This window comes from Tiliqua scincoides, chromosome 1 (assembly GCF_035046505.1).
Source record: "Tiliqua scincoides isolate rTilSci1 chromosome 1, rTilSci1.hap2, whole genome shotgun sequence".
NCBI classification, from domain to species: Eukaryota; Metazoa; Chordata; class Lepidosauria; order Squamata; family Scincidae; genus Tiliqua; species Tiliqua scincoides.
Window position 1 is genome coordinate 227,227,330 of NC_089821.1, and position 72,089 is coordinate 227,299,418.

Sequence of the window (72,089 nt, forward strand, 5' to 3'; positions counted from 1 at the left end):
CTCCCCCTTGCTATTTACTGAAATGCTACCATGGAGGGGCTGACTGCCTACCCACTTCTGTAAAAACCTACACAGGTGATGAACCCACACAAGTGCTCAACCCTTGGAGAACTTTTCCAGGTGCCAAAACCATGATAAGTGGTAGTTAAATGGGTAGCTACAGGAGTGAGATCCTTACCTATGATTGTACCTCATGGAAAACTTTCCCAACTAAAATCTGCCTGGCTCTTCCTCTATTTTCTTTTATGCATCAGTGGAAATCTGTCCTGTTTTATCCAGGCTTTTGATGTTTAGTATTGTATTATTTGATCTGAGTGAAAGGTCTGTTTTAACTCTTTCCATGGTCACTTTTATTCTTGTCAAATGATCCTCTTGCTCCTTTCTCTGCAGAAGATACAGGAGTCCATATTTTTCTGCCCAACTGTAGGAAAGCAGGGAAAGAGGATGAAATGAAGGCAATATTTTGATCTAATGGATCACACTGGAAAGGGTTAAGCATCTCCTTCCTCTTTTCTGAAGACAGTTGTGTGCACATACATCCTGTGGTTGCATTTCACATAAACATTCAGACTCATGCACCCTGTCTAGACTGACTCCAATGGAATTTGTTTATAATAAAGTCAGACATTACACTCCTTCATGCATGACCCCAAAAGCTTCTACAATGTAGATATCAGCCAGAAATAAAAACCTACAATTTTCCTTTCCTAACTCAAAAAGTCATGTCACCACCTCAGAACTCTCATAAATATCCTATGCAGCTTCAGTGTTTTCATGTTTCAGAATTATCTGCAGATCAACAAATGCTCTTCTTCCAGTATTTTTAAAAGGTGCCAGAAAAGTCTGAAATAGGCCAAGACATTCTACACACACTGTCACCTCAGATATCAATGCTTCATGTGATTTCAAGGTGACTCTGTAAATCTCCATTAGATACTATGAAAGTAGAGAGTTATTTTCTTTTTAAAGGAAAGATCTGCAATAAAAATGGGATTTTTGTGCAAGTTTGCAAAATCCACTCAAAAAAATTTAAGTTTAACTAATCTCATTTACTGTATTGTACTTCTAGATTACAGAGTTGGGGGAGATTATTGTATTTTGCAACACTAAGTTTTTCTGAAGAAGCTTACTTCTAGTTATGATGTATGCTACTTTTCATAAGAGACTGCTTCTTTTTATAGAGGTGTATAACTTGGATGGAGTTGTACTTACAGAAATTGCTTTAATTTTTCTTTTTAATCAGACAACGGTGATTCACAACTTCAAACACTGCACTAGAATGACAAAACAAGTAGGCATTCCCTTTTATCCCAAACATACAATCTCCATTACAAGCCAGAATGTAGAAAATAACACAAATAAGAACTTTTTGGGACAAGATCAGACAGCAGCAAGCTCTCAGAGTTTGCAATTGTGTTTTATAGCCTATGTTGGACAAAGATTGAAATACATTTAAGAATTGTCAAATAGGACAGCTATGTTTCAATAAAAAAGTCATCTTAATATGGCAGATTATTACATTTACGACCTAACAATTATTTAAAAATCATGTAAAGGCCTTGTAGAATGTGGCAAATAAAACACTGACAGTCAATGCCAGTAGCTTTCAATGTCAACTCATAAATAGAAGCTATTGTACAAAAAACCAAAAACATGATAAATCCTACCACACTGTTAAATTTTAGTTATTAAAAAAACAGAAATGTTAGTGCAATATTATGTCAGTATATCATGCTTTGGAAGTTTAATGGTGACTTTGTATAGACACAGAAAACAGCAATGTTTTAAAGTAGAGGTAATGAACAAAAGGATGTAACAGTAAACATTTACATACAGGTTTCTTAGTATTGTCCATTGAATGTTCAGATTCTCTTTTTTGCAATACTGCTGTCCCTGCAATCTTGCTGTCCAAAGGGCACGTTTATGGAGGTCACTCCATACTATATATATTTTTAATACCACATGGTCCTGCTTTATTGAATCAAAAATGAGTTCTAAAGTTGCAGAGCCTTGAAGTCATTGCAGTTGTTTCATTAAACTTCATTTGGGAGGACAGCTGAAAAAAATAAGTAAAATTCAGTGCTAAGAAATTTATAAGGCAATCCTAAGTACACTTACTTTGAATCAAGTCCCTCTAATTTTGGGACTAACTTCTGACTAAACATCCCTAGCAGTGAGCTGTTTAGTCATTTGAAGTAATAGATCAACTAAGCAAATATTCATGATTTCATACCACACACACACACACACACACACACTCTATACTATTTTCCTTTTGCAAACAATGCAGGTCAAAAACCATAATTCAGCATACAAGTTTGATAAAGGAATTATTGCTTCCCGTTTTTATACCCATAATGATTGGGTACAAAAAATAAAGACACTTAGAATGTATTTAGAAATAGCTACAAATGTAGCAATTTTTTAAAAAAGCAGCAAGGCAGGCAATTGTAACTTCGGTTAGGATGGTTAATATATGCCCGTGCAGATAAATGCAATGAGGGATGCATGATCTAGAGTAGGAATGGCCAAACCGCACCCTGGGAGCCATTTGAGGTCGTTGGGGACCCCCAAACCAGCCATAGGGAGCCCCCAGTCTTCAATGAGCCTTTGACCCACCAGAAACTGTTGGAGCCCACGCTGGCCTGCTACTGCCAGTCATGACCAGTGGATGTAAGCTGCAGGCCAAGTTAGAGCAAGGCATTTTATAGTCTCCATGTATTTTCTGCATTTCCGTGGGCATTATTTTAACCTTCCCATTGCCTCTGAACAACTTATGTCTCCATGTGTTTCTGGTTTGGTCTGTATGTTTTCATACAGAGGTACAGGAGGTGTGCAGTGAACAATTCATAGTTCTCATGTGGTCTACATGCCCTTCTTATAGTTCTGTGTATTATAAATAAGCTCAGTAAAATTCATTCCGTTATACAAGTTTCCTTTCTAATATATTCATTTATGTAAATGTATTCAAATTTGAAATGTAAACTTTTCTCCTGGCCCGTGCAGAGTGTGGCCCTCCTGCCAAAATGTTTGCCCACCCCTGGTCTAGAGGTTAGAAAGTTACTAGAATAATTCAAGGCATGCATAAGCTTCCTCCATCAGTGACAACACAATGCCAATTGTGTACAACACTATGAAGAAAGACCTTTTTCCTTGTCTTGTCTCAATTTCCCATTTCTAGTCCAATTTTAACTATCCAACACAACTAACATTAATCAAAATTATTCAGCTACAAAGCAGGGAGATAGCTCTCAACAATACAAGTGAGTAAATAGCCACTTGCAATCACTGTAGAAAAACCACTATCTTGAAGGAACACTTTAAATCTAAACACACATTTCCTTCATCCCAAATCCTGAATACACTTATTTGGAGTAAAGGAATTTATAATGGAATAAATGTGCTCAGGACTGAGTACTCAACTCGCAAAAAACAAACACATCAATTTCAAATGTTCACTTCTAATGAGTACCAGGATATTTCCCTTAGAAGATGCAAGATCAGCTTGCTTAATTCTTTCATACTGCTTTTTTGAAAACCAGTTCCATTTTAGATTGCTATGCTAATACAGTATATTATTTAGATACCAGAATAAAATACTGTTTCACAATGTCCTAAATGCTCGCACACTAGCATAACAAGCAATCTTACCCAGTTCTGAGAAAGCAAGAGAGAGAAGCAACTTTTCCTTAATTAATAAATATATGAACTCTGTTGGACAGAATGTTAACCTGTGGTGTGGAAGCATACCGCGTATGTTGCAGCTGGCCTCAATATACTTCTAGTGGAACAACAGCACACTTGATCAAATTGTGGACACTGGCACTGAACAAAGCCCACATGGTTTAGGTCTAGAAAGTGATGCTACGTACAAGAGCAAAGAGTGAATGTGGCATAAATAGCCCTTATGCACTATTTCTGCATCAATGTATTCTAATAGCCCAGTCCTATGCTTCCCAAAGCCTGGAGGAACAGTGGCACCAAAACAGTTACTGCTATATCCCATGGGAAGTGACTTTTTATGCTTTTAAAAGGCATTAGGAGGGCTGGGGAAGCCCCAGGCTTCCAATGCCTTTTAAAGACATAAAAAGTCACTTCTGGTGTTCAGTGATTAACCAGAAGTTGCATTCCCCCCCCCCCCCCGCCTGTAATTGTCATTCTGCATGCAGCCTCTGCTGGGCTCTGAATACCTTCTGGAGCCAAGGGGAGCACAGTTCCCCTCACCTTCAGAGAGCGCATGCGGGGATACAGTGTATATGCCTGTATACAGGTGCCACTCCAAGAACAGCAAGTTTGAGATTACAAATTAATCCCTCACTCAGCATCTCAGTATGGTAGATTATACCAACTGTACTGCAGAATGGAGTAGCAGCAAGTTTGTATTTTAAGAATAAAAATTCAAGGTGATTCAGATATTGCTTTGGCATCCTGCATTGTGGGAAGAAATCAATGAATATACAATCCTGTTCAAGTAAGATGTTTTCAAGTGTCTCAGTCAAGAGGTTCCTGTAGACTTGCATTTCTTTTCATATAATGGCACTGCTGTTTTTGTAACACAGGAAAATAAGGTACTATTAACAGACTACTGATTAGTTTTCAAGCCATGCAGAGGGCAGTTTTGCTTATTCAACCCACCCAAAGGTGTGTGTGCAAGCAAGACTTCTACAAAGATGATTTAATGAACATAGTTCTGTTTCATGGGTAGTAATCTTGGGTATCTTAGTTTAATAAGCTGTTTACCAGTGTTATCAGGAAAAAGGACCTGGGAAAAGGCAAGCTGACAGAGGGGCATAGTAGTTAATGTGTGCACACCCTATTCCTACTTTCCTTTTACAGTTTAAGCAGTTGAACAGGGAGAACCTTGGTAATTTTTATCTGCTGCCACCATCCCAGGCTAGAGACCAGGTGAAGGGGGACATCTGGGGAAAATCCCCCTGCCAGCACTGAGGGGGTCCCAGCACTTATTAACTACTAAATCCATAGTGGTACTTGCAGGGTAAGGAGACATTACAACCCACTTAATTACCCGTTGGCAAGTAGGCAAAGAGTCAAAATGTAATTAGTTGTGCAAAGAAACAGAATTAAACAAAATGGGGGGGGGGAAGAGTATGGAAATGTAGAAAAAGTAAAGCAGGTTGATGGAAAATGTCTGGGTTGGCTAGATTGAGACAGAACAGGCCAAATGGAAACTTGCATCCAGTAACACCTAGCAGATGAAACTAGGATGCCACTCAAAAGCACACAAATGAACATTCCCAGATAGGAACTATTTCTAAGCTGGAGGCTAACATTGGAAATTTACATTTGTCCTAGAAACCCTTAGTCCCTGCACTTGCTGGAGAGCAAGTGGGTGTTTTTTGGGTCCCAGCTTCAAGATGTGCACAGAAGATGGCAGAAAAAACAAACAAACACAAAGCTTCCTAATGTTAGGCCCTAAATATCCTATAAAAGCCCAATCCTATCCATATCTACTCAGAAATAAGCCCCATTGCAGTAAATAACATTTACTTCCAGATAAGTGCAGATAGGAATGATGCCTGAGTTGATATCATCAAGTTACCTGATCGGAGGAGTGGAACCTATCTGGCCTAGCCATCCCACCCCTTTTGCCTAGATAGAGAGATCAGACTGCCCTATGACAAGGCAGCCCTTGTTGCTAGGCTCAGCAACTATTCTAAACAATCAATAATTTTTCTGAATCCACAAAGCCATTGGCTTGATAGTAATGGAATTTCAAATAAAGGACAAAAGATTCTTGTAGAAGGATGCCCAGCAGGTTTTTATGCTGCTGAAGTTGCACAGGACCTTCTGGGTGGTTAGAAGTGTCCAAAAATAAAGAAAAGTAAGGGAAGTATAGGGCATTCATCACAATAGGATACAACATATCCAAGGCTGCATGAAACTACTGGCTTGATATCAATGGAGGAGGATGGACAGGCTTAAGAACTAAGTTTTTTCATTTAGGCAACAGACTAAGACACACAGTGGTAAGTAGCAAGACAGAACAGTTTTGCTTACTTCAATAATGTAGTTGTGCCCTTTAAAATAGACTTGTCAAGCTGGCCATACTTTAGCAATCATGACTAAGGCAGGCCAGGTCCATCAGATACAGCTCCTGTAATACAACTAACAGATATCATGAACTTAAAAGAAAGATTTACTGTGTTCACTGTTTAGAATTTGCTGAGAGTCACTGGCAGTTAAGAAATCTACTGATAGGTTCCGAGAATGTATTTACTAAACCATCTTCAGAAGCAATGGGGTTTTGTGCATTTTTCTGCAGGGATAAGTCTATTTGTTTTTCTAATTTCAGAAACATTTTATGGGTCAGTCTCACTTGAAAAAAGTACATGCTCACTGAAGTTAACATTTCTGCATGACTTGAAACTAGGAGTACTTGCACAGCAGTTAAATGCATTGCATACTAGTGCCACAAACCTTTGAATAAATGAATACTTCAACATAATTCAGATATCAAGTGTAAAAAACTACTAACACTTACCTTTTCTTTTTTCTAAAATTAGTGTTGTAATTTGCCATTTGTTTTAACAGCCACATTCTTGAACACTTTGAGCTTGTGCTCTTCGTGGAGATCTCAGTTGCCTCAAAGCAGCATCTCCATACTGAATACCTGAACCCATCCTTTCTGGATCCAGTTCACCTAATTAAACAAAACACCCCAATTCAAACAAAGTTGTAACATTATGTAACACAAACATCATTTGTTAAATTTTTAATGTTTCTTATACAACTCATAGGTGCTGAATTCAATGGTAATCTTAGTTTTTTTTGTATCAAAATTTTTAGTTGTCTTAAATTTTCTGTTTGTATCTATCCTAGGGTCTAATATACATGTCATATTAGACAATTGCATAGTGTAAGTTGTGGCTAACCTATTGATGCTTTTTTGCACAGCAACATTTTTATCTTCAGATCCATTATAAGAAGCAACAAATGCAGACACTTGTACTTTATTACTTTTTAATACAAAGAAAACATTTTCTTTATGGTTCTAGTTAATAATCAGTGTTTTTTTCAAGCTGACAATGTGCTAGGTTCTAGCAAATGAGACCAAGAAAATATAAAAGTCATGTAATAGACTTTTTTTAATTAAGGCGTAGAAGCAAAAATAATTTATATTAATAAATGTATTTATAATAAATTATATAAACATATGTATAAATATTAAGGACATATTTAGAGAAGTAGGTGTACTGCTTTTCTAAATTAAATGTATATTAAAAGTTTGAAAAAACAAACAAAACATCCACAGCTAAATAAAGTATCCTTTAAGGCACTGGTCCTAAACCTGTGGTCTGGGGACCAAAGGTGGTCTGCGAGACCCTGTGAGAACCTCAGGAAAAAAATTGCCTTTTATCACTTCCAGCTTGCTCCTCCTTGGACCACCAGAGAGGAGAATGAACTGCCTGCAGTTAGTAACAAAAGCAGCAACCCACAAGTCTTCACTATAAATAATACATCTAGTAAATCTCTAGTTATTACAAATGTAATTTTATTTTTTGTGTGAAGGGGTGGGGGTTGCATTCAGGACCTATGAGAGGGGGCACAGGGGGTAATTTGTATCTGGGTCCAGGGTCAAAAAGGGGGCCCAGGAGTCAAAGGAGGGCCCCCAGAAATTTCCTGGGATCTTATATTTTCCAATCTCATCCAGACTTGCTGCCCACATGGGATGCTGGGTGACAGTGGCTGTGGCTGCCACAAGTCATACGTGCTGGGCCAGGGAATGCATACATGTCACTCCTGAACAGTGTCAAATATGGGAAGAAATTGGCCTGTTACAGTAGCTCTTTGGCTTGTGGATCTGCTTTCCATGGAATGTATCAAGGACACAGCTGTGGAACTACAGCCTCTGTAGAAGTACGTTTTGATACACATAGGACACTTTCCATTCTAACGTGAGCCTAAATATGATGATGCTAGTTTTCTGCAATGATTTTCTATATTTAAAATTTTTTAGAGACTATGAGTGTGTCTGGTTTTCTGTATTATTGTATCTAGCTGCTGACAGTGTGGGCAGGTAAACCTGGGCTCCACATTGGGAAGCACAGTAGATCAGGACTCCAAATACTCTTCCTTCTGTTGCAATTCTTCCCCTGCAGCCACCCCTTTCAACTCTGTTTCACCCCTCTCCTCCGGGGGGGGGTGTCCCAAAAGAGATACTGTACCCCCTGATAAAATTCCGCTTGGAGGCCCTGGTTGCAATGTGGTCCATGCCAGTTCCAATTTTTGTCTCAGAGGTTCATGGGCTCCTAAAAGTTGGGAACCACTGCTTTAAGGACACTTTTTAATGTACCTCTTTTCTATTCAGTTACTTGTATTCAGAGTAATCCCACCAGAGTAATTCCATCTAATCTTCTTGCTATGACTATTTTATGCAAGTAAACTGATCAGACACATTTTTTAAAAAAGTATTTTCCCTGCCTTTTAACAGTGATTCGAGGGCACATTTTCTGATTGCTAAATCTCTTTGATGCAAGAAGAGGCCTTGAGTCATTGGAAAATAAATGAAACTGAGAAAACATGCAGAGAACAACCAAGTACATGTTAAGTATTTCAGTGGGTTCATTTCTATTTGCATAAACTTATTTCTACTAATGCATTTGACAAGTTAAGGCACAATTAAGTGATAACTAAGTGCTATTTTATTACAATGGAAAAGTAAACCTAGCATAAGAATGTTGTTACTACACAAACTATATGGTTTCTAATATTATACCCTTGAAAATATGAAACTGCTGGATTGTGATTAGTTACCTGACTCAATTTTATTAAGTATTTTTCTTGCACACTGTACAAAGGCCTCTTCAACATTCTCTCCTGTCAACGCACTCGTTTCCAAGAACATCAGCTCTGCAACAGTCATAAAAAAGTCAATCCCACCATTATTGTTTGCCATTTTGGTTCAGAGAATGGTCAGGAAGCATCTGGTACAGTTCAACTTCTTAAGCCAAGCAGGACTGGCCCTATAATCTCACATGATAGCAGACCATCTCACAAGCATCTCTCTTGAACTGTGTACAGTAACTGAACAAGATGTATTGCCACACCAGATAAATATAGATTATTTCACTAACACAGGATGTCATTCATTGTGTAAAGTGCTGTATAGGGAGAAACGTGCTGAACATCCTGCATCAAAATGTATGTTCACTATTATTACATTTATAACACAGCTCTCTTCCATGGAACTGAAAGTGACATACAAGGGTTTGCAACAGTCTCCTATCCAGAGACTAACCAGACATCTTATATAAAAAGATAATGTCTTGTTTCTATACTCATTTAAAAGAGGATTCCAAGTCCCTGCCAATGTATTCCTTGAAAGCCATGCATATAAGTACATACCCATTTGATTAGAACTAAACCAAAATGAGAGGGGTGTGTTTCTCTCTCTCTCTCAAATACACACACCCCTTTAAAAAAAAAAAAACCCTTTGCTTTCTACAACCCTGACCTTTTGGCAATTGTTTGAGGAGAACTATAAAATGGGATGAAACCATTTCTCTACTTAAGAGTGAGAGCAGAATGCATTGTCCTCACTCCAATTTGAAGTTGTAGTGATGTTGTCACATAGCTGCATGACCACATCACTCTTCAATCAGGAACAAACCTCTATTAAAAATGGTACTGACAGATTGGGAAAAGCAACGGCTATGAACAGGAAGCACACAGCATGCAGACTAAACAAATGATGGGTGGGGGAATGAAACATCTTCTCGTCCTCCTTTTACTCTGAAAATTGTAAAAGGAAGTTCAGCACAGTCCAATATTTACCACATTAAAAAACCATTTCACAAGCATCCTCCTGAACAAACATTGGCAACATAGCCTATGAACTGCATCTAATCCACATACACTCCCCTCCTGGTCAAGGCAACACTGTATTTGCTACATTTATTTAAGAATATTTCTAGCCCTAAAGAGAATTTTTATAAAATGATGTATAGATGGTATTTGACTCCAGGTAGATTGGCAAAAATGTATGAAAATATACCAAACAGATGTTGCAAGTGTAAAGAACAAGAAGGAATGTTCTATCACATGTGGTGGACCTGTAACAAAAGCGAAAAAATACTGGACTTTGATACACCAGCAAATGCAGTTGATATTGAAAGTAAATTTACAAATGAAACCAGAAGCTTTTTTGTTGAGAATACTGGAAGATTTGATTCAGAAAGACTATGAAACTATGTTTTTATACATGACAACTGCTGCAAGAATATTGTATGTCAAATACTGGAAAGTTCCAGAGATACCTGTATTGGAAGAGTGGTAGTTAAAGGTACTGCATTTGGTAGAAATGGACAAACTTACAATTCTTCTTAAAGACAAGTCAGTAAAATGTTTTATGGACAATTGGAAACCATTCATGGACTTCCTACATGTTGAGGGGAAAGTGGGCCAAGTGATCTATGGATTTGATCAGTAGATAGGAGTTAACTTTTATGTGTTTTTTATTTTTCTGTTTGTGTGGAAAATGTACTCTATAATAGGTAGAGACTGTTTAAGATTTGATAATTTTTTGTATGATTTTGTAGTAGAAGAAAGAAATGTAGTTCAAGATCTCCACACTTGCCACATAACTTGTAATTGTTTTTAATTTTTTTGTTTATGTGTATTTTTAATAAAACTAAAAAGTAAAAAAAAGAATATTTCTAGCCCACTTTCCCAATTTACGCAAAGTTTCCCATATTATTGTTTTATAGGGGTGGGAAAGAGAAAGCAATTATGAACAGCGCTTTAGTGACACCCAGGTTCACTACTGCTAAACCCAAAATTTAAGTCATGAAAACACTTACCATTCTCTTGGGCAAACCTGGATGCTTCTAGGAAGGTAACTTCCCGATCTCCATCAAGATCCTTTTTGTTCCCACACAGTATTATTACAATGTTTTGACTTGCTAACATTCTTGCATCTGTCAGCCAGTTAGTTAGTGCATTGTAGGTTTCTCGGCTGAATCACAAAATAAAAAATTATCAGAATGAATTGCATCTTTCCATCCAAAACTGCACTTTAGACTACACCAAATATAGCCACCTGCGTTGTACACAATAAGTTTGTACTTCTTTTGACGGTGGATTAACATTACTGCAGGAAATTTTCTTTCACCCAAAAGTATTTTCTCCTGGGTTGAAGCTGCAAACTAGTCATGGTTCAGTGATACAGGACAAGTTGTGGAGTACCTGAAGCCTCCTAAAGACTGGAATAGGTGCATTTGTTTTAGGCCCCACCTCACAGGAAGATATCAACTGCAACTTAAAAAGGACTAGCACTTTAACAAGGCCAATGAGTTTCCTGCTGCCTTAGGGATTCACAAGATGGCAAAAATGGAATTCCAAGAACATCTCTGAGAAGGAGACACAGGGATACAGAAAGGGCAAAGCAATATTTTCGACTATAGGGAAAATACAGCCCCTTGGATTCTTCCTCCTCTTCATCCATTGCTGTTTCAATTCCAGAACAGTGACATGAGAGAATCTCCTTGACGTCCCTGGACCCCGTGAATGTTCCAGAACAGCCAACTCCAGGACCACAATATACTTGTATCTATGGCAAACTACTACCACCAAAGTACAGTGAAACAGATTTAACAGATAAAAGGGTGCCTGTTGATACTGAAAGTCTGTTAAATCTGAATGCACTCAAGTTAAAAGACATGCATACACAAAAGATGTGATTAAATTTTCAGAAAATGTCAGTTCCTTCCAAACCCTGCTAAACTGAGGTCTGATAAAACAAGGGTTCTCTGAATAAAGAAGCCTGAACACAATTGTAATTTTTGAAGAAAACATGGCTTGCGAGGGGATATGGGCCATGGACTAGAACAGTGGTTCCGAACCTGGGCAGCATGACCCCCCAGGAAAACTGGATACACTGCATTCCCCCTTAAAGGAGAGTGGCTACAGCAGCAATAGCATCTCAGTAATTGTACACCGCTGCAAAAAAGTTATTTTTTGAAGTACCTGGGAGTAGCACCAGCCATCTGAAGGGTGTGGGGGCCACAGCCTCCACTGTGGGCCTCCCCACTGTTCAAAACGTCTTCCTGCTGCAGTCATGACCCATTTCTGGTCTGCACCATGAAACCGGAAGTGGGTTGTGATCAAAGCAGGGTGCCATTTTGAGCAGTGGGAATGCCTGAGGTAGCAGCCCCTGCACCCTCCAGTTCAGGGGTGCTCAACACGTCGATCACGATCTACCGGTCGATCGCGAGGCAAAATGAGTCGATTGTGGAGCCCTTAGTCTACTCTAGTCTATAGACTAAGGGCTCCACGATCGACTCATTTTGCCTTTAGCTGCTAAAGGGTTGGGCTTGACTTTGCAGGACAGCCCTCACTAATCGATTGCGGAGCTCTAGCTAGACCTCTCCCAACTGGGCCACGTGGGAGCGGCGAGGTTGCTTTGGGGGCAGCAGGCAGGCTGCAGATTTCTGCCCTTCGCATAACCAGCTCGGGCTCTTGTGATGGCTCAGCTTCAGGCGCGCTTCTTCACCAATGACATGAGGTACGTGTGGGAAGGAGCCTGGCTGGGGCTGCAGTGCTAGTTACTTACATGGGAGTAAGCCCTGTTGGATCTAATGGGGCTTTCTTCTGAGTAGACATGCCTAGGATGGGGCTCTGAGGCTGCAAGCTTGTCCACACTTTCCTGGGAGGAAGCTCCACTGGCTCTAACGGGGCTTACTTCTGAGTAGACATGCATAGGATACGGCTCTGGCTTCGTGGAACTAAAACTGAGCCACATATTCAATTCAGTCCCAATGGAACTGCGAGGTTGTTTTGTACCATCACTTCACACTTCCCTGGGGGTGAATCCTTTGAACACAGATTTACTTCTGAGTAAACATGCAGAAAACTGTACTGTTAATCGCCTTTTTCCCCCTATAACTTTTTTCTTTGTATCCCCCTGTGCATCTGTTTGCTAAATGCAGACACTTTATGCATCTGATAAAATGGGCTTTGGAGCCCAATCCCATGCATGTCTACTCAGAAGTATATCTCATTATAATCAATGGGACTTGCTCCCAGGAAAGTATGGATAGGATTGCAGTCCTACAACACAGTCCTATGCTTGTTCTACCCTGAATTAAATTCCATTATAGGCAATGGTGCTTACTCCCAGGTAAATGTGCATAGGATCAATCGTATGCCTGTCTACTCAGAAGTAAGTCCAATTATAGTCAATAGTTCTTACACCCAGGTAACTGTAGTGGAGCTAAACAAGGATTGGGCTTGACTTTGCAGGGAAGGCTCGGAGCAGAACTTCGGTTGTGCCTTGGAGAACCTGAGGAGCGTCTCCAGAAGGGCTCAGGAGCAGCCCGGGGGCTGTCTGGAGGAGTTGCTTGGGGCCACTCAGAAGTGCCGCTGATGCAGGGTGGTGGCAGCCTCCGGCTGGGGAAGTTCAGCAGCAACTGAGAGATGCAGGTGCCCAAGGCTGCGGTCCTCTCCTCACTTACCCGGGAGTAAACCCCATTGACTAGCATGGAGCTTGCTTCTGAGGGGACATGCAAAAGATTGGGCAAGTGTATAGAAGAGAGAATTTCAGCAGATGCAACTTATCATCCCACAGATGACAAGCTCACCTGCTGAAATTCTCTCCTACACAATTTTAAAGGTCCAGGATCCCTAAAGTTGAAAGTTTGAGCACCCCTGCTCTAAAGCTCCTATCCACACTTACCGGAGAGTAGTCCCCATTGACTAGCATGGGACTTACTTCTGAGTAGACACCATAGGGTTGGGCTCTGAGGTTGCAATTCTGTCCACATTTACACAGGAGTAAGCCCCACTGACTATAATGGGATTTTTAAAAAAACTCTGGTAGATCTCCGGGCCTTGCTGGGTTTCAAAGTAGCTCTCGAGCCAAAAAAGTGTAAGCACCCCTGCTCCAGTTGGTCAGCGCTAACCCCCAAGCACTTTAAAAAACCCTTTTTCTCAGCATCGACGTAATCACTGAGGTGTGGTCACTCGCCCCCTCCCACCCATACTTACAGAGTGTTCCCAACCTTTATGTAAAGGATGGAAACCACTGGACTAGAAGGCTAGGCTGGCTCCTCAGGAATTTGAAAGGGGGATCCCATGATGCCAATACCTAATCAGACAAAACTACATGAACTTACACTTTCACCTATACAGTGGGGAAATGCAAGCAAGAGTTCTTTTTCCTAACATCAGGAACTCCAGACTAGGATTGTTAATCTCCTACCTGATAGCCCCAGCAGTTCTCAATACATTGGTGACCCCAGCACCCCACTCTTCCACCCCTCTGTTAGCTGCCTCACTGGTGTCTCCAACACCGCACTTTAGGCCTCTTCCACTACTTCTGCCTCTCTTTTTCATCATTCACCCACCTTTCCTGCTGCCTTTCTCTGCCCTCTTGCTACTCTCCAGAGTCTCTTCTTCCTGTCCAATCTCCAACCTTTCCCTCCTCTGTCCTCCCCTGCCTCCCTCTGATGTCCTCAGTCTCAGTTCTCTTTACGAACTGGCACTGGCTGTCCACATTTCTTGCAGCAGACCAGTGACAGCTATGAGAAGTGGCTGCAGAACATGGGTAGCCCAGCAATGGCCAATGACACCATTGATGTCGATACCACAAGGCTTTGTCTCTGTATTGGAAATGTGGAAGATCTGGCAAGAAGGTAGATGTGGTATCAGCAGTGGCCCCTTTAAGAGTAAGGCTGGGCATCCCAGAGTGTGCTGCACAGCTGCAGCCACTTGAAGGCAATAGGGCCCTCGGGCATAAAAGCACCTGATGAAGGGAGAGTTTGGTGTGGGTAGCAGAAGGAGGAAAACTTGAGGAAAGACAGACTGGATTAATGGACTGAGGAATTGATGGCTAATGGACTGCTGATGGACTGATGTGTGAATGGACTTTGGAAGCTGCTGAAGCAGAAACTACTGGAGACACTAAGACTGGTGTTTGGCTGCTGTGCCCAAGACCTGCTGAGGACCAAGGGGCTGCTGTAGTGGCAGGAGGCTGCTGGCAGGAAGGCGGACCTCTGTAGGTTAAACTGGTGGTGGGGTCCAGCAGTACTGCAGGGCAGAACCAGGGTCATTTTTGAGGAAAGAAGGGGAGCTAATTAGCTAAAAGTGGGCATAATTCTCCAGGCAGAGCTTGGACTAGGAATCTGGCAGAACAGTCTCCTCTGCCACTTTGGCAGGATGGATAGATAGTAGTGTCTTCATTATAAATGAATACAATTATGTTTATCTAAGGATAAGTCGAAGGCATAGTAGAACATAGCATTACAATCTTATATAGATAAATTTTTTTACCTAGTGATGTCATAAACAAGTAAGGCACCTGCAGCACCTCTGTAATAGCTTCGTGTTACAGATCTGTAGAGGAAGTTTAAATCAGTAGGTTTTTGTCATTCTACAAAGAAGGCAGTAAGCTTTAGCCTACACAGGATTACCTACAAATAGTTAAGAATCTATTGAAAAAATGAATACTTATTCGCAGAAACTAACTAAAAGGAGATGTTTAAGTCTCATTGATTTTAATGGAATCATGTGCTTAACTCCCCAGATGAAACCAATATGACTTAAGTGCTTAAGCTTCTCTAGACTATGCCTGATATTTCTCTATAGTGACAACATAGCTAGTTCTATACATTCTAATAAAAACTGCTGTCATCAGAAACTTGTAATGTAAACATTAACCCTGTTCTTATTTCTCGCTAACATCTGACATGCCATCACATTTCTGTACTGAATTATATAAAAATATACCTGAATCGTTCTTGTCCAGCTGTATCCCATATCTGTAATTTTACGTATTTGCCACCTACATTTATTATCTTTGAACCAAACTCCACTCCTATAGTATGATTTGAATCATCTTTGACTAGAATAGAGAGAATCTCCATTAGTGTGCACAAAAACCAGTTAAATTAGTTATATATAAGAGAAAACAACTTTATGGTAAAGTCATTTAAATGTCACTTATTACCTAAAGAAACAAATTACACATAATTCAATATGTCTTCAGTGTCATCAAAATATTCTTCTGTGAATACTTGTTTGGGAATAAGCTGAAGTTAAAATACATAGCAAGATGAAATGCATTATTTATTAGATACACAATCCTATACACAACCATTCACATGTGTTTAACTTTGGGTTATATGCAAATACTATGGTGTGCAGTAGTGCTGCAAGTTCCAAAGTGTATCTCTAATGAAAGGAGATGGTTAGTTATCTCACTGAAGAACCATGTTTGAGTTTCACACTACAACAAAGATAACATTTCCCACTCTCCCCCAAGGGTTCCCAACATATCATACCCCTTGCCATCAGCAATCCATCAAGACAGATCCTAGTTCCACTGATCAGTCCACACACCTTATTTGAGTGTCACAGAGGTCAGGAACTTTGACACTTCTCACTATAGCAGGGGCAACCAAACTTGCTTAACATAAAAGCTGCATATGATAGACTTCAGATGTTTGAGAGCTACTATATTTAAGAAGCATCTAAATTCTTAATGCTATTTACTCACTATGAACATTAAAACTTGTGTTTTAATCCAGTAGACTCAATTTATACTCAAAAAATAATTAAAAAACTTACTTACCATATTCATTGTGATGCAAAAAGGAGCTTAGCCAATATATTTCCAAGAGCCACACTTTAAGGTCAAGAGCCTTATGTGACTCATAAGCCACAGTTTGGCCACCCCTGCACTACAGCAATAAAAACATGGAAGCCACAGATTTAAGAATGACTACTGATAGCATGTTCTCAGATGGCCTCTGAAGCCTAGCCAAAAAATGATTTGAAGTGTCCCCAATTATACCGCCCAACAATATTTGAACAATTCCATGTTTATCTGAATACAGTGTTTATTTATTCTGGTGTGAGGATTTCAAAAATCCTGCTATTTTTGACACAGCATCAATAGTTACACTAGTCCACAATCTATGTTGTTGCATTTTAAAGTATGCTGTAGTATACATTAGGCCAGTGTTTGGCAAACCATGGTCTGGATTTGGCATGATGCTGAATCCCTCCCCACGGTGAGCAGTGCTTACCATTCTGTTGCGCTGCTCAAAACAACCCCCTCCATCTTCATCACGCAACCATTTGGGCAGGAAATCTGGACATGAAGCCTGCTGTGACAGTGGGCTAGTGATGCGACTGCCCAGGGCACTGCACAACGAACATGGAGGGGCTTCTTCTGAGCCACGCAGTGGAATAGTAAATGCTGGTCTGAATGGGGACCGCTTTACTGCAACACAGCAGTAATGAGTTTGGCTAAAGAACAGATAAACAAAAATTTAAGGTAACTAAAAGTTTTAATGATACCAAAAAACCTAACATTATAGTTTAAATTAGTGCCTATGGATTGTATAAGAAACATCATAAATTCTGCAAACAATTTTTGTGTTACAGCAACAATTTTCAACCTATTTCATCTCATGGCACACTGACAAGGCACTAAAATTGTAAAGGCACACCATCAGGTTTTTGACAACTGACAAGGGACACCATGCCACCAGTGGGGGGGCTCACATCCCCCAATGGCCCTTGTAATAAGTGACCTTCCCCCCAATTCTTATGGCACACAGTGGACAACTCATGGCACACCAATGTACCACAGCACAGTGGTTGAAAAAGGCTGTGTTACAGTGTTACTAACACTACTTTTTTTGAAGAAATTATACCCACAGAGGTCAGAAAAATGCTGCTAGGCAACTGTTTTTGGTGAAAGCAAATGCATACCAAGATTTTAAAGATAAAATGGCAGTTCCCATTATATACTTACATTTCTTCTCAATAAATTGATGAAGCAAACAGGACTTGCCAGTTCCAGCATTTCCAATGACCAAAAATTTAAACAGGAAGTCTGAAAATGGTAAAAGAACACAAATTTACATGTTCAAATGTCAAAGAACTGTTATTACTGGTGTTTATCTTTTGTCACAAGAACACGGAGAACTGACAACTTGTCCAACTGCCATTCCTTGGCACACTAAGAAAGAGAATAAAATAGAACAAAGGAATATGTATGGCTATTTAAATCTCATGCATACCATAAGAATGCAACAGAAAATTCAGAATTCTGAAGAGCTTACATTTTTCAGTCAGTCCGTATGAGGCAGTATCTGGTATACCACAAGAGCCAAGTTCTTTTAACAGTTCAGATTATCTCTCCAGGAGGCTGCACAGTGCCTCCAGGTATGTCAAAATGTTCCTGGATGCCCATGGTGCCGCAATCGGTGCAGCGCCATCAAGGCAACCCCCATCCCAGTCCCCGCTCCATTAAAACTTAACCAGCAGTTCTCAGACTCCCAGAGAGTTTCAGAACTGATGGTATAGATAATGGCAAAACTAGGAAGTGTTTCCTAATGACTGCAGTGGCCTTGTATGCTTGCTTATCACAACACCCACTTTGCCAAGCAAGAAGTCAATACCAATCCATTCCAAACAAAGTACAATTCCTTGATTAGCCCACTGCAGTAACTTTCCTCTAATGCATCTGCAAACAGTTTAGAATACATAAGGGAAAGTACTACTTTATGAGCTGTTGGCATCCTTCAGTCTCTGAAGACTATGGTATCGCGCTCTGAATGGTGGTTCTGGAACAGAGTGTCCTCTCCAGTGCGCGAAACCTGGGTAAAGTAGATATGGAGGACAGACTGTTTCCCATGCAGCAAATCCCCCCTCTCCACGTTGCTGAAATGGTCCAATGGAAAGGCAGAGGTCAATACGGTTGGTTCCAGCGGCGTCGCAGGAGTTGCCAGAACGTGACTGTGTTCAGCCATGAACTGCCTCAGGGACTCCGGCTCCGGATTTTGCCTCGAGGTTGACTCCTGAAGCCTTTTCCTTAACTGGATGTAGCCACAAGGCAGTGGACGTTTGGGATCAGAGTTCTCCTTCTCTCACATGAGCTGCCTTCCCAGGCTGAACTGTTTAACTGAACTGTTCCCACCTGAACATCGCTAGGTGGCTGTTTAATCGCCTCTTAGGACAAGTACAGCCAAACTGAGGGCCTATTCTTATACCCAGCCCCCAGGGGATGTATATACAATACATATACATAATTTATACAATACATAATTTAGGCAATTCACTGCCATGGGATGTGGCAATGGCCACTAGCCACGATAGCCTTAAACAGGGATTAGTGGACTTATTCATGGGCAAATTTTATTACTGGCTATTACTTATGAAGGATGCATGAAACCTCTAAGATCAGAAGCATCATATATCTAAATAGGTTTCTGGGGAAGAAAAGGGGGCAACAATAAAGGACTAGTGTCTTTATGCTTTGCCTATGGACTTCCCAGATGTAAAGCATAAAGACGCTAGTCCTTTACTGTGGCCCTTTTTTCTTCCCCAGAAACTGATTTAGATACATGGTTGGCCACTGTGGGGAAAAATGCAGGACTACCTGAACTGGTTCTCTATTCAAAACATTCTGCTTCCTCTATTTTTCCTTAAAGCATATTATTCTTAAGATGCTATAACAGGGGTCTCCAAACTTTTACACAGGTCACATCATATTTTACACATTTTCATGGGCCAAAAAATAAATAAATCAGTTTTATACATGAATGAATGAAACTTGAATGAATGAATAAGTTTTAATCAGATCTCATAATTCAGAACAAAAAAGAAATGTGACAATTACAGAAAAACAGTGTCATGTTTAAACTGAGCAATGATATAAAATGAGTTAAACATTAGCAAATACTCTGACCCAAAAAAGAAGTTGCTGAAGGCCAGATATGGCCTCCGGGCCATAGTTTGGAGACCACTGTGCTATATTATAAGGAAACCCTTTAAGACAGTTGTTAGCATCTCTTGAAAGATACAAATTGGAAGCTTCCACACAAGAACCCCATTCAGTGTTGCTCACATAAAGCACCAATTACCTAGTGCGATGCAAACATTTTGATTGCCCCCCCCCCCATTCAGTAGGCCCCAAATGCTGCAATCAAGATAACTGAAAACAGGACAACTGTGCCGTAGAGTAAACATGAGAGCCAATGCAGTATAAGGTTTAGAACAGGGGTGTCAAACTCCTTTCATGAAGCAGGCTGAACAGCACTCATGGTGCCTGCTGAGGGCCGAAACTGATGTCATTAAGTTGGTCATGACCAGATGTATGCTCTTTTCTCTCACTTAGAAACTCCTTTGCTGCAAATGACAGAAGAGAAAATATGCAAATCTTGATCATATTTTCATGAGCATGCAGGCTGCATGCAGTATTGTTTCTGCTGCAGCATCACTTTACAGCTCAGCAGGAGTTAGGTGTTTTGCAAAGTGATGTCTTGGCAGAAGTGCCACTGTTAAAAGGGCAGCCTGTGTGATAACTGGGCTCTCCCAGCCTCCTGGCAGCTTTTCTCCATCTCACCCCTCTTGGTCTGCCTTTTTCCCTCTACCATTCCTCACCTTCTGAGGCCTCCTTCCCTCTCTCCCTCCCAATGCCTCAGCAGAAGTGGTTGCTGCTGAAAGGGTGGTGCTGGGAGAGCCCAATTACTGTGTGGGCTGCCCTTTCAGGAGTGACATCTCAGCAGAAGTGGCACTGCTGAAAGGGTGGCCTGTATGGTAATTGGGCTCTCTCAGCACCATCTTTACAGCAGTACTGCTTCTGCCGATGTGACACTTTGAAGTCAAGCAGCTGACAGTGCCGACAGTGATGCTAGGAGAGTCCAATTATCTTAGGGGCAGGTTAAAGAGCTCCCACAGGCTATACCTGGCCCTCGGGTCTTATGTTTGACAACCCTGATTTAGAATGCTGGACTAAAGCCAAGGAGGTCCAGGTTCAAATACCCACTCAGCCATGCACCTCAATGGGTAATCTTCGGGGCCAGGAACTTTCTTAGCTAAACCTACCTCACCAAGTTATTGCAAAGAGGAAAGGAAAAATTACATATGCTGCCCTGAGCTCCTTGGAGGAAGGACTAAAAATAAAGTTTTAGTTTGTGGCTTTTTATTTGCTCTTATTCCATTTTACTTCACTGTTTGCAATTATGCCACTTCAACCGATTCCAAACTGTTTCGAGTGTGTTAGCTTGACAAACTGCAAATGTCATCTTCCCTACACAATCAAAGAAAAATAATCAGTTAACAAAGCATCACACATTCACGTGAATCTTATGTTAGCCTAAAAGAAGCTCATTCAAAATTACTGTAGGAAATGCTGCTTGTGTGTTTTACTTCTTGAACAGTGAAGTTAAAGCAACTCATATCAGTTATTTATTCAGCTGTTTCAATGCCTGTTTACCGTTAACTGTTCTTCCCAGAAGGGGGAAAATGGAAAGGAAAAAAGTACAGCTTTGAAAGGCACTTTACTATAGGGCTTATTTTCTCTTTCTTTCTCACTGACAAAGCAGCATTGAGCACCAAAGATTCTTCTATTGAGCTGTTTGGCCCCTCACCCTAGAGAAGTTTGTTGTCACAAGGAATGGTTGAAGAGAAATGCAGCCAAGAGAAGAAATACAAAGAGTTATAACCAGTCTTGAAACATTAAGGGACTTCATCTGGAAACAAGATTCTTGCAACACTGATGGACAATACCATGAGACACAAGACAATGAAAGTACTAACATTACATGCATCCAAGACTGCAGTAACTGTGCACTGAAAGTTGTATAGGTTGCTTTTTAAAATATTCACTAGTTTTTATAGCATAGTTGCTTCAAAGAAATAAGAAAAAAAAGTCAACAGTAAAAAAATTCAAAGGGGTAAGATTCTATCACCTAGCAGTAATTCTAGTAATTCACAAAAATACTCCACTCCAACCAAAGGCAATCTAACAGCACTAATAATGTCAGAATTAAACCCAATTAAATATTAAAGTCATCCATCAGTTATGGAAATGCCAAAAACAAGAATGGCATTTGAAAACAGAATATCCCCTTCAGCATTTTCTAGTTTCTTAAATTAGTTTAAATGCTTCCTTTCTACACAACTACATATTTTCCATCCTATACTATGAAGAGGAAAACAATAAACACTATAAAGGGGAAAACAATAAACAGAAAAAAGGATTGAAAAAGGAAAACAGTTTAGGAGTCTCACAAAGGAAATAAGAGAAAAAAATTCTAATGACAGTTGGGGCAGGTGAAATTTGCAGGTTGCAAGATAACTTTCAAGAATATGAAACACAGAGAACAGGAGATGGATAGTGATAGATATATTCCACATCATGAAAGAATAAAATGGACTACTGTAATTCCCCTTTCACAATACTAAAACTAGGGGTCATTCAATGAAACTGACTAGCATAAGATTTACAATGGACAAAAGAAGTACTTTGCCACATTGCATAACTTATCTGTGGAATTCATTGCCAAACAATACGGTAATGGCCACTAGTTTGCATGGCTTTAAAAGGGGATTGAAAAAAATTCATGGAAGACAGGTCTAACAATGGCTATTAACCATGGCAACTATGTGCTACCTCCAGGTTCAGCTACTGCATGCCTCTGAATACAAGTTGCAGGAAAGCAATGATGGGAGAAAAGTACATGCCTTTTTCTCTTGCTTGTAAGCTTCCCAGAGGCAGCTGGTGGGCCACTGTGAAAAAGAAAATGCTGCACTGGTTGGGCCTTTGACCTGATTCAGCCAGGTTTTTCCTTATGATTAGACACCTTCAACTCCAACAGTCATCCTAAGAGATTTCCACGTTCTTTCAAGCTATCTAACTTTCCTCCTGAAAACTAGAACTTCAAATCACCATTCACACAATCACTGAAATGTTAGAATTGGAAAAGTACTTGGAGGTCATGTAGTTTAGCCCCCTGTTCAGTGATCACAAATGCAAAAGCATCCCTGACAAGTGATTGTTCAGTCTTTGTTTGAAAACTTTTAATGATAATGAGTTCGCAACTGCACAAGACAGCTGTTCCAGAGCCAAACCACTCTTACAGGTAGGAAATTCTTCCTCATGCCTAGCCTAGATCTCCTTTCTATAGTTTCAACCTAGCTGTACTAGGTCTGCCCTCAGGAACCACAGAAATTAGATACATCTTCTCCTTTTTCTGCATGATAGTCAACCTTTTTGGTCTCTTGTACCCTTTGCAGTCCTAAATATCATCTTGGGGAGCTCCAGAGCACCGGTAAATATGCAGAACTGCGTAACACCAAGCAAATGACAGCTACTTGTCCTGATGGAGCCCTGAAAGGGATCTCAGGGAGCCCTAGGGTTCCTAGGAGTACATTTTGAGAAACACTGCTCTAGCATGTTAGCTGTCCTCCTTGTTTCATGTCATCTTCACATTTGAAAAACAGTCTTCTAGCCCCTCATCCTGGTCATTTATAAAAAATGTTGCACAGCACAAAACCCAAGACAGAGCTGTATAATATCCTACTCAACACCTCCCTCCAGGATGATGTAGAGTCATTTAAAAACACTTGTTGGGAACAGTTATTCCACCAGCTCTGAACCAAGCTAACAATAGCACCAACTAGCCCACATTTTTCCATTTCATCCACAAGAATATTATGGGATATTTTGGCAAATGCTTTGGTGAGAGCTAGACTACAACCATGGTCACCAAGACTAACCACTTTACTAGAGGAAGAAATGAAATTAATCTGGTATGATTTGTTCTTGACAAATCCCTGCTAGCTCCTAGAAATTACTCCATTATTTTTAAGTGCTTGACATTCTACTTAATAATCTGTTGCTGGATCTTTCCAGGTATTGATGTCAAACAGTTCAGTTTGTGGTTTCTAGGATCCTCCTTTTTTTAAAGAGCACAACAACATTCTCTCATCTCCAGTCCTCCAACACCTTATCTGTTCTCAGTGTTCTAAGGATTAGTCAGAGGCTCACAGTTAACATCCACAAGCTCCTTCAGTACCTGAAGTGTAGACTGTCTGGTCTTGGGCACTAAAATTTAGAGTACCTCACCATTTTTTTAACCATCTTGAACCCAAGATTCCTCCTGTTCCTTGCTAGTGCAACACATTTGGTAACCTTCCTAAGAAGCCCCTTTTCCCAAAAAGGGAGAAGACTGATGCAAAATAAGAAATGAGTCGGTCTGCCTTTTCTCAAATGCAGGGTATCTCCAAAAAATGCACACACATTTTAATGAGCTCTAATTCATACTACTTTGTTGTAGAAGATCTGCAACACTTGAAGAACATCTAAGAAAAGCAACTGAAGAGATGTGTGGAACCACCCCAACACACATGTTGGTTGATGTCTGCAGGTCCCTTAGTTAATCCATTTTTGCCCAGCCTACAGGTGTACACATTTGGTCCTGGCTGTGTACATGCAACATTGGGCAGAGATTGCTTTAATAATGTCAGCTATGTACAGATACCAGTGGGGAACATTTTGGGCACTTGGTCTAATTAGTTAATGACTTGGGTCAAGTAACTGCTTCTGTGTACACCATTTCCAGCTTATGTGTGAGTTATAGCATAAAAAGTTTGACACTATAAGTGTGTATGCATATTTTCCTAAGATTTCTGATAAAAATGTTTATGGAAACCTGAAACAAATCATGACACTGTATACAATTAAGAGGACTGCTGATCTTTTTATTTGGAAAAACGTGGGTTTGATCCAAATATATTAAGCGAGACCAAATAAGAAATGAGCATAAGAACACACAAAGTCCTAGCAGCTACAAAGAAGCAACAAATCTCTAAATGAAGCTAACTATTCTTATTATGTTCAACAGTTCTTATTATGACTTTATATTGTTTTTCCATGTAGTACATTTTAATATGGTACTTGTAAGCCACCTTGAATCTTTGCTTCAACATGACAAAGGCTTTCAAATGATAAAACTTTCAAATAAGTAAACTAAGTTACCAATCAGGAAGGTTAATTACTGTATATAACAAGTGCAGCACTCTCTCTTACTAAAACCATACATAGTTTTGATGATGTGCCTCCATTATCTTTATTGTTGGGAGGAGTAAGAGACCAATAGGAGTAAGAGCCATATTACTGTTTGTGCTCAGTATGATGGGCAGAACTATTCTGCAGCATCTGGTAGCTAGCTCAGAGTTGTCCGTGGTGTCCTTATGGAGCTGAATAATACTAAATGTCTCTTCTTGTACTATCTTTCACTTGCCCTAAACACTTACCGTATGTTAGTTGGCAACCTTCAGTCTCGAAAGACTATGGTATTGCGCTCTGAAAGGTGGTTCTGGAACAGCGTCTAGTGTGGCTGAAAAGGCCGATTCGGGAGTGACAATCCCTTCCACACTGGGAGCAAGTGCAGTCTGTCCCTGGTCTGTCTCCCTGGCTATGGGCCTTCCTTCTTTGCCTCTTAGCCTCACACTGTTGGCCAAGTGTCTCTTCAAACTGGGAAAGGCCATGTTGCACAGCCTGCCTCCAAGCGGGCCGCTCAGAGGCCAGGGTTTCCCACTTGTTGAGGTCCACTCCTAAGGCCTTCAGATCCCTCTTGCAGATGTCCTTGTATCGCAGCTGTGGTCTACCTGTAGGGCGCTTTCCTTGCACGAGTTCTCCATAGAGGAGATCCTTTGGGATCCGGCCATCATCCATTCTCACGACATGACCGAGCCAACGCAGGCCAACACAGAAGAAAATTGCCCCTCTGAAGTCTGCCGCAGGCGAGGTCATCCAGGATCGGGCGCAGCAGATGGAACGCTGGGTGCAGCACTACTCTGAGTTATATTCCAGAGAAAATGTAGTCACCGAAGAAGCGCTGAACAACATTGAGTGCCCGCCTATGCTGGAGGAGCTTGACAGTGAACCAACCCTAGAAGAACTTCACGTGGCCCTGGACTCCCTTACCTTTGGCAAGGCACCTGGAAAAGACAGCATCCCTGCTGAAGTCCTAAAGTGCTGCAAAGAGATCATCATCACTGAGCTGCATGAAATCCTTTGTCTCTGCTGGAGAGAAGGTGGAGTACCTCAAGACATGAGGGATGCAAACATCATCACGCTGTACAAGAACAAAGGCGACAGGGGTGACTGCAACAACTACCGTGGCATCTCTCTCCTTAGCGTTGTAGGAAAGTTGTTTGCCCGAGTTGCACTAAAGAGGCTCCAGGTACTTGCAGAGAGCGTTTATCCAGAATCACAGTGTGGATTCCGAGCCAACAGGTCCACCACTGATATGGTATTCTCCCTTAGACAACTGCAGGAGAAATGCAGGGAACAACGACAGCCACTCTTTATAGCCTTCATAGATCTCACGAAGGCTTTCGACCTGGTCAGCAGGGATGGCCTCTTCAAGATTCTCCCCAAGATTGGATGTCCACCCAGGCTCCTCAGCATCATCAGATCCTTCCACAAGGACATGAAGGGCACTGTTGTCTTTGATGGCTCCACATCACACCCCTTTGACATCCGAAGCGGAGTGAAGCAGGGCTGTGTTCTTGCACCAACCTTGTTTGGGATCTTCTTCGCTGTCCTGCTGAAGCAGGCCTTTGGAACTACAACAGAAGCCATCTATCTCCGGACCAGATCAGATGGAAAGCTCTTCAACCTCTCCAGACTGAGAGCAAAGTCCAAAGTCCAGCTGAAATGTCTGCCTGACTTCCTCTTTGCCGACGATGCAGCTATCACTACCCACTCTGCCAAAGATCTCCAGCAGCTCATGGATCGTTTTAGCAAGGCCTGCCAAGATTTTGGACTGACAATCAGCCTGAAGAAAACACAGGTCATGGTTCAGGATGTGGACTTACCTCCCTGCATTACAATCTCTGCGCATGAACTGGAGGTTGTCCATGACTTTGTGTACCTTGGCTCAACGGTCTCCGACATTCTTTCTCTCGATACCGAGCTAAACAAACGCATCGGTAAAGCAGCTACCACGTTTTCCAGACTTACAAAGAGAGTCTGGTCCAACAAGAAGCTGACGGAACATACCAAGATCCAGGTCTACAGAGCTTGCGTCCTGAGTACACTTCTGTACTGCAGCGAGTCATGGACTCTTCACTCACAACAGGAGAGGAAACTGAATGCTTTCCACATGCGCTGCCTCCGACGTATTCTCGGCATCACCTGGCAGGACAAAGTTCCAAACAACACAGTCCTGGAACGTGCTCGAATCCCTAGCATGTATGCACTACTGAAACAGAGACGCCTGCGTTGGCTTGGTCATTTACCGTATGTATTTTTAGTATTTTACATTAAGTCTCAGAAGTTACTTCAGTATATGCCAGCACATGAAATCAAAAGAACACTTAAAATTATGATTATTTAACCTTGAATAAGATTTAATGTCTTCCACCAACAATCAAATCACACATTAGGTTTTCACACATAATTGAAAATGCCATAGTTGTATATTTAGATACTATAAAATGAGTGTACTATAATCAATACCATGGGCTAGAAGCAATTTGATGAGATAAAGGATTTATTCATTCTTTTATAAACATTTGACCCTAGGTCACTTTGGTCAGAAACTCCCAATTCATCCAGAGTTCACATCTTAGGCCAAAGAGCCACTCTGGTTTTAATCATAGATGAAATCATTTCTTATATCAGATAGCAAATATGAGATACCACTATGTTTTGTAAATGGTGACATCTGACCATGTTCAGCACCAATAATAATCTGATCCCAGACCTGAACTATCAATCCTGACTTGGATTGTGAGGAACTGGCAATGTAAAATTAAAAAAAAAAACTGACTGTGGGAAGTCTTGAGGCACAAATCATGCCCTTCCTCACAACAATGCCTTAGTGCAGCATTTCAACATTTGTCCCCCACTGTACCACTTCGCATGGTCCATCTATTGGACATACCAACTGAAGTAACCGCTGATAGTTACTTCTGGATTGGGAGGCCAGATGCAATGCAACAAACACCACGCTCAGTGTAGACAGGAGGGTTTTTTTGGGCTTGTGAGACGTGCACAATGGAGCTCTGCCCACTGTGCTGAGCCTGCTTCTGCTTGTTGTGTTGCATTGCTGGTCTCACTGCCAGGTGGCGGGGGTTGGGAAGGGTCTTGTACATGCCACTGGACATCACCTCAGGTACCATCAGTGGTATGAGTACCACTGGTTGAGAAACACTGCTTTAGTGCACTGGTTAGATTTGCCATACCAGTTCAAGCCCTCCTAAAACCTGTGTATAGTATTTGATGTCTCCAAAGATATCCCATTTCTTTCCAAAATAGTTACTTTAATTACCCAAACAGAGATAATTCTTTCTACACATATAGGGATCCTCATCACTTGCATCTCTATCAACTCACCGCAGTTACAAGTCCAATTTATTGAAGAGCACTGTGTAAAACTTCACACTTGAGGATCCTCAAATAAGGACCCAGAGTTTCCTCAGATTTTCAATATTACAGTGCTGTCCAGTCTAGCTACCCACAACCCAGACAACACGACACAGGTGCATCTCACTGCGCAGAGTTGCTGTGCTTCAAGTTCCCACAGTGCCACTCTCTGGTTTTGTCACTCTCACTCCCTACACTCATCCAATATCCATCCAATGAAGCCAAGTCTAACATATCCTTCACCATGAGGTCTACCAAAATATACAGTTGTATAGGTTGTAGTTGCTAAAGGTTGTAAAATAAAAATAATTTGTATTGCACCGTTTTCTAAAGCACTAACTGCTTTAATATTTCAAAATAAATGGAGGTGGGTCCAAATCTTCTGGTCCCAACTGGAACCTATCTCATTATTTCTTATGGGGAAAAACATCCCCTCTAACTATTGATCACTAACCAAACCAATTTTTTTTTGGCCCTCATTACTCTCAAATAATGAAGACCCCCTGCGTTGCTGTCCTCAAAGCAAAAGCCACTACTGTGCTTATCTCAGCTTTGGCCCTTCTCATCATCTACAATGTGGAAACAATACTGCTGACCTACCATACAAAGTTTTTTGTTTCCAAACAGTTTGTTTAGCAGTTTAGAGAGCTAAGCGTAGACTAGGCCTAGAAACAGGTTAGAACAATGTTTGTCCCCCCATCCCCACTGTACTACTTTCCATGGCCCACCCAGGGCCATAGCTAGGGTGGACACCCAGGGCCATAGCTAGAGGATGGACAGGGTGAGCATTGCGCACCCTAAGTCAGCAGTTTGTCCACCCTTGCATTTAGGGGTCTCTGTGGTTTCTCCATGCTTACCTTTAATTTTGCACACCAGTGCGCGCACACACACACACACACCTGACAATTGCCCATCCTGAAAAAAAAGTTACCCACCCACCTCTAGAATCCCAACTAAGGGCCTGGGTCCACCTATTGGAAGTAGCACTGGAAAAAACTGGTGATGATGTTCGCCAGTTACTTCTGGAGTGGGAGGACAGACACAATGTGACAAACACTGGTAAGAGGCCCAGGGCAGACAGGAGGGTTTTTCTGAGCGCATGCTGGAGCTCTGTCCACCCAGTCGAGCCTCCCACTGCTGCTTGTTGTGCTGCATTCCTCGTCTTGCTTCCAGGTGGTGGTGGTGGGGCTGGGGGTCCCATGCACACCACCAGACACCACCTCGAGTGCCACTGAAGAGTCAGCATCCAAGGGGCCGCATGCAACACCCTTACCTGAATCGCTCTCTGCTTCAGTGCACATGAACACAGCACAAAAGAGCCCTTCAGAAACCAGAATGGGGAAGCGGGGGGCAGAGCTATGGGGGGGTGGACACCCCCTACCCACAAGGGGGGGAAGAGAGGAATACCGCCCCCTGCCAGGAGGCACCTGGCGCGCACCTGGGGCGTCTCCCCACCGCACAGGTCTAAGGGGGGCATCTCACGCCCCCTGCCCTGCCCTGCACCCCTCAGCGCCCAGCCCCGAGCCCGCCCCCAGCCAGCCCCTCCCTACCGTAGGTCTCGGACATGGCTGTCTGCGACATTTTGGGAGCGCGGCGGCGGCGGCCGCTCCTCTGCTCTCCTCTCCCCACCGCTCGGGAGGCACGTCAGTCAGTCAGGCCGAGCCAAGCCCGCGGAACGACAGCGCCTCCCCCTCCGACGGGAGGGATGGGGGGACGGCAGCCGACTGGGTGACTGGAGAGACCACCTCGAACAACCGCACGAGACCGCCCCCCACTGCGCCTGCTGCCCGCCCACCGGCGCGCGCGCGCAGCCCCGCCCTTTCGCCCCGCCCTCCGGGGAGCGGCCCTCGCCTCTGCGCATGCGCGCGGGTGCGCCAACGGCTCTCTCACCAAAACAAAGCGCACGTGCGCGGCCGCTTTGAAATCTGAGCTCCTGGGAGGGGGGGCCCCAGCACGTGCTCGCTGCCTTTCTTTGGCTTTAACCCGTCTCTGTCCAGCCGCAGGTGCGCACGTTTGGTTCCTGTTGCGTATATGCAGTGCTGGGCACAATGGCTGCTGTCCTATGCACACTTCCCTGCGAGAAAGCCCCACTAAATGAAATGGGGCTTCTGAGGAGGCACGCCTAGGACTGGGCTGTAAGGCTGCCACCCTGCCCACTTTCCTGAGAGTAAGCTCTATTGAACAAAGTAGGGCTTACTTCTGAGTAGACCTGGTTAGGATTGTGCCCTCAGAGAGTTGCAAATAAGAAACTCAAGAGCCCAAGCCTATGGATGTCTACTCAGAAGTAAGTCCCATTCTATCCAGTGGCGCTTAGTCCTACGTAAGTGTGGAAAAGATTGCAGCCTCAGTTTCCCTTCTGGAGAAGCCATATGATCAACCAGAAGGATTCTGTTCATCCACTATGGTTGTGTCTAGATGTTTTAATCACTTTGGAGAGAGATAGTGCATACATTTTATATAAATCTGATGTTTTAAGAAAAATGTTACTCTACAACTGGAGTTCTGCTCACGCATTCCTGGAAGTATGGGGCTTACTTCTGAGTAGACATGCACTGTTAGACTGCACTGTTAAACACCTAATATTTTCCTTTTGGGTGAGAAGTGGAAGATATTTGAAAGGTAGTTTTTTTTTTTTTTAAGCAATGCCTACCTTCAAGTTAAAATGTATGATTGGTTTTCATTATTTCAAATTTTTCAAATTTTTTTCAAAATTTTTTTTAACTCACTAATGCAATTATTAATAGAAAAATAGAAATCTAGTAAGTTATACAGTATATTAACAGGAATGTTACTGTAGATGTAGAACATGTGTACGGAAGAGCAGCTTCTTAAAGATCTTGACAACTGCTTCTGATCACTTGCTACCTGTACTAATATTCTGTGTTTATGGGAGAAGGTGCCTGCCATGGTGGACAAAATGGCTGCCATAATTCCTTGTGTTTTAAGTTCATAGCACATTTGACAAAGTCTTCCCTTTATCATGTCTACTCAGATCCTGTGCATGTCTACTCAGAAGTCCCACTAATTTCAGTGGGGCTAACACCCAGGAACATATGGTCCTGCCAAGACCTACCAAAGGTCATACCAAGACCTTTTAAATTTTACCAAGTGCTAAAGACCAGAAGGGATTGTCAAGAGCTCTAGAAGGATCTCTCCAAACTGGGAGAATGGGCAGCAAAATGGCAGATGTGTTTCAACGTAAGTAAGTGTAAAGTAATGCACACTGAGGCAAAAAACCATAACTTCACTTATAGGGTAATGGGTTTTGAGCTGTCTGTGACAGATCAGGAGAGAGGTCTTGGGGTGCTGGGAGACAGCTCAATGCAAGTGTTGACCCAATGTGCGGCAGAGGTGAAGAAGGCTAATTCTTTCATTAGAGATAATTAGGGATCATTAGAGAATAAAACAGCTAATATGTAGCATACGTATAGGATTGAAGCCTAAATTATTATTATTGTTTCATGTTTTGCTTTTCTGCTACTTTTTTGTTTGTTTGTTTGTTTTTTCTGACTCAGAGCTGGGAAGCAGGTTAATTACGGCCCAATCCTAGTGCCAGCAGAACAGGCAAGTACAGTGTGGAGATCTGTGGTGGCCTGCCCACCACCATTCCAAGGCCTGTACAGGAGCAGGCAGGCTCTCTGGTGGTGGTGGGGAGGGTAGGACAGAGGGAAGATGTTATGGGGGGAGGAATACCTGAATCCTAGACCCCTTCCCGGGCCTGAAAACCTCACACAGGCTATCACTGGCACTGATCCAAGTAGCCCCATAGAGGCTGCTGGGGCTTTTCCTGGCATAAGGGAATGAAATCAGGAAGTGCAGAATATGCTGGGAGCTCTGGCACGTCACTCCATATTTCTTGCTTTGTTTAAGGCACCTGAATGAGGAAGGGGCAAGGTAAGGGAGCTGGCTCCATCGACAGTGGACTGGAGGTGGCAGAATCTGTTCACTGCTTCTTCTGCTGTTTCTCCCAATCTACCACCCACTGTGAACATTATTGTTTACATCATGGCTGGCTAAGGATGCACAAAATGCAGAAAATAGGTTTTACTACTGGCAGTTAGGTTAATGTAGCTCAGTAATGGGGGCCTTACAAAATGTTTCTGTATTGCAGAATTTTTTTTCAAATTTCTGTATTCTTGCATTTATAAAAATTTCATTGCGCAGAAGTAGTCAACACAGATAATGTTGTCAACCATTTAGTTAAAGTATTTATACCCCAATTTTACCCGCATAATCAGGCCACCCAAGGTAGCTTATAAAAATTCATACAACAAAACAGTGATACACTTGAGGTGGCTGAGCAGATAAAAATGCTGGATTGGACTGGGATCTCTGCTCATTTCGGTAAAACCATGGATTTTCTAGTCACAAGTACTTCAGAGGAGCCCTGCTGGATCAGACCAAACCCACAAGCAGGATATGGTCTCTCCCTTGTAGTGGCTCTGTTTCAAATGGTATTCACATGGCTCTATATCAGGCTGTATACCAGGATGTAGACTGTAGCTGTCATGTCTAATAGCCATTGATAGACCTCCTCCAGGAATTTATCTAATTCCCTTTGAAACCATTTCAACTAGTAGCCACTAATTACCACATCCTGTGGCAGTAAATTTCGTGGATGATGATGATTATACAGGCGCCCCCATATCTGCAGGGGATCTGTTAAAGCCCCCCCCATATGGAAACTGTGGATATGGGGAAGATCTATTTCTGCTGCCCCCATGGCCCCTGCATCCATTAACATTGTTTATTTGCTTACCAGTGTGAAAATGTTCTTTCCTTTACAAGTCGCTATAAGCATGCAAGCTTATAGTAACATGGCGGTAGAGTGCGGGCAGCCTGAATGATTGAAGAAACTTGTTTGAATGCTGACAGTTAACTTCCTGCTTCCTGTTAGTATTCAGTCTAGTCTTTGCAAGCATTCATGTTGCTTGAAACATGCCTGCATATCGCTATAAGCTTGTATGCTTATAGCAAATGGTAAAGAGAATATTTTTGCCCTGGTAAAGAAATAAACGTTAATGGGCACAGAGGGTGGGGGGGCTGCCTGTACATTTATTCATTGCTTTTCACTTAAATAAGCTTAAAGTGACTTTCAAAAATTAGAAAATGCACTTACGTTAACGTTACTGGTCTGGATTTTCTGAAGCCATCTCATTTGGAATGGCTGGCTGTTACATTGTCAACAAGACATATCTTCCTAGTTCTCCTGAAAGATAGCAGAACTCAGTTAGCTACAGCATAATTCAAGTGGGTTTATTTATTTTTATTCTCTCCTTTTAAGGAGCCTGGCAGAATACATAGTTCTTCCTCCACCCCAGTTTATCTTCACAACAACCTGTCAGGTAGATTAGGCTAAGGGTGCAATCCTGGAAATGAGTTGAGCTGCACCTGCCCAGGAGGGTTGCAAATGTGCCGTAAGGCAAGTTTGTGCCTTCTCAGGAGGAAGCCACGTGAATCCAGCCTCTGTGGTGGCTTCCTCGCCAAGGCTTGCGGCCAGCTGGGCCGACGCAAGCAGCAAAGGTAGGCGGGAGGGAGGTGTTCCTGGGTGGAGGGAGGGCAGGTGGGGGGAGCAGTCCCGGGGGTGGGCAGGTTGGGAGCAGGAGGCAGTTATGCCAGATCCCAATCCCTGATCCCAGGGAGAGTGGAGCGGCTTCAAGCCTCAAGAGGTGGTGCAAGTCCCAGGAGACCCATAGGGGCCAGTGGCCCTTACCAGGAGGTAAGGGAAAAGGAGCTACTTATGGCCACTATCCTGCACTGGATATAGCACAAGCCTCTTGGCTTGCCTGTTCCAGCACAGGATAGGATTGCACCCTAAGAGATCGTGACCAGCCTAAGTTCACACAGTGGCGGCTCTAGCTTTTGTGGGGGCCCTGATACAAGAACCTTGTGGTATTCTCTGGTGGCACACTCCTCCATGCTTTGCCAGCTACCCACTCATGTTGTCCAAGGACTGGGCAGCAGGTATGAGTTCTTCATGTCACCATTATTACAGTGGTGGCAGTGAAAGAGAACTCTCACCCATTTGCTGCTTAGTTCCCTGTTAACTTTCCCAGCTGGGTACTCAGTGGGGAGGCTAACTGGGAGATAGTAAGGAGCACACAGCAGCAACGGGCATCCTCTTCTTTCCCTGCCACTATTTAGCAATTTGTGGATACCCCGGCCCCTGACACAACATCATGGGACAGGAATCTGGGATTGTAAAATGGTCCTAAAAGATGAACAGAGTCTGCTTCTGTTCCTCCACATTCATCTATCGAACATACCGTTGGCTTTCATTTACTGAGTGGCAATGGGAAGGAGCGGCAGACCTTCACTGCCTCAGGATTGACTAGGTACAGGACACCACTAGTGGGGCCAGCCCTGGGCTGTCCAGTGATTTTTATGGCTAAGTGGGATTTCAGTTCCAATGTTCCCAAGTACTAGTCATTCTAACTCAGGGATGTCAAACATAAGGTCCTCAGCCCAGATGCAGCCCCCAAAAGCTCTTTATCTGGCTCCCATTATAATTAGGCTCTCCCAGAGCCATTTTTTCTGCAGTACTACTTTTGCAGAGGCCCTTGGAGGAAGAGGCAGAATGAAGCCTCAGAAAGCAAGGAACACTACAGGGGAAGGGGCAGACCAAGAGGCGTGAGAAAGGGAGACTTTGCCAAAGTGCTAGACGAGCCCAATTACCATCACTTGGCAGACCACTTCTTAGCTGCTGACCTGCAAAGTGATTCTATGGCAGAAGTGGCATTGCTAAAAGGGCAACTGGTGTGATAATTGGAAATATCTTGGAAATATGATCAAGATTTGCACATCTCTTCTGTCATTTGCAGCTGATGAGCTTCTATGTGAGAACAAAGTACCTATTTTGGGCCATCATCCGTTTAATGACATCTCTTCCTGCTTAATTATATCACTTCCGGCCCTCAGCTGGCACCATGAATGCTGTTCGGCAGTGGCGTTGCTAGGAGGATGCAGGGGGTGTGTGCCGCACCGGGTGACGTGCCAAGGAGGGTGATGTGCTGAAATCGCATCATTAGGAGCCACCATGTCATGCTATACACCGTTGGATGCGGAAAGGTCAGCAGAACACAATGCAAGAAACAGAATTGAAATTGCTCCTTACGTTCAAAAGTTATGGCCAAAAACCGGAAGGAAAAAATGCATGGACACCTATGGAAAGTGAATGTGAGCTGTATCACACGTTTACTTGTGAGTAGGCGTACTTGCAATAGTCTGTTGGAAAGGGCAGGCTGAGAGGACTCCAATGACACCACAATGGTCCCGATTCAATGAATGCAGCCCAAAAAAAACACCAGAGGGGGAGGTCCCTCCCCCCCAGCTGCCAGTGTATTCAGCTCTATGGGAAGGGAAAGGAAGCCACATGGCTGCGTTTACTCGCAAGTAGACAACCTTGCCCTGCTCCATCGAAAAGGTCAGGCTGTGAGGACTCCAACTCAGAATGGTTCTGATCCAATGAATGCAGCCCCCCAAATGCAGGTCCCTCCCCCCCAGCTGCAAGTGTATGGACCCCTATGGGAAGCAAAGCATGCTCAGGTAGCGTTTACTCATGAGTAGGCAGACGTGCCTTGACTGGTGGTCAGGCCAAGCAAAGGGGAATGTGAGGACACCAGAATGGTCCCGATCCGATGGGACTGGAGCACAACAAAAGCCCCAGAAGGCAGCCCCCCCCCCCACTAGAAAGGACCAACAAAGAGGCTTGAACTGGTAAGAGGAATGTTTTCTGTTTTGCACTTGCAGTTTCCCTCACAGCCCAATCCTACCCACACTTTCCTGGGAGTAAGCCCAACAGACTCTAATGGGACTTACTTCTGAGTAGACATGCATAGAATTGGGCTCTGAGGCTAGACTCCTATCTCCACTTTCCTGAGAGTAAGCCCCATTGACTCTAATGGGACTTACTTCTGGGTAGACAGGCATAGGATTGGGCTCTCAGACTTGTAAAGCCAGGTGGGTCTTTGTATTGATGTTCTTGAAATAGAAGGACTTTAAACTGGGTACTGGGGAGGGCTGGAAATCTCACTGATTCTTTGGGGGGGGGTTGTTATTGCAGGCAGACTATAGAGAAAACTCACTTGGTGGAACAGGACTGGCTTCCCCTTATTTAATTATTTCTTTCATTTTAATTTAATTATTTATAATTATTTATTTTAATTTGCTTGATGTTGTCACTTCTGGCCATGACATCACTTCCAGTGGGTACTGGACAGATTGTCATTCTAAAAAGTGGGTCCAGGTGCTAAAAGTATGAGAACTGCTGCAATAAGGTGTTAGTATGTTGACACGGGTGTGTGTGACCCTACATGTTTTCAAAATCACTAAACTCAGAGTCTGGAGGAATGATACCATCATGTTATATATCAATCAATGCGTAATTTGATGCAGAATGCAATGAAACAAACCACATTGAAATATCTGTGTTCTATCAAAAGGTACTACCAAAAAACCAGTTGGGGTGGGGCAATGGTAGATCACCACGCCCACCACCTGGGGTGTTGCCCCACCCACTGCATGAGGTGACGCTCAGGGCTCCTGCACTGGGTGATGCGAACCTTAGTGACGCCACTGCTATTCGGCCCACTATATGAAAGGAGTTTGATGCCCCTGCTCTAACCACTATACCACATGGGCTTATTGTTTTGGGGGGAAAACCTTCCCTTTGTCTATCCTGAATCTACTACCTATCCATTTCCTCGGATGATCTCAAATTCCAGCATTATGAGTCAAAAAGACAAACTTTTGTCTATCCATGTCCTCAGTACCACGTATTGCAAGTCTCTTTCACCTTACTGTGCAATCCTATGCATGTCTACTCAGAAGTAAGTTGCATTTATTTTATTTCAATGGGACTTTCAGTATGTATAGGATTGCAGTCTTACGATTCAATCCTATGCAAGGTAGTGCTGGCAGAGTGGGTGCACATGTAGTCGCAAAAAAGCATATTGCGGTAATGTGGAGGCCAGTGCTGCCAATGGCAGGCCTCCATTGGCACTGGAGCTGAGCCCACCGACCAGGGTAAGTGAACTGCTGGGCAGTGGGGAGGTGGTGGGAGGGCAGAATGGGGAAGGGAAGAGGTATAACTTGGCGGGGGGGGGAGAAGGCAAGGCTGCTGCTGCACCATATCACTCCTCTCAGGCCTCGGAGCCCTGTGCATGTCTCCAGGGTTCTACGCCAGTGATTGAACTGATGCAGATCTGAGTAAACCCATAGGGACTGCCTGGGCCCGACATGGGGTAAGGGAACCAATGTTCCCTTATCCCGAGAAGACCTTTGGCTGCCTCCTTGGCCTGCAGGATACTGCGGGGCAGTACCCTCCATAGGATTGGACTATTGAGATTGGGCTAAAATGACTATTTTTAGTTCCAAACATTTTCTTTAGAGGGATGGTGCATCAACCTCCTGATCATTGTCCATTTCTACTATATCTTTCCTGAGATGGTTCTCTCAGCCATAGTTCATCATCTGTAAAAGGAAAATAGTGGCACATCACATTTGAGTGAAATAGGCAAGATGTGTGCTACATACATGATTAATATGCTCATCACGGTTGGAAGCCTCTTTCGTAGGGATGCCTCAGACAGAAGGAGGATTACCCAATACCTGATTCCTCCTCCTCCTCAGTGGCCAATTTGGCTATCTTGCTGCATGAGAGCTCAGCTCATAGCTGTCTTTCCTCCTCAGCATCCTGTTCTGCCCATATAAGGCCCATCATCTCACAAATACAAAGAAAGCCTCAGTTGATCTCATGTGAGAGCAGTGATTTGCGATTGATGAACTGGCACCAGCATTTCCCTGGCCTCATACTGTATATCTGATAACATTCTTCTATGCTACTGAAGATGTAGGTTGAAAACATAAAGCAGTGAAGGCTTTTCTTTGTGAACACAACTCCAGTTCCATTGGATGATCCTGGTTTTATCAGACCAACTAAATGCAGGAGAGTTTAGAACCAGTTATTGCAGTGAAACTATTTTGTATTTTTTAATGTAAACTTGCCTACTGGGACGTTAACCTGAAATTTGAGTTTTAGATCCAGTAAATTATTTTAGAGAAAAGGCTATTTCAGAGATAAGACCATTTATTTATTTATTTATTTATTGGATTTGTATTCCGCCTTTCTCCCTGAAGGGCACCCAACGAAGGAATTAGTCCTTCATTACTATGCACTTTTACATGTACTGTTCCAGTTTGTTCTATCAAACATTTCTATAATGATTAATAGAAATCAACCTGAACCAAAAATGAATGTACAAGAATGAATGTAGAAGAGCAAACTTCTTTGGTAGCAGCCCCAATGATATGTACAGTAATTCTTTAGGCGATAAGGTTGATCTTTTGTTCCATATTTCCTACCATTAAAGACAATTTGTTTTGACCTTCTGGCACTCGGAGTTTTGAGGTATTATAATGGTAGGACGCTGAAAAGGCAAGCTGCCTCAACAATATAACCGCTCTGGCAATCCATGCCTCATGTTTCCCAGGCTTCCATAAAGGGTTTCTCAGGAGGTACACTCTGGCCATCCTGAAGGTGGCACCAGAAGGCTGCTTCTGAAAGGCATGGAACTCAGCTGAAACTTTCTTAGGTGTGTGAGAACTAAGCCTGAAATGATTACGGAAACTTGGGATTTGGATTTCCAGTCTTGTTTTTCCTTTGTGTTGCCAGTGTTGGAGCTGAGGGTCATTTGCAGGGCAGAATGAGGGTGAGAAAGGGTACTTCATTATTTTTCTGATTTTTATTTTTTCATTGGCCATGGTGGCCCACGGTACTGGAGATTTATCATCTTTATCAAGCTAAATCAAGATTTATCATCTTTACCTACTCTTAGTTATTTGATGTCTACTCTCTTTTCTTGGAGAACCATCTCTGCATTCATTGCTTGAGCTTAGTTAAGGCCAAGAACCTGGGAGAAGTTGTGAAGAATTATCCTGCTTCTGATGTACTCAAATCCCTATTGTGGCTAGCAATGGACTGGAATGGATTTCCACAGGGTGTGGAAATCAAGCTATGTCTCCCCAACTCAGAAAACAGCCAGGTTTATTCCAAATCCAGAACCCCTGTCACCCCCCAAAGATTTTACTGAAGTGCAGCAATTTCTAACCCCTCCTATTGCCAGAGAACCTTCAATTCGCCAACCTGACTACTTGCCTCATAAACCTGTCCCAGCTTCCCTATTTGCCAAGTCTGCTATTCCAGTAGGCATTGAATGGAGGAAAGAATGAAGGTTGCTTTGTCCCTCCCATCGCTGGTGCTTAGCACACATTTACAGTTGAAGCCAGGAGCACTGGAAACGTATCTCTCTCAGTGACAAGTGGCTGGAAGAGAGGACAAAATCCCTTCCAGATGGGGTTACATTTGAGCTGGAGAAGAATTTTTAGGTTATAATGCTCCACACCTGGATAAAGTATTATCAACCTTTGGCTTTGTGTTTCTGAGTCTGGAAATACAACATTTAGGGACATCACTAATTATGTTATTCCTGAGATATTTGAGGGAGCTCTTCAAATATTTCTTCTAATCACGGTGGATTGGTTCCATTTTTCCTTGGTCCACAGGTGTACACATTCAGTCCAAATTGTATATATGCAACATTGGGCAGAAATGGCTTAAAAAGGAATGAGCATCTCAACAGAGTTTGTATGTATATATTTCCAAACACATTCTAGGATGTTCATAGAAGCTCCCCATTACACCTCCCCCCACATTCCCTCTATATTTTTAGCCAGTTGTCCTTGATACTTGGTGAAAATGCAGTCAGTGAGAAAGACTAAAGTTTTTCCATAATCCCTTGCTGATGGCCAATTTTGCAATGTGGGCCTACAGTACTGCTCCTGTGATAAGATAGTGCTGGGGTTTAAGGAGCTGATTATCCAAGCATACAGTTGTGCTATAGCTCAGGATCAGAATCAATCTGTTAACCTGTATTAGGGCTGTAGCTGTTGGGGCTTGTGTTCACACTTTTACCATTTTTCTTCTTTTTAAAGCAGTATTCCATTTTAAAGGGAAGTGATCGGGCTGTGCTTAACATATTCCTCTTTTGCTATGCTTCTTTTTGCTTTGCCTCTTTGTGTTTTATTTTAATTATTTTCTCACTGAGTTCAATCTAATGCCTGACGAGAAGTGTCATTTGGCTGGTAGCCATTCTTTCATGTAGCTTGTGCGTGGCTACCTAGCCTCGTGTAACTTGTCCTTTGTCCCCTTGTAAAGCAAAAGGCAGCGCTGACAGCAATATGCAGCCCTAGTAAACAAAATAGGAATAATTATTCTGAAGTAATGTTTGTGCCATGACACACTGTTGTGTAACTCATGGTAAGGACAAATATTCTGTTGACCTTTATACTGACATCCACTTATTTATTCACATTAGGGCAACAGAGTGCAAGTTGCTGGCTACATTTCAACCTTGGCAGACTGCAGGCTGTTATCAGCGTTGCAAACATCAACTGTTGCTTTATTTTATGGGAAGGAAGGGAGATTATCTTTTTTTTTAATGGTTGCTTTTGGGGATGCCCTGCTGGAAGGCCTATTTTCTCTCCCTCATACATATGCATCATCCCTATTCTAAGCCAAATTTTACCCCTGAAGGCTTAGGTTTGGGGGCTTGCTGGATATCTGAGGGCAGCCTGAAAGCAGCCTCCATGCTCAAAGCATGCTTGACCAGATCTTTATCTAAATTTGTACAAACTGAAAAAAAGAGTTTTGTGAAGGCAATAAATGTCCCAGCTGGCTCCATTGTAAGCCCCTCTCCATACTGCCAGTGGAAACCTTAGATAACTCTTGAAGAGAGAGAGGTATTTAGAGCTTATTGCAGGGATGGCCACCTGTGAGCCAGATTCAGCCACCAAACAATTGTATACGGCCCTTTGTGCCCCATCACATTTTAGTTAAGGTAAGGTTTACTAACAATTTCATGCAGGGAAAATAGGTTTTCAAATGGTAATAAATATAGATATCCCACATTAACTCTTTCTTTTGGGTTTTGAATACAACTTGTAAATGTATGCTGTATACAATATGTGTAATGTTATGCTTGAGTTCCATAACTGTGAAACCCTTAAGGCTAGATGGCATCAACTTTATTATGAAGACTGTTAATTCATGAGGGGCTAATTTGTGCAGCAAAATACTGTACATTTCTAATCTACAGAAGCTGACCATTCCTGGCCAGATATTATCTCTCTTGTGGCAAATGTAGTATCAGCAAATTCATCCTCTTTAGCTATACAAAAAATTGGTTATGTCTTGGGCTGCTTTTGAGCGGGTGCATACACACACATGCAGACACTAGGAGTTCCTTGGGTTATTCTGCAAACTGAAGGTGTTTCTCTTTTCCAGAATCATGATATTTTGTGAGTAACTTGTACAAATCCTTCACTTGCTTTGGTTTTTGGTTTTGGCAATGCTAATGTTTGATCTTGACATTTTTACTGACCGGGAGTTAAGTCACAGCCTGGAAAATCATCTCTGGAAACAATCCAAACAGCATTATGAAGCTGAAGCATTAATAAAAGCTGTGTAATGAACAAAGGAAAAAATATTTTCCATATAACTGCAGTGTCTTGGTAGGTGATCAATTTATAGCTGAGAAAATACACAGTTGTTTTTAATCAGAGGCCTTTCATTGAAGCAGCACTTCAGATGTGGACATTTCACATTTTCCCAGCACTTAAAGTGCAATATTTTGTTAGGAAAACATATTTCTTTTCCCACCCAACATAACATAAGAACAGCCCTGCTGGATCAGGCCGTAGCCCATCTAGTCCAGCTTCCTGTATCTCACAGTAGCCCACCAAATGCCCCAGGGAGCACACAGGACAACAAGAGACCTGCATCCTGGTGCCCTCCATTGCATCTGGCATTCTGACATAGCCCATTTCTAAAACCAGGAGGTTGCACATACAAATCATGGGCTGTAACCCATGATGGACTTTTTGTCCAGAAATTTGTCCAATCCCCTTTTAGAGGCATCTAGGCAAGATGCCATCACCACATCCTGTGGCAAGGAGTTCCACAGACCAACTACATGCTGAGTAAAGAAATATTTTCTTTTGTCTGTCCTAACTCTCCCAACACTGAATTTTGGTGGATATCCCCTGGTTCAATAATGATATCAATTGATAATGATATCAGTAATGATAGTGTATGCTGGTTGGAATGTGCCTGTATGAATATCACATATATCTATTAGCTAGTGCCTGTGACATCATGACAACTCACCCATACTACTTTATGAACTTTTTTTTATAGGCAAAATGCTTTTAACTCTGTCCAGCCTTGGTACAGATGTACTCAAGTAGCCCTTTCAGAATAAAAATGTGGCAAACTGCAAGGCATCCTCTTCCTCCAACAATGATCTGCCATCTTTTGATCCTTCAACCTTTTATCTTCAAACTTTAATTGGTTTAATGGGGAGACTATTTTCATTAGTGAGACTGAGATTAACAGGCACAAATGTATTTGTAAAACTATTAACATTTTGGTGTGCTACCATTGTAATAGGCCTTGTTTATTAAACTGTAAGTTGTTTCATATATTCTTCAACATGAAGTTTTGATAATACTGTATATCATTTATTTAAATATAATTGCTTAATTCGGCTACAGCTTTATGCACACATACTAAGGAACAGCCCATAGCCTAATGAACATGGTGGAACTTCCCTCTGAATAAATATGCATAAGATTGCACTGGTTGAAGGAACATGATTAGGGTTGCAATCCTATAAACGTTTTCTTGAGAGTAAGGGCCCAATCCTATCCAACTTTCCAATGCCGGTACAGCCACAATACAGCCACGAGGAAAGGGAACAAGCATTCCCATAGCTGGAGGAGGCCTTCATGAAAGCCCCCCTACTACAGGATGCAGTGCATGCCCTGTTGGCATGGCTGCACCATCGCTGGAAAATTGGATAGGATTTGGCTCTAAGTCCTACTAAAATAAATAGGATTCTGAGTAGACATGCATAGGATTGTGCTGAAAGTAACTACAGTAATTTTTTTTCATTGATGCACACAGCACTGATAGTTTTTTTTAAACTTTGTTCTTTGGTGCATAACAAGGCGATAGAACTATAAAGGTAGCGATCACAAGTAGAACTGTTCTCCTTATCAAGACTACCTCCTTTGGAATATAACAGTGAAATAACACACTGAATTAGACAATCATTTTCAAGAGAGTTGACAGTTGTTGAACAGATGTCTCATTCTTCTTATTGTACATGCATACTTCTTTCGTTCCCCAATTTTCTGTGTTCAAAGAGGCTTACAGATTTTCAGAACAATACAAAAATTGGGTAAGTTTTATGGAGTATTTCTTTTTGGCACACAGACGGCACACTGATTTTCATCAGCACGCTGGTCTGCATGATTTGATCTTCCCAGTCCTCCAGGTAATCATTGTGCCTCTTGAGATCTCAAATGCAATTCTGATCAGCTCCTCTGAGGTTTGTGCTTATTGAGGTTTGTAGATATTCCTTCTAGAATTGGGGGCTGAACTATCATTCCTTTTCACATTCAGGAGTAGCAGTAGGATTGACTGGCAGCCCGATCCTGAGCTTCCTGGTGCCCACTAGAGCAGAGGCGCCAAAGCATCTACTGCTGTATCCAGCAGGTTCCAGGAAGTCACTGAGACTCTCCTTGGGGAAAGGCACTTTTGTCCCCTTCCTCTGGGGAAAGCTCCCCATTGTGTGTGACTATTTTGCCAGTGAAGACTTGAAAGACTCTGTGTCAGACCTTCTGGCCCAACATGGAGTTCAGGATATAGTGGAGCTGCTCCACCAGTCCCACCCCCCTCCTGCCTTGGTTTCTCCCCACACCCCATTCCGCCCACTTGCCCTTCTCTTCCCACCCTGAAACTACTTACCACCAGCTGGCACTGCTGGAACACTGGCCGGCCCTCCGTGTGGGGCTGACATTCAGCGCTGACTGCCCCAGCACCAGTGGCCCCCACCGGCGGCCCCTTCTCTCTGGGTGCCACAGAACTGCCTTAGGGCACGTTTGTGACACCCAGCAGTGACACTGGAGTTCAGCACTAGCACTGAGGAGCTTTAGCAATGGGCTCTCATTCTCTTCAGGCAGGGTAATATGTTGACAGACAGCTATAGGCAATAAATAAATGTCAGGAGACTCAGATCAAATAATCAAATTTGTTTTATTGTATTGGCAACCTTCAGTCTCGAAAGACTATGGTATCGCGCTCTGAAAGGTGGTTCTGGCACAGCGTCTAGTGTGGCTGAAAAGGCCAATCCGGGAGTGACAATCCCTTTCACACCGGGAGCAAGTGCAGTCTGTCCCTGGTCTGTCTCCCTGGCTATGGGCCTTCCTTCTTTGCCTCTTAGCCTCAGACTGTTGGCAAAGTGTCTCTTCAAACTGGGAAAGGCCATGCTGCACAGCCTGCCTCCAAGCGGGCCGCTCAGAGGCCAGGGTTTCCCACTTGTTGAGGTCCATCCCTAAGGCCTTCAGATCCCTCTTGCAGATGTCCTTGTATCGCAGCTGTGGTCTACCTGTAGGGCGCTTTCCTTGCACGAGTTCTCCATAGAGGAGATCCTTTGGGATCCGGCCATCATCCATTCTCACGACATGACCGAGCCAACGCAGGCGTCTCTGTTTCAGCAGTGAATACATGCTAGGGATTCCAGCACGTTCCAGGACTGTGTTGTTTGGAACTTTGTCCTGCCAGGTGATGCCGAGGATGCGTCGGAGGCAGCGCATGTGGAAAGCGCTCAGTTTCCTCTCCTGTTGTGGGCGAAGAGTCCATGACTCGCTGCAGTACAGAAGTGTACTCAGGACGCAAGCTCTGTAGACCTGGATCTTGGTATGTTCCGTCAGCTTCTTGTTGGACCAGACTCTCTTTGTGAGTCTGGAAAACGTGGTAGCTGCTTTACCGATGCGCTTGTTTAGCTCGGTATCGAGAGAAAGAGTGTCAGAGATCTGACTGGTGTCAACTAATGACCTCAATGACTGGTGTCAAATAATCAAATAACCCTCCACCATTTGGATGTTGACACAAAGCTTATCTAAGCTGATCGAAATGTGATTAGAAGTCTCCAGTTTTTCCTTACTGTGATAGTCGATCCAATAACTGTTACTTTCTCTTCCAATAATGTAAAAATGCCTCTTCTGCTGTCAACATTGTTCATTCTGCAACTGGCAACAATATTGGTTTTGTCCACGTAAACAGCACTTTACAAAATCAGCTGAGATTCAAGTAATGGTAAAGTTATTTGTCTGATTCTCCTTGGAAAAAATGAGACAAGCTGCGAAGTCCTCTTCAAGTTAAGGGAACATTTGTTCCCAGATAAGACTTTGCTGCCCCCTGGGTAAACTCAGACCTGAACTAGTGATTTTGCTGAATGGATCCAGGCTGATGGACTGAGGCTAGGAAGCGGGACAGGATATCAGCAGAGCTGATACCACTCCCTTCTTGGTTTCAATGCACTCCCCACACATCTCTACCCTATTCCCCCAAATCACCACCTACCTGCCATGCCAACTTACTTGCCCCGGGGTTCTCTTGAGGCCACTGGTGCATGACTGCAGTCGCTTGCTGTTTGCAGCAGCAGCAGCCTGACAGTGCAGAATGGCAGGTCACATTTTGCAACCCTCCATAAAGCACCGAGCACCACCAGAATACAGTCTGGTCGCACAGTGGCTCAATACGATTGGGCCCTAAGAGAATGAGCCGCCGGACTACTCTGGCTCAAATCTTGCCTCTGCCAAAAATTCATGCTAGATGGCTGTTTGCAAGACATTCACTCTCCATCTCAGTTGCCCAATTAGAATATGGGGATACTAATACTTAGTAATACTACAGAGTTGTAAGAATTCCATTCAGATAATGTATGTGAATGGCTTTGCACACTGAGTGTTAAAATATCAAGTTTTTTTTTATAGCTTCTCTTGAAAGCACTGGTAAAGTCGACATTCAGAATCTGCAATAGATAAAGAAAGGTGTGAATTTTCAATGCATTTTGAGAGTTTGATCAACTTTTTATGATCAAAGAGATAGAATATAACACTACGAACCTGGAGACATGTTCTCTCTTTTGGACTTTGTTGCTGATGTTCTGTGTGAAGGAAGTTGCATCTCATGATTGCACAGGTGGTGTTTTACATAATAGATTTGCATTCGTCATTTTTGTTATCTACAAGCCAAGTATCATCTTTGATGTTGCCTGTCAGTACAGGGGCATCACTACATAATCTTTTAAAATGTTTTCCTATATTTCTTAGTCTCAGCTGGCATGCCTTTCCAGACCCCCAGCTTTTTTTTTCTGTCTCTTGCATAGTGCTCTTTTTTTGAATCTCATGTGATAGATTTTCTAGCAAACTCTTACCCACATTTTATGTTATGGACTTAAAGAAGTTCCATCTCATTTGTTGAAGAGAATGGCACACTTCTTTTGGAAATGTATGTCTGCTTACTGAGCTTACTGCTTACTACCTTTTTCCGTAGGGTTACTAGATACAAACGGGGACAGAGTGCCTATACCTTTAACCATTGTATAAAACAGGGAATTTTGGCAAGTGCAGCTTTAAAAACCCTTCCATGCTGAGCTGCACCTGCCCAGATTCCCTCTTCTATGCAATGGTTAAACTCTGTCCCCGTTTGTATCTGGTCACCCTATCTACTTTGAACCAAATAGCTGTCACCCTAACTACTTTGAACAAAATACAGTAGTTCAGTTCCATGTGCTGAAAACACTTTCTGTAATGTTTTAATTTATTTAATTCTGGGGAAAGTCAAAGGACTTTATTGAATAGCTTGTGTCCTTATGAATCAAATGATGAGCAAGGACCAGAAAATACCATTTGTTTTAGCTTTGGTTCCTGCAATTTTATGCTTTAATTGGACATGGAGACGAAGAACAGAAAGCATGGATTTGTGTATATGTGTACACACACACACAGAGAGAGAGAGAGAGAGAGAGAGAGAGAGAGACATGAAGACTGACAGCCACACCCCAAGCAGTTAGCAGAGGTTGCAATCCTATACAAACTTTTCTGGGCATAAGTCCTATTGAATACAATGGAATTACTTCTGAGTAGACATGCATAGGCTTGATCTGAAAGTGCAAGTCCTTTATGTCTTTGTACTATTCCATAGAACAATTTGTCTCTTGTGGCTCAGGAGTGCTGGCTGGAAACCCCTTGTCCATGAAGTCAACCTCAAAGGCTTGGGAACTTGGGGAAAGTGGTCCAGTCTACGTCCTCCTCAATCCTCCTTCAATGGGGTTGGCATGAATAAGCTGACACAGTGGCATAGCTAATGATCATATAGCCTGGTGCTGAGCTCAAAATGATGCCCTGGAAGTGATGTCACAACCAGAAGTGACGTCACACCCAGGCTTTTAAAAGTGAAAATGGGGGGAGAATCCACCCCCCAGCAGTTCGCCACCCACTTGCTCTGCCACCTCCCCCCAGTCAGTGGCATAGGTAAAGCATCTGTCTGCTACCTGGGGTCAAAGAAGATTTTGTAGCCCCCCCCCACGACAAAATCAAATTTAATTCAAATAAATTAAAAGTGTGCCCCTCATTGGTTAGAGACACTGTGCCAGGGTGAAGACGAATGGTTATTGTCCCCCTGCTCAATATAAGAGGAGCACCACGTGAAAAAGTGCCTCTTTACCCAGTTAGCAGGGGTAACTGTATTATGATACATGTAAATGAGAGCTGACTCATATTAACACCTTATTGGTTCCATGCTGTATCATAACAACATCTAATTGGCTCTCAGAACAATCAGTCACAAAGGTCAGTTTTGAGTTAAAACAAATCCACTTTTTGTTCCATAAGACAGTTGTGTTTTCATTTTCTGGTTAATTTGCTTAACTTTTGATAGAATACAGATATTCCAATGTGGTTTGTTTCATTACATTCAGCATTAAATTTATTTTCCAGTGATATATAACACGATGGTATTATTCATACATACCAAGGTTTTCACAATTTTGGCCATTAGTGTCAAGCTCAGCTTGTTGCCTGCCCCCAAAGCTAGTTGCCCAGTGCAATTGCTACCCCCTGCACCCCTTTAACTACACCTCTGAGCTGACATAGTCTTTGGCAATCATTAACTTGGAGTCAGGATGGGATGCCCACAGGGGGAATAGACTGTAGCTTTCTGTTGCCCCCTCCCCCAAGAAAGGGAACCTACACTAAAGGGAAATGGAGTTCTAATTTTGTTAGGACTACTGCAAGTCTTTGTATTTGACCTTTCAGATTGCCTTTTCAACCCAATCTGACTTGTTCTGTGCTTTGTTGGTGTGTGGAGAGACAATACGTAAATATGATGGGGTTAAAGATCAAGAGGCAAGGCATTGTCAAGAAAGAGAGAGCTCCTGAGACATTAAACATTGTGCATCACTCCACAAAACTCTTTGCAAGTTACCCTCTTCGAGTAAAGACTTGTTAAATCAGGCATATAATTCTTAACTGTCTGTGTGGATTGCTGACCAGACCTCTTTAAAGGAACTGGCTTTCAACTTTGCAGGTACCGTACTTTGAAATGAAACTGGCCTGTTTGGAATTAATGGCGGAAGAAATGATAAGGAGAGGTTTTATTTGGGGCAGGGCATGAGGCAAGGTGGAGAGTGCAGCTGGGAAAGCCTTTGCAGAGAGACTAGCCAGTAAATTGGCCCACCTCACCCCAGCACTGTCTGTTCTAGTGGCTGTCTGCTGGTATTCATTTGCATCTTTTTAGATTGTGAGCCCTTTTGGGACAGGGAGCCATTTAGTTATTTGATTTTTCTCTGTAAACCGCTTTGTGAACTTTTAGTTGAAAAGCGGTATATAAATACTGTTAATAATTAATAAATTAATAAATCTTTGATGATTATCAGAAGGACATTGAATTCCACAGTCATTTCACATCACATGTACACGCCCAAATAAAGAAATCAGCACTTTAATACTGCAGAAGGTTTGGGTGTGTACAGCAAAGAATAAGGAGCTAAATGGGACTTTGTAATTAAAAGTTGTTATTATTATTATTATTATTATTATTATTATTATTATTATTATTATTATTGGTACACTAAAGTGGTATTACAGTCTATCAGCAACAGTAAGTGTAATTTAGGAAGTAAATTGTAATCTAGGAAGTAAATTGTAGCTATGCACCACTGAAATAAATATTCTTTAGAAATTTTCATTAGAAATGAATTAAGTCATTATTATTTTTTATTTATATACTGTCCTTCAACACAATAAAAAAGACAGGATACAAAAAAACCTAGAATGCATATGCATATGCAGCATGCATATTTAAAAATTGTATGATAAAAGCAGAAAATATTAAAATTTATCAGATGTTTTAAGCCTGGGAGAATAGAAAAGTCTTCTCTAGTACTGAAGCTGTAATAGCATAGCTCCAAGTAGGCCTCAGTGGGGAGAGAGGTCCACAACTGGGGAGCCTAGACTAAATTGGCCTTTTCTCCCACAGCCCTCCACCTCACCTCAGAGGGTACATTTGGAGATGGCCCCCTGAAGATCACAGCTAATAGGCAAATTGAGAGCACTTCTTCAAGTATCCAGGCCCAAAATTGTATATGGTCGGTATCAGGTCTATGAATTAGGCTAAGAAATGGATCAGTGGAGTCCTTTAATGAGAAATGATCCCATGGCTTGGTCCCATTTAATGGTACCGCTGAGTTTTTAAGCAGTCTTGAAAGGCAGCTCCAGGATTAATGCATTGCAATAGTCTATAATCTAGAGGTTTCCCAAGCACGGATAACTATGGAAGCCCATTTCTGTCCAGGAAGGGTCTCAGTTGACATACCTGTCTCAGATGGTAAAGGCACTCTGTGCCATGTAGACTTCCAGTGACAACGCTGGCTCTATGAGCACACCTAAGCTATGAGTAACCCCATCCAGAATAGGTTGGCTATCACCTTCCCAGGCAAATGAGCCACTTACCAACAGCACCCATAAAAAATGCAATGAAAACTGAAAATAGCATAGAAGGCAGAGAGCTGGGCTTGAAGCCCTTCTCCTGGTGCAGTAATTTTCTATTGGCATGGAGGACTTTTAAATATACAGTATGTATTATTTACATAGAGGAATATTCAAAAGTGACATCTCCCATCAGTGGCCTGAAGTGAAGTGGCATTGGCTATTCTACAACTTTGCTGCTCTACCATCTTGTTCTGCTCCATGCGTAAACCCAACTATGATATTTGGAGCGTGCCCAGCTTGTTTGTTGCTGTGATATAATTTGGTCTCCAGTGCTAATTGGCTAGACCTACAATAGCATTTGCCAGTTGTCTGATTGTCTGACAGCAGCATTTTAAACAACCCCCTTTCCAGACAGCCAGATTTGGACTTGGCAAATAATGCACTATTAAGTGCTATGTCCTCTGCTGTTGCATTAGCAGTTTCCATTGTCACAGGAAAATTTGTCATGCAGATCACACCATTGGTTTTGCAGGCTGGACATTCTTTCTCTGGGGACAGATAATATCTGATAATGCAAAAGAAAGTAGGTTTTGTTTTTCCTACTGCAAGTAATAGCTACAACATCCACAAAGTCAGTTTTGTAATGCTGTGCATGGAAAAATAATTTCTTTGATAGATACTAAAGGGCATAATTTTTTTAATATTTATTGCAGTGTTTGGTGTCCATGTAGTCATATTCAAGGCAATGCACTAAAATGAAATTTTATAAAATTCTCTATCTGTGCTGTCTTATCTTACTCAACATTAAAAAATTTTAGGACGCAATCCTATTCCCTGCCAGTCTATAGCATGCAGCACTGCTGCTACAGTGTGTGCTGCATGCTTGGGGGGGGGGTGGCCTGGGAGAGGTAACTAAAGATTTTCCTTATCACTCTGAAGGCTGCCGGTGGTCTATAGGTCTCCTTGAATCAAAGCAGCTATTTGGCTGGCGTAGGTCAGTGGAGACCCAGTGGGATATGCATATGTTTACAGTGCATAAACATTACAGTGGGATTACAGTGGGATATGGGATGTTTTGGGGTGGGCCTGGTGGGGAAAAGGAGATAGGTTCTCAACATGCTTGATTGCTGCTGAGATCCTGCTCCCCACCCTGAACTGCCCATGATACTCCCCTGAACTGTCTCTGCCTCTGACCTACCTGCTTTAGCTGGATGTTGAGGAGCCACTGTTGCATACAGGGGACCTCTGACTGCTTGCACCAGCAGCCCCGGTGCACACGATGGCAATGTGGCTTTACATTGCCAGTCCAGGACTTGCAGCGGTAGTTCGCTAGGCCCACCACTGTAAGCCTTGGATGGGACTGGGCTATTAGTTTAAAGTTGTAATCCTAAATGTACTTCTCTGGAGTATGTCCTCAGGAGCTAAATGGGACTTACTTCTGAGCAGAGATGTTTAAGAGTGGACTACATGACATTGGGTCCAGCAACTACAGGAAGGTATGCAATGACAGTGGATATTTATTGTTATTATAATGATGATATGCAATTATCCTAAAATAAGGTTTTGGAGAAGTTATTGGTTGTCAGGGGACAGTTAACTGTTTAGAATTCACATTTAAGTGAAAATCTGCATCAAGTAATATTTATTAGAAATGATCACAGAAGCTGCAAGAATAAATGTTACAAGGAACTGGAAAAGGTAGTGCTCATTAAAATTATTAAATGCTTATATATATATATATATATATATATATATATATATATATATATATATATATAAGAAAAGACATGTTATGCCCAACTCTAGGTCTAAAATGGAGAAGATCATAAAGTGAGTCAAAAATGAAGAAGAAACACACGTTTTTTATGGCTGTACAGAAATTTGGTGATTGGCAGTGCTAGCACCGGATTGCTGGGAGCTCTGGGGCAAGGTCCTGAACTGTGCTCCCCATGGCACCCCTGCCTACCATTTGATGACATGCTGGGAACTACCACTGATATTGATACTGCTGATATTTATTTATTTATTATTTATTAGTAGAATTTATATCCTGCCTTGCCACTCCAGAAAGGAGCACTCAAGGCAGCTATATTGTGGGATTAGAGTCAGCCTAGCCAAGGAGCCCCTCTGAGGGGTGTGGATCCTCTGCCTATATTGGACCTGGCCAGTTTCTGATGCTTTCCTTGTGGGCGAGAAGATAGGATGAGTATACCAAGTGTCAAATATGAACACGTTGATGATTTTAGACTTCAGTGTCCTTTGTGGTCAAAAGGTGGTTGACCTGGGATGACCTGGGGGAACAGTTCTTCCATCTTCAGGGACAAGTATTCCATCAACAGCTAGATGCCATGCACATGTATTTTCAGTTGTAAGAAAACAACACAAATCAAAGTTCTTCCCTGTCCCAGAGTTTCTTTATCAATTTCTTTATCTGTTCTGGTCTATTTCAATTCTCTACCTAGACAGAGGCTCTGAGTTCCAGCTATCCTCCAAGAAGGCCCAGCCCCAGTTACCTAGAGCCCTAGATTTCTCTTCATAAGGCTATCTCCTCTTCTTAAGGATTCTAGGCACCCCCACTTTTGGTCCTCCTGGATTACTCTGATGATCCAGTCAGGCACATGTCATGGTTGTGTGCCACCAAACTACCATTGGCATGCACTTCCAACCATGACTGCGCCAAGCACCCTCTTCAGTGGCAATAGCCCGCAGCAGGGATGACTCTACTCCACACAATCCAATTTCACAACATTGTAATACTTGGATGATATACATCCGCCCATGTTGAAAGCACTCTTATTTTTCCTCATTTTGATACAGGAAAAAAAATGCCCTAATTTGTAATAACCTTTCAAGTGAGCTGGAACTGAACAGGCAGTAGATCTAACATGGATTGCAGGAGAAATGTTGAACTCTGTAATCTGTAATGTAGTAAAACAAATGGCCCAAACTATCTGAGAGTGGAGGGTAGAGATTTGCAGAATACCCCTAACAAATTTCTCTTATAAACTCTCATTGGGTGACGCTTGAAAATTCTTAATGTTTCATCTTGAGAGGAATTCTGAAATTCACTTTGATTTTCACTTTGCATGAAATTTCCATGTCAACTATTAAAGAAATCACCCTGAGTAGCAAAAACAAGGGATATTTCAAGATGAAATCTTTGTGGAAAGCCTGATAGGAAGAAGCTAACAGCCATATGTTTTGTATACGTCTAATGAGAATGTTTTCTTTTGAGTAATGTAGTAATATAAAAGAAGAATGGAAGTGATAGCACTAGGCAAGATGGAAAAGGCAGGAAATCTCAGATGAAGAACGTTTCAATTTGGTTTCCATGACTATCACTAGTTTTACAGATTCTTTAATATACTTAAGTTAGTCCAATAAATTTTATCACATGCTCTTTTTCAGGTATATTTTTCTATGTACTAGGACAGCAGTAACTATCTGTACTGTGAAATTTTCAAACACAAATCACAAAAGTGAACAACATGAGACACTGCTTTATGAATGCCCCATTCAAAGATAAGAACATCAAGCAATCTGTGAAGCATCATCTTTCATTTGCTAGACTGAGGGGATAATAATTTATGTGAGAGCAATAAGTCAAGCACATCCTCGGTCTGATTAATGGAGTCATTTTTAAGAGTAATTATGCATGCACAAACATGTGTGCTACTGGTTTTCTACTTGTTTGTATAAACACAAATTACCGTGTGACTTTTACCTGCCTCCTCCTAGCAAAAGAATGTATCACACTATCAGTGATGCCCTTTGAGGTGGTTTGCATTCTTAACAGGTCACTGTTTCCTGTGATAATAGGGAGGAGAGTGGGAGACCCGGAAATACACAAACATTCTATACATATGTTTATGTATAAATACACATATAGACATTTAATGACACACCCCCTTTGTTGCCTCAGATTTGTGTCAGCTAAAGTGCTAGTGCAGATCTGAAGAGTCCCACTGGCAATTGGGGCTTACAGAGGGGTAAGGAAAAATATTTCCCCTAACGTCTCCCTGGTCTTCCAATCCACCCCCCCCCCACCAAAGTACAGCTGGATGCTACAGTGGGGAAAAGGATAGAATTGGGCTATTAGTAAGGCAGAGTCCTGATTGTTCAACCTTCTGTTATCCAACACAGTAGCCATATGATGTGCTATCTAAGGGCCCAATCCTATCCAACTTTCCAGCACTGATGCAGCCATAATGCAGCCCTGAGGTAAGGGAACAAATATTCTCTTATCTTGAGGAGGCCTCCACGACTGCCTCCCCACTGCAGGATGCAGTGCATACCCCACTGACGGGGTTGCATTAGCACTGGAAAACTGGATAGGATTGGGCCCTAATTCCTCTGCTTTGCTGATGAGTTGCATATAAATAAATGCCCTGTTAACTCAGACCAGGTGAATTAATCTCAGCTGCCAGCCCCTTAGCTCCCTTGTTCCCTCCTTCCTTCTCCACCTCCTTCTTCCCTCTTGAGGGAAAAGAGTTGAAGTTTTTCTGATAGGCACTTGGAGCAATTCTAGCTGGAAAGGAGAGAGAGGGAGAGAGTAGGAGGACTCCAGCCAAAACTCTGGGGTCATTGCAGTTTGCAGGGCATCCTCCTTGCTTGTGCTTCCCAGACTAGAAAAATGTAAAGACGATTTATGGGCTTCCCAGAACGTTGCTGTTTTGCTGAGATCTCCTCCTCCCATTCTTTGCCTTGGGTGCAGGCTGTGAAACAAATTTCAATCAAGGAAATTTAAAGATGTTGGACACATTTCCACATTATCTGACAAATGTGACCACCTATTGATCCCAATTTTGGTCAGATAATCAAGACTCTATTGTGCTTTTATTGTCTGAGGCCACAGATAGAAAGCAATCTAGTAGTCACTCAGAAACATGCCCTTTCCTCATATCCTTATGCAAACAGGTCTGTGTCTTTCACATATACTGTATGTACAACATCTCTACAGGCTAGAGAGGCAATTAATAGCATAGTTTGGGATTTTTCAGCAGCAATCTCATTTAAAACCATGGTAGGAAGGAAAAGGAAAGCAGTTATCTCAGCTTACCACTAGGTGGCAAAGTCCAACAGGAGCCCAGATAAAAGGATGGGAGAAATTCACTTTACCTTCTCTGATTAATTTGTGTGCTTGTTTGTACAGGTGATTGAAGGGTGTTCAGTCAGGCAGTCTAATCATGCAGACAGTGATCTTGGGTAGGGTACCATTTTGATTGGTAATGTATCCAATAGCTGCAGAATAATTTAGTAGTTTACTAAAGTGCAATCTTATTCTTCATTTATGCCCCATCAGTAGCCTAGTTGACTGTGTGTGTGTGTGTGTGTGTGTGTGTGTGTGTGTGTGTGTTGGGGGTTGGATTAGATGAGCTTTTAGGTACCTTCCAACTCTATGATCGGCATCTCACCTCTGCCAGAAAGGCAGAGGGAAATGCTCTGGCTCAAGTGATTGCATGCAGAAGACCCCGGGTTCAATCCCTGGTACCTTCAGAGGACAGATAAAAATTCCTGCATATTCTTGATCATACTGACCTCAGTGGACACAGGGCTGGCTTTAAGGCAATTTCGTCAAAATGGGCCCTGCACATGGTGGGGGTCCCACATTGCCCTCCCACCTACCACTGCTTCCAATTAGCCTGGAATTGGGTCACTTTGGAAACAGCTCCTGCCCACTGCTGCTTTCAATTGGCCTAAAATTGTTGCCATGCAGGCAGAAGCACATGAGCTCAGTGGTGTAGCTAAGGGGGTGCAGGGGGTAGCAGTTGCACTGGGCATCAAGCTCTAGGGGACAACAAGCTAAGCTTGAAACTAGTGACCAAAATTGTGTAAAAATTGGTTTGTACGAATAATACCATCATGTTATACATCATTGGAAAGATAATACAGTGCAGAATGCAATGAAACAAACTTCATTGGAATATCTGTATTCTATCAAAAGTTATGCCCAATTAACCAGAAAATGAAAACACAACTGCCTTATGGAACAGAAAGTGGATTTTCTTAACTCAAAATTGACCTATGAAACCTATGAGACTGATTTTTCTGAGAGCCAATGAGATGTTATATGGTACAGCATGGACCCAATAAGGTGTCAGTATGAATCAGCTCTCATTTCCATGTATCGTAATACATTTACCCTGCTAACTAGGTAAAGAGGCACTTTTTCAAGTGGTGCACCTCTTATATTTAACAGGGGGAGAATAACTTTCCCTCTTCAGCCCAGCACAGTATCTCTAACCAATAAGGGGCACACTTTTAATTTACTTAATTAAATTTTATTCTGTCGTGGGTTGCAATACAGGTCTTGCAAGGTCCAGTCACGATTCTACAGTACAGAACCAAAATCTGCCATGAGAGGTCACCTCATGGTGATGCTTTCCATGACATCATGTTGTCGTGTTAATTGAGTCTCAGCAGAGCTCATCTCACTACCTGACTAATAATGGTCAGCCAATATGGACTGATAAAAACAAGGGGAATTATGAGATTTGAGAAAGATGCAGGCCTTTTGGATATTGTCGGCAAATTCTTCTTGTCTGAGATGTTACCAGAGAAAGTGCACAGGTCTCTGAGGGAAGCTGATACGAGGGCAGAGGCTGGGAAGACAGGCTAAGAGGTTAAGAGAGCTGCCTGGGAATGCAATGTCTGTGTGGTGAAGTAGTACAGGTGAGAAATCTGTTTTTAATGAAGCAAGGAAGAGGAAGGCAGGAAATGATGCTGTCAAGCAGCGCACAAGGAAGATTATTTTGGCAGCAATATTTTTGAACCAGCTAAAGATAACAGTCATAGCAATAAAATGAAGAATGAGCACACACTAAGGGCAGTTATGTTGGTTTTCTGTCACTCTTCCCAGTGCTCTTCAAAGAACTACAATTCCTAGGGTTCTTAGGGGACAGGGGATACCTTTTAAACCCATTTAAGCTTGCAGACCTGTGCACACTGGCTTGTAAATAAGGCTAAGGAAATAAGTCTGAGGAAAGCAGAGGACAGGGCTGCATGTCCATAGTATTTATGTCCTCTAAGACATACAGATCAGAAGTTATTCACCCCAGTTCTTTATGGGTTGGTTGACCATTTTAGTTTACTGTGCTAGGCTGAAATATACTGTACACAAAGAGCATTGCAGGAAAGGTAGTTAGTGTCTCTTTGATCTAAGTCTTTTGTTCCAGGAAACATAGAGGCTGAGTGCTAAGTAGGACAGGTCACATGCCATGAAGTAAGACCTGCACAAGCCATTTCTGAGCATTTCCAGGTACAAATAACCACACAGGGCAGGTCTGGGCATATCCTTCTTGAACTATGAGGTGGTCTGTGTATTTCACAGATATAAATGGTAAAGTCAAGATTAATCTTCAGGGCAACTTAATTGCAAAATGGAATTCTTCCATTTTGCACAGAGAGCTGAATCAGAAGTATAACTGAGGTTCTTGCTGGTTGAATTGATTGTCATAAAGTTCTCAGTGGGAAAGAGATGGGAAAGAGTGGGAAAGAGTCTGAAGGGATGGTTCAAAAGATCAGGTTAGATCAGTGGTTCCCAATGCTCTTTTCACTTGCGTACACCTTGGCAGCCCATTTCCATAAATTGTACCCTTTATGCTAGCAAAATGTCTGTAATTAATACAGTTGCCTAGTCTATCTCCCTGGCTATGGGCCTTCCTTCTTTGCCTCTTTGCCTCAGACTGTTGGCCACTGCTCCCAGTGTGGAAGGGATTGTCACTCCCGAATTGGCCTTTTCAGCCACACGAGACGCTGTTCCAGAACCACCTCTCAGAGCGCGACACCATAGTCTTTTGAGACTGAAGGTTGCCAACAACAATGCAGTTGCAGTTATTCCAAAAGTATATGTTTTTAACTACTGATCTGTGATAATACCAGAATGGTGACCAGAAACTAGCAGTTGGTGGGGCTTTCACAGACAGCTAGCTCCCTTCCTTCCTGCCTTGCCAGCCCCGCAAGGCATTCTAATGCAGACCTGCCTTTTCCCCAACATTATTCAATTCTTTTTTGAGTACCCCTAAAGGTCCTGGCATGTACCGCTGGGGGTACATGTACCCTATTTATTTATTTATTCACATTTTTATACCACCCTTCCTCTAAAGAGCTCAGAGCAGTTTACACAGCTGCTCCTCCCCTCCTTCTTTTCCTCACAACAACCCTGTAAGGTAGGTGAGGCTGAGAGAAAGTTATTGGCCCAAGGGCACCCAGGAAGCTTTGTGGCTGAGGAGAGATTTGAACCTGGATCATCCAGGTCTAATTCCACCTCCCAAACCACTACACCACCCTGGCTCTCAATCACTGGGTTAGACTCTAGTGAATTTTGGTAAATAAATAATGACAATAAGATGCCAATGAATTTTTCTAAAAGGTGGCAAGCTCCAGTACAGCTGCAACCAGGGACCATAGCTCTGTGGTACAATAGGCATCTTGGATGAAGGCCCTAGTCTCATTCCCTTGCAAAAGTCAGTTAAAAAATCTCAGGGTTCATGAGGTTATCTCCTAACCCATCTATTATGTTATTGAACTATTGTCAAGACCAAAATGAACCAAAGGTGACCATCTTGCCAAAAAAGCTGGGACAAAATGGACTTTGTCTTTATTAAGTGTTTGAGACAATAAGCATCTGTTGATCTCTGTTTGTCTTTTGCAGAAGTAAGATTGGCAACATGTCATATTTTGCTGTATGTGTGTTGGGGGGGGGGAAGAATTGTATAACCAAAATCACATGGAGAACTGAAAAAAGAAGATAGACTCCATATATATTGCCAGATTCCTTGTAAGCCTAGCAGCCTGTGTACTTTACACAAGGTCAGGAGATGGGAGGAGGATGGCTGAGAAAGTGGACCATAGGAAAATTCCAGTTCAGGCCAGTTCAGAGATCCCCTTCCCAGAGAGACCAGTGAGAGGAGGCTACAAGGGACAGTGAGAGACTTTTACAGCAAAGTGCACCTCCTTGAGTGTTTAAAAGACAAGGTGCTGGAGGAACACGGCAGAGGTCCCACACAACTGGCCCTTTCCTTCCTTACATCATACTCACAACACCTGGCCAGACTTGGTGAGTATGAGAGAATGGGTGCAAGAGTGACTAAACCTAACTTACTTAATAAAATCTAAGCAGAACGGCCTGTCTCTTTATTGTCCATCAAGAAATGGCTTTTATTCTTTATCACTGACTGAACCTGAACATCTTCTATCAGAGGGATATAACCCATTGGGGGGGGGGGGGAGAGAGACTTCTCAGTATGTCTAATCCTGCAAGCCTGTCATAAAACACAACCTTCTTTTCTGGGGCATAGTTCCCTATGTTTCTAGTTTTGCATTTGACAGAAACACAGATCTCTCCTAAGCAAATATGTCCAGAAAATGACCCTGCCGTCATATGATATTTAAATCAGACACAAAACAAAGGTGCAGCTAATCAGTTACAAACACACTCGGACAGCTTTGATTGGCAGAGTGGCCATGCTTCCTAACATGGGCACAGCACTCATGAAATTGGCAGGAAACTCCAGGGCTAGCCCAGGCTAGGAGGCAAAGGTGCAATCCTAACCACACTTTCCTGAGAGTAAGCCCCATTTAACAAAATAGAACTTACTTTTGAGTAGACCCAGTTAAGATTGTGCCCAAACAGAATAATTGAGCCAGATTTCTGCTTCTCCAGCAAGGCCATACCACACTTACTGTGGGAGCCTGCTTTGGGTCCCATCCCCACATGTCTCCTATGCCTTTAACAGTGACATTCTATGACAGGCAAGAATTCAGTTGTTCTTTTTGCACCAGGGAGAAGCTCTGGGAATCGAATTAAGTTCAAGGTTGGAGAGACTGGGATTCTCTCATGTCAAAGCAACAGAAGAGAAGTTAAAGAGAGTCTCTGTTCTCCTCCCCCCCCCAGCAGTTTCACCATGAAGCATCCTTTAATTTTCCCCACCACCACCCCTTTTTTTTTTGGTGCTTAACATTAGGCATGATAATGAACTGAAAAGGAATGTTTGTTCAGCTTTGGTTCTAATGTGTATCAGTTGTGTATGTGTGTGTGTTGGGGGAGCGTGGCTAACAGCTTTCCACTATGCCAGGGACTTCTCAAAAAGTCACCTTTGCCTGGGGTGGGCTGCTTTCCAGACAGCTAAGACCCCCAAGCCCCTCCTTCCAGAGGATGCACACTTCTAGTGGGAAGAAAAAGTTCTTAATGGAAGGAACTGACTTTCAGGCTGTAATCCTCTAGGTCAGTGGTTCTTGAACTTTTCTGGCCCGCTGCTCCCCTGATCCTTGTGGCCATTGGCCAGGGCTCCCCACCTCACCTCAGTTACCCCCAAAATGGGGATGAAGGTGTTATACACTAGAAACAAAAAAACAGCTGCCAGCACTCTGAGGCTGCAATCCTAACCACACTTACCTGAGAGTAAGCCCCATTGAACAAAATAGGACTTACTTCTGAGTAAACCGGGTTAGGATTGTGCCTTTTGTCTTACAATAGCAGCCGACATGGGAAGTATCCTCCCCCAAAAGGAGGCAGGAGGAAAATGGGGGATGACTGAAAAGGAACGGGTATATTTATTTTTTAATCAATTTTTGGAGACAAAACCATCAAGAGTGGCTTTTTTTTTCCTTTTTGAAGGGGGAGGAAAGGTGAGGATCCTGGGTTAAACTGACACAGAGCCCAAGCCTATGTAGGTCTACTCAGAAGTAAGTTCCATTTGAGTCAGTGGGGCTTACTCCCAGGAAAGTGTGGAAAGGATTGCAGCCACACCCAGCAAGATTATAACTCACCCCAAAGTATTTGGGGGCTGCTCACACACATACACCCCAACATGCAGATGCCTCCCCTGTTCCCCCCCCTCCCAACCAAGACAGAGGGATGCAGGCTGGGTTCCCTCCTTCTTCACTGCCTGTACTTACTCTTCCCTCCCAGTTTGAAGCCTGCCAGGAGTGAGCCCTGTGCTGATGAGATGCAGCACCTCTGCTGTTGCCCAGCCAGCCTTCTCTCCCACCTTCCCCCACCATGTTTCACAGGCCTCCCCACCTCATGCTACCCCATCCACCTTGTTCACAGCTGCAGCTAGGCAGCACCTGCAGCAGAGCAGCTATGGCCGCCTCTTTCCCCCAGATGCCTCATGGCGCCCCTGGAGGCTAGCCACGCCTCCCTAGGGAGCCAGGATGCACAGATTGAATACCTCAGCTCTACATAGTAGTTACCTGGGAGTAAGACCCATTGAACACAACAGGACTTACTTTGAGCATTTTGCTGCTTTTCCAGCAGAGATAATGAGGGCCCCTTCTCCTTTAAGAAAAGGACAAAGGTTGAGGCTGGTGGAGGTGCCCCCACAGGGTCAGCGCCCAGGCATCTGCCCTGTTTGCCCTGCCCTAGGTCCGCCAGTAGCTTGGTCTTTTTCTTCCTCTTTATTTTTTCCCCCTTTTGCTGAATTTGGGCATTCTTTTTCAAGAGACTGTTATCTGAAACAGGGCAATGTATTAGCTGGTATCAGGCAGTGGGAAGCTCTGCTTTGCAATGACTTCAGCGCACAGCATTCTGTGTGTGGGAGGGAAGGGGAGAGGTAGGGAGGAACCCAGTGCTTGCATGCACTGAATGTTAAGTAAAAGCAATGACCATACAGATGCAAGTTCTGCCAATTTAATCAGTAGTCTAAAAAAATCCTCACAATGATCCTTCAGCAGTTTCTAGTCTAGATTCCACTGGAGTTCAGAGTCTCTAGATTCCAGTTTGTCCTGGGCAAACTATGCTCTTAAAGTGGATTCATACAATATGACTGTTGGCAACCTTCAGTCTCGAAAGACTCTGGTATCACGCTCTAAATGGTGGTTCTGGAACAGCGTCTAGTGTGGCTGAAAAGGCCAATTTGGGCATCAGAGAAGCCAGATGTCATTGTCCTTACATTCCAGGTGCCCAGCTTTAGGGCAGGAGTTTTCTGTTTTCTGTTGCATGGTGCAGAGTTGTCAATCTGCTTGTCGGTTTTCACCCTAAACCCCACGCACCCTGTGAGGTTAACGGACCGTGGCGAGACAACACCTTACTGGCTGGGGTCTGCCCAGCTTAAGGCAGGCGGTAGCTGCCCAATGAGATGCATACAATATACAGATTCATAATTCCAACATACATATTCATCTACTGCTAGTCCTCAATGTATCATTCAGACTAGAAGCAGGCAACACAGGAACATGGAATAGTCCCTGGATGGCTTGCAAGTGCAAGGGCTGCCAAATTGGGGTGCCTGACACTTGCAAACACTCTGTCTTTAACTGTGTATAACAATTAGCTTAATTTAGTGTCTCATGGTGTGGCAGCTGTGATTTAGTCTGCCCATGCTGAATTTTAGCTGGGCAGTCATTGGCTGAGGTGGTCATGTGGCCACCCATCAGCCAACTGATCCAATTTACCTGCACCAGTGGTCATTGCAAGGCTGCTGGCAGACAGCCGTGGCTGCTTGTTGCATGTGGTGGCAGTCCTTCACAAAATGGCACATTGCGATTTGCAACAGCCGTAAGGGTTTTTTGCACTGCTGAATGCTAGTTCTGACAGCACAAGGCCCCATTAGGATTTAGGGTCCAATCCTAAAGATACACAGTGCTGGTGCTAGGTGTCGCAAATGTGCCATAAGGCATGTCTGTGAAGCCCTGTGCAGAGTCAGCACTGGCACAGCGCCAGTCAGTGCAGAATCTAGTGCCAGCTGGACACTGTCTGGAGCTAGGTAAGAGCTCTGGGCAGCAATGAGAGTCTTGGGGGCAGGAAGGAGGCATTCTGGGGTGGGGGAGGGTGTGGAGGGAGAAGAACCAGAGTGGGACTAGTAGGGCTCTTCTATGCCAGATCCTGGACTCCAGCCTGACACAGTCTCTCAAGTCTGTGCCAGCAAAATAGTTGGTGCAGACTTGAGAAGCCTCATTGCAGGGCTTGGGACTTACCTCTCCTTCTCCTGAGGAGACCTCTGGCTGCCTTGGCAATGCTGCTGATGTAGTAGTAGCTGTTTTGGTGCTGCTGCACCCAACAGAGCTGCCAACTTTCAGACTGGGCTGAAAGTCTCCTGTTCTCTCTTATGCAAAGGAGATGAAATGTGTGTGAGACAAGGGCATTTCACTCAGAATGGATGAGGCTAGCATTCCATTTTTCCTTCCCTATGTGATTACTAAACTGGACTGGGATTTCTTCCTTAACAGCAAAAACAGTTGCAAAGGAAGTACACTGTTTAGTAACAGCACAATTCTAAATGTGTTTACCCAGAAGTAAATTGCATGGAGTTCAGCAAAAGTTCCACTCAAGTGAATATGCTAACACATCTGAGAAAACCAGAAAATAAGTCCTCTCTCACTCACTTGAGTGGATTGCAGAAGACAGATGCATGCACAGAACTGACTGCACAGACCTGTTAAATAAGTAGTCATAGTTGCAACATTAGAGCCCAAACCACTACTTCCAAACCAATCAGGAAAACAAAGTATGATAAAAGCAATTATACCTTAAGCTGTGTTGTCACCAAGGTTGTTCATGAGTGTGTGGTGTTTCCTGGTTTTCGTTTCTGGTCCATGATTATTACTACTAATTGGTGATCAAAAGTTGGCAGGAGGGTTGATTTCATTCATTTGATTTCCTGTTCAAAATTCACTCTGGCAGCATTCTTAATATTTGGTCCTTTTTAAATGCCCCAATTACCTGCTTTACTTGTCAATCCTTTAAATAGAAGGTTTTCTTGGGAGCCCACTTGCCGTTTTCCCAGAAATCAGATCTCCAAATTCCCGAGCTTGCCTCTAGAGTCAATTGTGATGTCTCTTTGTTTCTGATGCCTTTGAACTTGTGCATTTGTGATTATGACACAAACAGAGGCATGGATTGCTTTTCTGTGGGCCTTTAATCCTTTTCTTCTCATTAAAGGCAGTTACAAATATTAGCAAAAAATGTCTTCAACCACAGAACGAAACACAAAGAGAACAAAGCATTAGGATAATTATTTCATATTTAACATACTTTCCTGACATGGCTATGGTGCCAAGCAGGAGCTTATTTCAACTCTCGCTTCTGGACAGGCTAGGCTGGTGGTGAGGACTTGGGCAGCTGTTTTTTGTTTTCTGTAGTGCTTGTCCAAAAACCATGGAGAAACTAGCATGGGGCTTAACATGAACCATAAATGAGCACATTAACCCTCATGTTGATCATTGGGAGCCATTCCAAAATTTATACTAGGACTTGTCAAAGGGAATGTATCTTGCCAGCCTTCAAGCAACTATACTGGCCCAGGGCTGATTCCTGATGCCTAAGGCAGCATATGAAATGCTGCCCCTCCTTACCCAATTCTACTGGGCTATGCTCACAGCATTCTAACTTAGCACCCTCCCCCCCTCCACATTTCCTCTTCCACTCTGTTACCCCTCTTCCTTTTCCAATCCAGGAAGGAGGAGCAGGAAGCAACTACATGGGCGCTCCCCCCATCTCTGAGCCAACCACTTCAGGTGGCCTCATGAATGGGCTGGACCCGACTGGGACATATTTGGGCACAATGGTTCTTACCTTTAAAGCCCTATGGGTGCAATCCTAACCAACTTTCCAGCACTGAAGTAAGGGCAATGCAGTTCCAAGGTAAGGGAACAAACATTCCCTTACCTTGAGGAGGTCTCCATGACTTCCAAACAACTGCAGCACACACCCCTTTGGCACAACTATGCCAGTGCTGAAAAGTTGGTTAGAATTTGGGCCTAAATGGCTCAGGGCCCAACTGGCCTAAAGACGACATTCTCCTGCACAAACCTGCTCATGCCCTTGGAGGACTTTGTCCATGTCCACCCTTGCAACCAGGCCTGCTTGATTTGAGGTCTCCTAGTTTTGGAATGTCCTCTCCAGTGAGACTGCCCTGATGCAAAATTTGATCTTTCAAAGAAAACTTTTTAGTTTTTGTTTAGTCTTCCCAAGTTTCTGAAGGCCTTTTAAGATACTGCTTTTGTGTTATCAACTGCCTCTGCTGCAGCTGGTTTTACTTTTGTAATGATATTTAAACACTGTAAATGTTTCTTCTTGTTGTTTTACATTGTGTAAGCTACTCTAGGAGCCTTTGGGAAGACTAGCCTATTACATTTTCATAACAAACAAAGAAATATTATGAATTTAACTTTTGAAAAGGTTAAAAAGTCTTAGTGAATTTCATCTAAACCAAAAGCGGTCTTCATCTTCAGAATTCTTGGTGGCTGCTTTATCTGCAGAGTGATCTGGATGCCAGAGGGTTATTTGGCCAGCCCGTCCAAGCTCCTGAAGAATAGTCCAGGTTGTATAATTAACCTATCATTGTCAATGATGGTTAACTTATCAGGAAAGGGTTGACACATATATAGAACATGTACTGGGGCACACACACAAACACACATTTCAAAAACATTATTTTTGCCCTTATATATAAACTAGCAGATAAAATTTTACCACAATTTGGTACTGTTACCAAGGACCAGTGTTCCCTCTAAGCTGCACAGCAATGAGCTCAAAACTGAGCTCTTTGCAGCTTAAAGCTCAGTTTTCCCAGAAGTCCAACAATGATATATAACATTGTTGCCGAGTGTCTAGAGATGCCACTGCACAGAGATTGAAGGGTCCACACTGATCCAGCTAAAGTTGCTTTCTAAGCTAGATCTGTAACACCAAAATGACTACATTTGTTACCAGTGGTGCAAAAATGCATCAGTGGTAGAAAATGATTATAAATGGTCCCTGCCTTTTGTTCTCCCAAGAACCCTATGAGGTAGGTGAGGCTGAGAGGTAGCGAATTGCCTTAGATCACCCAGGAAACTTTGTGGGTGAGTTGGATCTTCCACGTCGAAGTTGAACTCTTGAACCAGTACACCATCCTGGCTTTCAGAGTAAACACAGTGTTTTGATCCATCACTGACAGATATTCCAGAAATCTTAAGCTGATGAACAACTACCCCATTTGGCACTTCCCTGTATAGTCAGGCAATCTGTAGGCATTGAGGGGGTGCCTGCATGTAGCACTGATTAGGAAAAGTTCTGAGGAGAAAGAAGGGCACTAAAATTGCACTAAATTAATTTGGAGTAGTTTAAGGAATGCTAAAATCAGTGTATGAGGGTCAGGTGTGTTTTTCATCTCTTGGTTACTCTGCATGAAACAGGATGAAACTTGTCCATTCCTACATTCTCTTTGGGCTTAATTAGTCAGTGATAATTTTCTTGCTGTGTTTGCGGTTGACTTCACTTGGGTAGTTACAAAAGAGTTTCTTTCACTTGTTCTTTCATGCTTTCTTCAAAAAAGGGTCTGCTATTGCATTGCTTAGTCAAACTTCTTGTTTTACTGTTGTTGGTATCCTTCAGTCTTGGAAAACTATAGTATCACGAGAAGTTTGCAGAACAGAGGGAAAGCCAATGCTCTACATCCTCAGTCTTATCCCACCAACAAACAAAAGTACTAGCATAGAAAACATGACCCTTAATAATGTAAAGCCATAGGTAAGTTATGTCCTTCTAATGTTGACCAACATTAACAGGAGACTGGTGAACCCTCTGTATGTATGACTTTAAGCCTAGAATCCAAGTTCAACAGCATGCAGTATTAATACAATTGAAAATATCACTGTATATGAATAAAATATTTAGTATACATTTAGTACTTTTTCCAAGTGCTGCTTGGGTCTTATCTAATGGCCTAATCCCACTCTTGGCCAACTTGCATGATGCAGGTTTGCTGATACAGCCCCCACTGCATCCTGTGGGCCGACTGGGAACCAGGCCAGTGTAACATTTTTTTTACTTACCTCTTCTGTTGCTTCCTGGTCCCCAATGGACCTACTCAGATCTACACCAGCAATTGTGCTGTGATAAATCTGTTAGGTCCAAGGCCTGGGATGAGAACTTCAGATCTCACTGATGCCTCGGCCACAGAGATCTGCTTCGACCTGCCCCTGACCTGACCTGACCTGATCTCCACACCTATCTGCCCCCACTGCCACCTTACCTGCACTAGCAGCTGGTCTGCTGCCTGCCATTGATAGCATGGGATTTACTAGCTTCCATGCTGTCAGCAGCAGGCTGCCCACCATCAAACAGCTCAGGAGATGGTAGCCCACAAGATGTGATGGCAGATTGTGAGATCCACCATTTCATTGAGAGGATATGATTGGACCATTTGTCATCTTTACAACAACCATATGAGGAGCCAACTTTATATTATGGATGATGGGTTTAGACCAATTTACCCAAGAAACTAACTAGACATGATAGTGTCAGACCCATATTTTACCTCGTAGATCATTCTGTCATCATATCCATTTGCACCCTCGTGTTTTGCTGAGATGAGATTTGAAACAGGAGCTTTTATGCACAGCTTGTGTTCCTAATTGTGAAGCAACCCCAGCTCCCCTATGTACAGAATGCAAAAATGAGACTCAGATCTGATTCCCTTATTTTCCATGCACTCTGAATTGATCCAAGCAGCTGCAGTGTCAGCATGATTTTTCCACTGCCCTGCCAGAGGCCTTCACTATGACCCCAAGGGAAACACTGCCTGTGCACACAGCTTTGAAGGTGTCAGAAATTAAAGCTGACACTTTACCTGAAATACTTAACCACAAATTACCTGTGAAAAATCGGTTACATAACCATCAGGTGATTCACTGTGACCAGTGAGGCTTCACCACTTGATCCCCTTGTGTGCTCTTGTTGAAAATGATAAAAAGAACACACATGAAGAGAGTTATTGTGGGACCTGATGTGAAGGACCATTGAGCTATGTGCTGGCATACTTGCAGACTACAGGAACATACATCAGCTAAAATGTGTGGGCATCAGACACTCTTCCAGCATCTCCTTTCCCCAAGTAGCCCTGTGCTTCAGCCAGCTTGTGCTTGTTGTTTGTGCCCATCTTTGCCATGTAGCAATTGTTTGGGGCAGCACAGATTCCAGAGGGACACCTTTTTCCTGCCTCTGTACTGGAGGGGAAGTTGCACTCATTGCATTACTTCATGTGCAGTCACTAAAAGGAGAGGAACCCTGTGAGGGCTGATTGCTGATGAGCGCCACTTCCTCACACTGACCTGTTTGTAACTGGCAAGGAGACAGAAGTCAGGATTGACTATGCTGCCTGAAGTAGCTTCATATTTAAATCTGTGTGATGGATCTATGAAGGGGAGGCAATCAAATCCCATAGGGCAGTGGTTTTCAAACTTTTAGCACCAGGACCCACTTTTTAGAATGAGAATCTGTCAGGACCCACTGGAAGTGATATCGTGACTGGAAGTGACATCATCAAGCAGGAAAATTTTTTGCAATCCTAGGCTGCAATCCAGGAGTAATTCCCATTGACTATCATTGTTAAAAGCATATACATAATAGCCTGTTAAAAGTACAGATCTGTAACATCTACTCACATGCAGTCATACACCATGGTATCATCATGACTAATACATTACAAATAAAATATTGAAATGTATGGGGACCCACCTAGTGGGTTCTGACCCACAGTTTGAAAAACACTCAAGATAGAAAAGAGAGTTCCATATACTTCTACAGTGTGGTAGAAAAAATTAATAGCTTCATTGATATAAAGCTGTCAGGCAACCCAAGCTAATAGTATGGCTGTTTCTATGGTTTCTTTGCATTCAGAGAGGTAGGCAGCCAGAGAGGAAGGGCTGTTGTCTACTGTTTTACAAGAGTTTCAACAATGCTTCTATTGTGTCGTGTAAAAATCTGACCAAATTTGCATCCCATCTAATGGCTTCAGCAAAAGCAGGATTAAAGTCTTTCAGGCAGGATGTTATTAAATATTGCTTCTGAGTGCACCTTAATTGTTTTGGTATGGCTTTCTAATCAAACCAATTTATCAACTAGCATGCTTATGTCACCCTGCTTTGCAACAAGTACTGTTGTTATAGAAAGATCTATTGGGTTTATTAAAAGAGACAAAACTCGTATTTCATGCTTCTGTGCATGCGTGCAACAATTTCAGGCGTAATTATTAGGTGAAAGGGTCAGAGCAACAATGCGGCAATTTACAACACAATCCTATCTCTCGCTGGAACAAGCAGGCCAGGAGGCCTACACTGTATCCAGCACAAGATAAGACCCCAAAGTGGCTCAGTCAGAGGTAAGAGGAAACTCTTCCCCTTACCCCTGGGTAAGTCACTGCAACCTCTATGGGTCTCCTTGGACTTGCACCACTTCCCGAGGTGGCATAAGTCAAAGGAGAGAGGAGCAACTTGAAGCCGCCCCATGCTCTTCAGGAATGGGAGATGGGATCTGGTATAGGAGCCGGGTCCCAACCCAGCCTCCCACTCGCCCTGGGACCGCCCTCTGCCCGCCCTCCCCCCACCCTGGAATGCCTCCCTCCGCTTCCTCCCAGTCCATCCCAGAGCCTTGCATCAGCCGAGCTTGGCCAATGCAAGGCTCCTCAGCAAAACTGACGCAGAAGCTAGATTCAGCTAGACGAGCTGGCCTAGTTGACTCACGAGGAGGTGCAAAGGTGCTTTATGGCACATTTGTGACCCTCTTGGGCCGGCAAAAGGAACTTGCGCCTACCCAAGGGTGCCTCAGGCATGCACCCTTTGGCAATTAGTTTAGCTCCAATGAAGATACACATCTAGGAGGTTGCTGCTTATAGCTGCCACCTTTTTTCTTGGAGAAGACTCTGGGTCATTGACAGAGCATTGATTCTAGGGGATGTAGAAGGCTGCAGGTCTGGGAAGGATCCTTGAGAGCCCTAGTCCATCAGAGTAGACAATGTTTGACTAATAGCCCACTACTGTCTGGGCCTTCCACTGACAGAACTCATGTTCTGTCAATGAAAGATCTGGGCCACTGGCATGGTAGTCACAGTGACAGCATGCAGAATGGGGCCACTGGCACAAATGGCTGGTGACTACATTCACACACCTCCAGAGCATCCAGCTACTTCTGGTTCCAGTTGATAGGATTGGACATAGGGGTAGGGATTGGAGCTGGCAGGGAGGGGGTGTCAGGGGAGGGCAGGAGGCAGATATCAGTGGCAGCAGCTCCACAGATATCCTTTGTCTCCTTCCAGCCTTGACACACCCTTTTGGGCCTGCTGATAGATCCAAGTAAGCCCATTGGAGACCATGGTGTGGCAGAATAAAAAAAAACACATTCTTTTACTTACTTCTCCATTGTGTCACGGTCCCCAGCCAGACAATAATATGCAGTGGAGCCCATGTTCATGCTGTACACTATAGGCCAGCCAGGGATAAGATTGGGCAGTAATAGTCTGACTCAGTATTAGGGAGCTTCATGTGTTCAAATGCACCTTGAGTGACCAATGTGTCAAGAAATGTACGGCTCTCAGAATGGAGATGGCCATGATGACATTTAGTCCTGTGTGTTGAATTTAGATCCTCCCACATGCTTTGCTGCTTACTGACATTTCTGCTTTCATTCTAACTTCATTGTGTGAGACTCTCCTCTCTTTCTTTGTCATCAAAGAAAGATGTCCTGATCCATGTGGAATTTGAAGGGATTTATCAGCCAATATATCTTATTGCTGTTTCCATAGCAATGGCTTCCATTTACTTGAAAGGAAATCTGTTTTCAAATTGCATTTTCATTTGAACAAAACAATGGCATACTGCAGAGAAACTATAAATCCCTTAACAACTCAAGGTTGGCTTGACCATTGTTCTCCCTCTTATTTCATTGATGTCAAGGAGGGTGTCTTTTTAGGAGACCACAGGAAGTGTAACATCATGTAAACAAAACAAGAGCTACTACCATTGCTAGGAAAGGAATGCCATCTTTTAATATCTTAGGCTGCAATCCTATACACACTTTCCTGGAAATAAGTCTCATTGAATGCAATGGGGCTTATTTCTGAGTAGACACGCATATAATTGTACTATTAGTTTTCTTTCAAAATCACAGCCATCAACAGTGGATAATGGACAAGCACGCCCTTGCCTTGTATGAAGGCTTTATGTTTCAAAACGACCACGAAGAGTTAAACCTTCTTAGAATGCTGGTCAGCATTCATTGAAACTTTTGCTCCCTGTGGGAAGGCATGGAGGACTGCTTCTTGAGCAATCACAAAGGACACCAAATTGGACTATCTTCCCATTAATGCTCCACCATTAATCCATCACTTTGCTTAATTTTGTATTATTCTGCTTAAACTGTGAGACACCAATCCAACAATAAACATAATTTATCTTTTATTAACAATTACAGTCACACACCCAAACAAAAAGTGCCCCCAATAAATGTGCATCCTTAATGGCAACTTTCACCAGCCCTATGTACTCCACTGTCCCTGTTTTCTGGTGCCTGTCCTTGGTAAATTCCTATCGCTGTTTTGACTTTTTTGTTGCCTTTAAATTGTAGCTAGCATGAGATTTGCCATCTTAAGGCTTCAGCTCAACACCCCAACTCTACAGAAATTAAATCTCTGAGAAAAGAGTGGTGGGTTGGAAGGATTTCAACTCTAATTCACATATAGGTCATGCATAGGTTTGCTTAGAATATTAACAGCTCAGTCCTACCTAAGCCCCCATGGGGTGAAACACCAGCACCAGCATGGCCTCCATTGCATCCCATAGAGGGGTTTTGGCTGCTGAAGTTCTCCTCAGGGTAAGGGGACATTTATTCCCTGCCCCAGGGTAAACCCCAGCAGCTACCTGCGCGATTGCTAGCACAAGTCCCATACAGGCAGATCAGGCCTGGGAAGGGGATTTGAATTTGGCAGGCACCACACCACCTCTGAACTCATCCCCCTCCCGGTCCCAATCTGCCCATACCTGTCCCCCATCTCCTCCCCATTCCACATATCCCCTACCCCAATCCACGCCTTCCCCACCCTGTTCCACCTCCTGTGCCATGCTTTCCTGTTCTGGTGGGCCTCCCAACATCTGCCGGTGCACATGGGAAGGCAACTTGCCTCCCACAAAGTGTTTTACAGCTGCTTTGTGACAGCCTGCTCTGGCAGAATGTGCATTCTGCCAGCACTAGTCATAGATAGGATCAGTTGCCATGTAGTGCGCTGCCTACATAAGAACATAA

General features: G+C 43.0%; 1 protein-coding gene across 3 annotated transcripts; it reads right to left on the reverse strand.

Annotated features, from left to right (window-relative positions):
• Positions 1-1,202: 1,202 nt before the first annotated feature.
• RAB4A (RAB4A, member RAS oncogene family) lies at positions 1,203-29,976 on the reverse strand. Of its 3 annotated transcripts, none has more exons than XM_066616753.1 (8): positions 29,743-29,976; positions 17,780-17,860; positions 15,745-15,859; positions 15,289-15,351; positions 10,821-10,975; positions 8,776-8,871; positions 6,503-6,661; positions 1,203-2,056 (listed from the first exon to the last, which is right to left on the reverse strand). In XM_066616753.1, the coding sequence occupies exons 1-7, from the start codon at positions 29,771-29,773 to the stop codon at positions 6,546-6,548; spliced, it is 657 nt and encodes a 218-aa protein (XP_066472850.1). In that variant the 5' UTR covers positions 29,774-29,976; the 3' UTR covers positions 1,203-2,056; positions 6,503-6,545. The 3 variants fall into 3 exon arrangements, with proteins under 3 accessions (XP_066472850.1, XP_066472867.1, XP_066472857.1); XM_066616760.1 differs by lacking the exon at positions 1,203-2,056 and adding an exon at positions 6,025-6,126; XM_066616770.1 differs by lacking the exons at positions 17,780-17,860; positions 29,743-29,976 and adding an exon at positions 29,466-29,508.
• Between the last annotated feature and the right edge of the window lie 42,113 nt (positions 29,977-72,089).

What these genes read in the sequence shown, in the direction of transcription:
- RAB4A (XM_066616753.1), bottom strand. Translation starts at nt 29,773, where the DNA reads ATGTCGCAGACAGCCATGTCCGAGACCTACG. An exon ending in TCAATTTATTGAGAAGAAAT is followed by an intron (nt 15,860 to 17,779) that starts GTAAGTATATAA and finishes TCTCTATTCTAG; the next exon opens with TCAAAGATGATTCAAATCAT. An exon ending in GCTGGACAAGAACGATTCAG is followed by an intron (nt 15,352 to 15,744) that starts GTATATTTTTAT and finishes CTTCCTCTACAG; the next exon opens with ATCTGTAACACGAAGCTATT.